Raw genomic sequence first — 72,089 nt, 5'->3', positions numbered from 1 at the left:
TTACCACAATATATTTCAGAAGCAATAAATTTTTTCATCTCTTTAGATTTAGATCACTTTTCATATTTTCTCATAAGGATTTTTTACTGATTAAGAAATTAATAATACATGAGTCAAATGACTATTACTTTTAATCAAACTGATGTATCTTAACTGTTATAGTTTTTCTTGAAAGTTCATAAAAAGCAGTATATTAGAAATTTTTCCAGATTTTTCAAGCCAACAGTTTAGTTTTTAGAGGGGGGGGGGGGGGACGCCCTACTCTAACAAAAATTGGCACTTTAAACTTTAATAATTTGCAAACAGATCCCTAAATCGAAAAATATTCTTAGAAACTCCTAATCCATTTCAAAAGACCTATCCAACGATAGCCCCACACAATGGGGTAGAAGATGAAAAAAAAAAATTCATCCCCACTTTACATGTTTTGTCGGCGTGATTAATATACATACCTCTACAAAATTACAGCTCTCTAGTGCCAATAGTTTCCAAGCAAAACCTCGGACAGACAGACAGACAGACATATCGAAACTATAAGGGTTCCTTACTTCCTTGTCAGGACTACGGAACCCTAAAAAGTGTAAAATAAAATTATAATAATAAAAACTTTTTTTAAAACAAGCTTTTATTCTGATATGCAGTTGTACTAAAACGAAAAAAATAATTGTACTTATGCAAGGTTCAAATAATTTCAAAGCTTGTAGCGCAAACATAAAAGAGGAATAAATTCCATGCGCGATATTTATTTATTTTATCATGACATGTTAACGGATTAACGATTAACGTTAACTTGCGTTAAGTCTTCCGAAATATAACGTTTTAACGTTTAACGAAGTTAATTTTTTTATTAACGGTTTAACGATTAATGAAGTTAACTATTTGATTAACGGTGCCCAGCTATGACGTAGTTGTATTAGAGTCCGATAATTAGACAGTATTTTGCAGTAAAAATAAATCAAAATATTGTAGAGTCACTTTAGAATTGTGATCAGTCAAACAGAACTTACAAGATTCTCGTTTTCAGCAACATGTACATACAACAGTTATTAATAGGTACATATGTAATTATTATAATATATTATTATGTGCTATAGTTATTAATGCTTTACGTTATCACACAATAATATGTAATTATAACAACTGAATCCTTAATTAACGTTGGAAACAATTTTAAAATTAATTTTCCTCGTCGCTATCTTTCGAATTGTTTTATAAATTGCCTGTGCACAAATTGTACACCTATCGATGGTTTTATGGAGACAACGTTGTAAGTCTATCAGCTTTATGGCAAAATCTACATAATTTATTGAGTAATAACTATAAACTTTATTCACAGTATAACAGCGTGAGCGTGGCGTCCTTGGCTTGATAAATGGCTCGGCTGAGTTATGGGCTATGGTGGATCGAGCCCATATTTGCTAGAAATATACCTTAATTCCTATGACAGATGTCAAAACTTCAATTATTCTAACATAAATCCGGCGTATAACTCAGTATTTTAGCCATATGAAGCAGTGCTTTAAAGGACACAAGTCATAGGTCAGCAACGATTGGTAGAGTTAGGAGGTGCAAGTTGTGATTTCAATATTTATTCCATCACCGTGTAAATAAATTGATTTTATCATGAAAATGTTTGTTATGTTGCCTTTTTGAGTTGATCTCTCTCTTACTCCGAATTGTACACGATACAATCTAGCAATTATTAGAAAAATAAAAAATAATGGAACAATTTAGGCGGTCCTATCGCTAAGTAGCGATCATTCAGACAGCCCAGTAAGTAAATTTTAATTATTGTAGGTATTCTGTATTTTACGAAAACAATCCATTTGAAGCTGATGGATGCTACGCCCCGTTGGATTACTTTATTTAATCTACGAGTCTACGCGTATCGGATCACGTGACACGTATAGCTATACCTATGTCGTTTGCGGTCGGCTGTATTAAAAATTCGTCTGGTGCCTGTCTAGACGGCCCGCTCACTGCGACGCGACACCACAAACAGTCATGTAACGAACTAACATGATGCCTATGTTTTATGACGTCACCGTATATTTCCTCATTTTTAGTCATTCTGGTTGTAGTCTTTGTTCATGAAAAATATATTTGTTTTCTAAAGTGTTTCATTTACAGATACAGTTATTATGTTTGATTCAATTACAAGTTTAATATACATTTTTAATTATTTTAGTTGGTAACTCTACATTTGATAAAGCGCCCATTAATCATCATCATCATTCCTTAATTAATATTTTTGATACGTGTTTGTAAAATTCGCATCCAATTTTATAAAAGTGGTATGATTTGTAACAATGCCTTTATAGAACAACAAAAGAAATAAAATTAACATAAGATAAATCAATATTTTGGCTTTTGATTTCTGAAGTGTGCCCAAATACCAACACCAAATAGTCGCGTCGCGTTTGACTTTCTAACACCTTCAAAATTATGACCAAACGAATAGTGAAAGATGATAAGTTGTTATACGTCTCACTTGATTTATAAAACGGAGCTAGAGTCACTTTTTAAAAGGTGTAAGTAGATTTAGTTTGATACGATTTCACGCCGCATGGCATGAGGCCGTAGCATGAAATCTTTAGACTAATTTATAAATGGATTAGGAGTTGAATTCTAATTCAGGTAAAATCAGGAGTAGGTTATGGAGTAAATTGCATTATATGTATAAAATACAATTTTTAGTGTGTTTTGGTACAAGCCATTAATCACAATTAAGTTTCACTAAAATTTAGTTTCCTACTTAACTACATAATACGTTTATATCAGTCTTAAGTGTCGAATTCTAATTCACATAAAATGAGGCGTAGGTATGGTGTAGCATAGCAAATTCCCCCGCTCAGCGTGATCATCAATCTTCTATTCGATAAAACTAGTTAATTTCCATTACATTAAGTAGATAAGAGTTTCACTATCTAACTTGCTGTTTATTAATAGTTTATTTCAAATAGACTTAAAAACAATGAATTGTTACCTACCAATTAAATATTATTATCGCACCATCCAATTTACGTTTATTATAATGTACTATCAACTAATTTAATGAGTTAAGCGAGGTAGGTATCTCTCTATTATCAAAATAACAACCATTTATTTATACTAGCTTTCAAACCCTAGGTAAATACGGTGGACTGAATCGCTCGTAAAGTTGATATACTCGTATCATAGTGGCTGATGCATACTTTATGCGAGTGCAGAATGCAGTTGTAATGAAATTTTCTCGTCGGCTACAAGTTGCCGCAGATAATTTAACTCCAGACTAGTGTTGCAAGTTCCAGTGTGATAAAAATCGGGACATCGTATTTCATGTCTTATGCTACTGGTTTGTAAATTAATTGAACGTTTGTTGTAAGTACACAATGAAGCATTCAGTATTGTGGGTTAATGATAACATTCCCATGTATGACGCTGATGAAACAAACGTCCTCTCTACATAACAAACATCAGAGCAAATGGTGTCCTGAATTTCAGGACATTTTGAACAGGGACACATCCCCATCTCCTGAAATCTGGGACATCTCGCTCAAATAAATGCCAGCACTACCAGACGTCTGCAAGTCGACGATCTGCTGTAGCTCCCCGGCCCGACGGACTTATATCTACCCACTCACCTCTGCGAATTACTATTATACCCATTTCGCTTTTATTACACAAAACAGATTTTTAGACAAAGCATCGGTTTGATAGTATTTATAAATAATGAATTTACAGCTAGTTTCACGAAATGCAAATCCAACATATCATTATTAGTGGGAAGCATAATAGAGACATACGTTTATGTGTGATTACGATACCTACACCAATAATGAGCAAAAATTTTAAGCGGCCGGCACACGGTTTCTTATCGTGCGTGGTGACTGATGCTGCTAAATATTTTTAGATTTCCTACTAACAAACATTTAAAATCGCAAATGATTCATCATTTAGCTGTAAACATTTAATTTAAATTTACATACATACATAAGAAAGTGGTTGTAGGTACTACTTACTAGTGCAAGCAATTCTTAAAACTTGTAGCTCTACATCGTTGCTTGACTCTCCAGTGATACTGGTTTTGGTAAAAGTATTTAAAAAAATATCTTCTTTGAAAGACCATAATTTATTCATTGTGTTAAATGAGCAAAACGATTATCGAGTGATTGATATTCAATTCGTTCATTTATTACCCCGAACTCCATTTGCCAAAATTGTATGTATGTGGTTCCAAAGTTAGCGAGTCCATCAATCTCAGTAAATTATGAGTGCGTTAAATAATATGAGGATAATTCAATAGCCGGACATGACACGAGTCTGAAGATACCAATCTGTAGACCAGACTAATTTTTATTCATAGGACAGAATATGGCTGCAAAAACGCGGTGCCAATCATTTCATTCTATGCACACAAGAGAGTGCCAGACTGTGCGCTGAGCAAATACCTAGGGCCAATGTGCCGGTAGCAGGAAAACATTGCGATATACGTATACCGTCAAAGTGAATATAACAAGAAAAGATCTTAAAATGGAGGTTAGGTCAGAAAGAAGTGTACGAGTAATAGTAGTTTGCATCAATCATTTCAGTTCGTACCTTTTTAAAGGTTACAAAATGTCAAAATATTCGTGCTAAGCGCATCGGCCGTCATTTGGACGCATATTGTGTGCTGAGCCGGATCGGATGGCACGTCTAGACGCGCCATTCATACACGTCTATCTCCAGACTGATCTCGATAACACTAGCAAAAAACGTAACAATCTAAAGCGTACGCCTTAAACATAGAGATTGTGTTTAGACAGCAAATGCAATTAGAGAAATAAGAATGCTACTATATTAAAATCTGCTTGTTGTGAAGTAGGTACCCTAGAATGCAATCGTTTGTAAAAAATTGTTTGTCGAACGGTAGCTCCAGGCAAATAAGCCAAATGTATGTCAAGGTAAATTAAATACGAAAGATGCATGACATTCATGATAATATGAGTAAAAGAATTACTCTATTCCTGTGTTATTAGCCCAGCCATGCTGAGAAGTTGGATAATTTTGTGTCAGGTCAGCGTACGCGAGTCGCGAATGTTGAAGAATAAAAACCAAAACTAAAAAATAAGTAAAAGTAAGCGCAACAGGTAATGAAAATGGTGACTGGTCTCACACCGGCTCTGCGTCTACGAGACGGCTGAAAAACAGATGCCAATTAACGACTGCGCATCGGGCGACATGCAACTGATATTACATTATGTAAAGTCATTAAACTTTACCGTCTCCAGTTTAAGTGCGACTGACGCAAGACGCCGATCAAATATAAAAATGTTGCAAATTTCGACTTTTACTTGCGTATCGTACTTAATTAAATACTTACTTCAGGGCTATCCACTTTGGATGGACTTGAATTTAAGTACCGCAGCGACATTGCCGATACAAAGTATCCTGTTTTCGGAGGAAAACATCGCTCCATCGCTGTCGTAGGTTTTTTATTCTTCGTACTAAAAATGCTGGCAGATTTTAGTTTGCGATTGAGGTTCCCAAATGTAAAATAAATATCTAGATAAGACTTTGTAGTCTATATTTTGTATCTATATTTTTTGAACATTTTATTCCAATTTTCTGTCAGCTTTGGCGAATCATCATCATTTATAGTTAGTAGACAGATTATAAATCGAATTTAAATTTTAAAAGCTGCTCAAATTAATAATAATAAAAAATAAAATAAAATCATTTATTTGCAAGAACATGGTTACAGATAGGTGTTAATTTAATAAATTCCAGCATATTCTGTCGCATGCGACGTGCAAAAGTTCTTGTTCTTAAAGTTATGTTAATTATTGCTACATTTAGTTTCAGACTTTACATATTTTTACAACTCAAAATGACTCAAAATCTTATTTTACTCGTTGTTGTTTTTCATACCATGACAGTAAGAATACAATAAATAAATGTCAGGAAACGAAATTTGAATTGCAAATGTCAAAATAAATATAAATTAATTGTATAAATGTCAAATTAAGTTACATTACCGATGTCACATCATTCTATCATTTAAAAAGTCATTCACTGTATAATACATTTCACTACACAATATTATTCATAAAATACACATTACAATGTCAACCTTTATTCCTTTTGAGTCGTCAATTAATTAAATACAACCAAATATTATTTTAATTTAAAATTATGTAAATCATAATTTTGTTCTATTCGGAGTATGTACTGTATACTTTCATAACAAATTTGTCTTGTCGATATTCAAAACCGAGACCTACAATATCAAGGCTAGATATAGCCACTAAGTAGGTGAAGTACTGCATACAGGATATTCTCGTAGATACACAATTTATTTGCAATTGTAAATATTGCTTTATTATTTTAAAAACTAGTTTGTTTGTCGAGGGTCCTGTTGTCCACCCTGTCCCTGTATCTCCACCATCATGAGTGACATCATGACGGATCAATTATAATTACTTACATCACAAATCCTTTTCTGCTCTACTAGCATTATTTTAATTTTAACATAATTTAATTTCATATTCATAGTAACATCTTTTAAGAATTGGAGACAATACCCATGCAAGTGTCGTCTAATATCGATATCAGTCCGATACTAGCCTGTCAGTGGTGATATGATGTGGTAGTCAAAATTCAAGAGGCACAAAACACATTTCCAGTTACAGTGGGCCGGGCAATAAAGCAATGATACTTAAGATGGTTGTCTGGTGTTTTTCTGTTCATCTTGAAAGTCGTAGGTTGTCGGGGCTGAGGCCGTTCATATATTATACCCACTTAGTGTCTGGCAGGTGGTACGTATGTAGGGTTGGTTGGTCTCAGCGGCCGCTGCACCTTGGAACTGGTCGCGGGGTGCGGGCGGGGGTGCGGGGCCGCCGCTCGGGGCTCATCGACCTCAAGGCGCTTGCGCTTCCACCGGCGCCCGCGCAAAAAAGCGCCTAACCCAAATTTCGGTAGCCGTCTGCGCGATCTCTCCCGCGACGGGCGCGGGTCGCGATCGGATGTAATCGGCACGCATATGCAGCAATTGATTTGCAATTCGACGTGGATGTTAGACACCAAGCGGTAGTTGGTACGCAAATATGTTTAGCTCACTTTGTTGGGGTGTTGATCTTTCAGCCATCGTCATTGTACAAGTTAATAATGTCTAGACGACCTGTTTTTCACGTTTCGAAATTTAATGTTGTCTAGCTTTATTGTTGTTCTTAATTGCTCTATCGCAATCTTGAAATTAGTTGAAATGGTTCAGCACAAGAATCCAGTTTTGCATTTTTGCAGATGATACTGACATTTGCAGCAATAGCGGATAAAGGTGCGTCACCTTTACTTTTGATAGAGAAGGCCGTCATAATAGAGCCTTGAACTCATAACGAACGGACGCCGCTCGCTTTTGAACCGTCTGATAAAATATGTAAGCGTATAATTTGTCTGTTGATTGTCCATTGTGTGGAATGCGCCGCGGCCGCGACTGGTAGACGCAGCTGTAACCCAGGCGACAGGGGAAACAAACCGTCACCCCATTGAATTAGACAAAAATGGCAATCATTCAATGGAAAAAGAAAATCACCAACAGCCCTCTGTATGGTTTTCATGTCCTGAATTCAAATCTAGGTAGATCAATGAAATAATGTATTAAATTACATAATCATGTAACAGGCACATATTTGCGAAAATAAGTAAACAGTCTTCTCTAGGTATCTTACTCTTCAATAATAATCACGCTTATGATTTGATGCTTAGAGCCTGTTAATATCGTGACACCTTTTTCATGCAGACATCGAGTGATTTATTTAAATGTAATGATTTGATACATAATTAGGCGTCATATTTTTAACGAATACCTAACTCGTCGAAAATTATGCAACATCGGTTACTAATTAATGTGTTAATTGAACATGTGAGTATCACGAACTACATAATTTGATTATGTCGGTGCAGCACAAATTGCATCAGTATTTGAACTGTAGGTACTCGGGCTCTCGCCGCCTAGTCTGGCTTTGTTCTTTTACTCTACCGAGTAGCATCATATAGCATGTCTGTGGACAGGTTTAATGTCTAGCATTACGTGTTTGGCTCATTATAAAATTAACTTTGTTTTTTATTTCTTATTATGATTATAATACAGTTACTTATAAGTGTCTAAGATTAGCGAAATTAAATCTATTTTACATGTTACGATTAGGTTTTTATAGTTTCTTTGGTTTAGTGTTTAAGTTCTAATAATTTTATTTTAAAAGGTAAGATTAGATGAATTAGGCACTCACAATATTAGATCTCTACTTATATGATGATGATGTAACAAAGTAAAAAATATAATAATGTTACACATCATTGACTTATTAGAATGCAAAAACCGGTATCCGCAAGGTGTTATGTCGGATAAGGACTGACATATTTTATTTTTTACTGTTTGAGAGAGTCAGATGCGTTAGTAACTTTAATGAGTATAAAATATTATAAGATCAATTTTATTTTAACAAGCGTCATAATATGTGGATGTCTAGAGACAACTATGAAATTAAAACTATACGAAGACGGATTACTACAGCTATACAAACGATGAACAAGTGTAAATGACACAGCACGAAGGCGGATTAAAACCTTTAGATGACACATTTACCTAAGTTATGACACGCTTAATATCGTTTTAAACATTTGCATCGTGGATTATCGATTCTAGACATCACCAATCATAATTTCAGATCATTTCATTTTCCTCTCTGAGAAAATTCTGCTCTATCATGACAGAACCTGATTTCTCATTGATAGCCCTGAAGCAACAGCCCAGACATGCAAAACCAGGTGACACGCACGCCATTTACACAATTATGATTATGTTATCTACTACAGACACGACGCGACTTGTCTATAATTTAGGCGGACAGTGCACTTTAATGATTTCAAAGTGATTATCATTAAGTCATTATTTTCCTCAGCCGATGTTGGAAACAAAGACGCTGTGCTAATAGTTCTGACGTAATTTAGTAAAAACATGAAAGGAAGGTGTATAAGTTATACAAAATGAGATATAATATGAGGCAATATAATTAATTACTCATGAAATGCTTCTAGCCTATGAGGCTTTTTAATTTTTAAAAGCTTCCTTAGAGGGAACTTATGACCAACAAACACCTGTCATCAAATGAGTGAACTTTATTTGTGATACGATTACGTTTTTTACGTAGGAATCTGTAATTCAATGTTGTCATTATCATTGTTCCAGATATTGACACATTTATCTCGTTTTCTCAATCAGAATTTTATTATCTGAATGTTTAGGTTTTGTGTGACAACGCAGTATTTCGTGGTTGCGTAAGTAAAGATGAGATTTTCATCAAGTCCTAATGATAACTGTTCCAATGATACATATTGACAAATAGGTATGTAGGTACTTACGACTCTACCAAGTTTATTCCTTGGACATTGACTAGATTACTAGCTAGATATTTCTTTGTGAATTCCTATAAAGCCTTAACGCATTTTGTAGCGATAATCGGAAGAATATTATGTAACCTAATAATAATATCTTCATTCACTTATGTGTATAATAAGATTATGGACGGTATGTGGAAATAGATTAAAATTTATTTGATCCTTTTAAGTGGATTACAGACAAGGTTGATTTAGATGATAACAAATTATTTGCGTAACTAAGTAGGCGTGAAATTAAGATGCCAGGTGATATTCTGCCTTCTGATTATGATAATGCTCTACTTAATTAAATTCGCATTCAAAATATTGCTAATAGTCTAAACCTGTTTACTTAAGATTTCATTTTTATAGGTATTTTGATAAGATGAGATAAACTATCAAATATGAAAATAGGTAGGTAACTTAACAGAATGTAAAAACAAAACGAATGTCAAATTATTTCCTTTCAGTCTGATTTGCAAGAACCAGTTCAGTCAACACTAATTAATTTTTAATTTAAAACAATCAAATACCTATACGATAACAAATCATTTACAGTTGTGAAATCAGAGGAATGTAATAATTTCCTTGGATTGAATTCGTAATTAGTTAAATGTTGATCAAAATGCGTGTATAAAAAAGTATAGACCCTAATTGGCTACTGGTGTTACTCTCTTAGGATGGGCAAATAAAAAATAAAGTAACAAACGTTAGCAGTTTGCTTTTTGTGCACCCAGCGCATTAACGACGCGTGAAACTCGTTTCGTAATGAAATTTCGCAATAAAATTTATGTTAGTCATCGTTTTCGAACATGGTGTAATTGTACACTTTTCTCGGCTCTTTATTTATTTTTAAACCATCTTTTAACACACGCTTATAATGTCAGTCATAATAACTTAATATTATGCGAGAAGGTCGATCAATAGAAAATACTTTTTTTAATCGTTCGTTCGTTTCAGCCGAAAGACGTCCACTGCTGGACTTTTTTTATTATTTCCTTGAAATTCAATACTGACTGAACAGTTAGTATTGATTATTTGTAACGATTGCTTACTCTACCGCAACAAGAGCTCTTAACTGTGTGGTGTTTTGTTTTATTTTACAGTAATAATACTTTGTGGGCGGTAAAACCAGATGAAATCTCGAGTGGTGTTTTAACATCGCTTATTATGAGCATGATTGTGTTTAATAATATTGTAACGTTATCTCTCAGACACCGGACGCATGTTCTATATCTATAATTTTTATGATTAATTTGTCTGCCGAAATACTTATTTGTCTGTATTGAATATGTACCTAGACATTTATGTGTGTTAGGGATATATTAAGTCCGCTACAGAGCAATAAACACAGTGGTTGGTAGTAACATAATAAATATATTGGTATCAAAGCACACGTAGAATATTTACAATAGAGAGTTCGGCACAGCCATTACACAGCTAAAGACAACATCACATTTGAATATAAATGACAGTTCTATCATAGCGGTTCCAGCTAGCCAGCTCTACGTTATACAGCATGAAGGTGCTCATCAACACACCCCCTCAACTCATGCTTTATACAAGGCACTAGAGTACGCGCAACCCTAACCCTTTACTCAGCAAGTGATGCCTTATACGAGGCAAAGGTTTGGTGAAAATATCTGCCAGCATATTTTCAGTTGCCAAATGTTCTAAAGTTATCGACTTATTGTCACGCAGCACATCCCTTATAAAGAAATGCCTAATGTCGATGTGCTTACTTTTCGCGTGATAAACACCGTGATCTTCAGCTAGACAGATAGCAGCCAAGTTATCAGCATGCATGCTTACCTTAGACCAATGGTGAAGACCAAGTTCCTTCAGTAAGCCATTCAAATACACTGCTTCTTTCATAGCTTCCGCTAAACTTACAAATTCAGCCTCACGAGTCGACGTCGCAACGATGCGTTGCTTTTGTGATGCCCATGAGATACCTGCTCCGCCTAAAATGAAAACATAGCCGGTAAAAGATCGTCTATCTGTTTCACAGTTACCCCAATCTGCATCCGCATAACCTTGAATGCACTTACCCATCGGTTTAAATGTTAAACCCTGAGTAATCGTACCTTTTAGGTACCTAAGGATCCGCTTTGCAGCTCTCCAATGAGTTTCCTGAGGATTCTCTGAAAATTGTGCGAGTTTTGCCGTCGCGTTCGCGATATCTGGTCTAGTCGCTACGCTCAAGAACATAAGTGCCCCTATGAGTTCTCGGAACGGAAAAGACTTTCCTCCTTCATCCTTCTCTTTGCCACTCATAGCTATCTTTCCCATCTCCATTGGAGTTTGTACAGGACTACAGTCCTCCATGTTAAATCTCTTCAAAATGGTCTTTACATATCTCTCCTGTGACATGTGATATTCATTACCATTTTTCTTTATGTCGATCCCTAGACAAAAGGTTGCTTGGCCAAAGTCCTTTAGTTCAAACCTCTTTGCCAGTTCCTGCTTGAATTTATTTATGGTTTCTCTCTTGCGTGAAGCAATTAATATATCATCAACATAGATAACGACAAATAGGTCTGCTCCATTATTGTCACATTTATGATACATACAAGGTTCACCCACTGTTGGTCTCAAACCCATTTCTCTAAGTTTCATGTCCAGCTTCATATTCCACTGTCTTCCAGCTTGCTTGAGACCATATAACGACTTCTTCAAAAGACAGGTGTCACCCCCTGCTTTCATATTCTCAAGCATTTTCACAGCTCTTTTGCCTATTTCGCTTTTTCTGCCATCCAAGCTTATCAGCTTTTCTAAACTTTCTTTCAGCAGTTCTGGAATTCTCATATAAATATTCTCATCAAGATCTCCATTTAAATAAGCAGTATTTATATCTATCTGATCTATGTCCATGCCCATTTCAGCTGCTAAAGCAATCAATAGACGAACCGTTGCTATCCTAGCAACTGGGGCGAATGTCTTGAAGTAATCCAGACCATGTTGTTGACTATATCCTTTCGCGACAAGCCTGGCCTTCTTCTTTTCTGTTAAATCAACATTTACCTTCGTTGTTAACACATATCGACATCCAATGACATTTCGATCAGGTGGTTTCTTTACTATTTTCCATGTATCATTCTTCACTAAACTTCTTAACTCTGATAAAATTGCTTCTTCCCATTTGACTTTTTCATCACTTCCCAAAGCTTCCTTCAAAGTTGTCTCAATAGCTCCAGCAAAATCATCACAGTCACCATATTCTTCTTCCTGTGACTCACTGTCACTATTCTCTGTTTCTCTAACTTCAACCATATTAAAGATTTTTCGGGGGCGCCCAACGTGTCCTCTCTCAATCCTAGGTCTTCCAGGGCCTCTTTTCAAAGTGATATTCCAGTCAAATGTCTCATTTCTATCAGTAGTACTAGTAACTTCCGTATCTTCTGTGTTTAGTTCGTTTCTGAACGGTACATCTTGAGATCGATCTATTGGAACTTGAATATTCGAAGGTTGATCACTAAAGTGTGAACTACATTGTCTGTTGGATAATTCAAACTCGATAGTCTTCCTTTTATCAACACTATCTTGTTCACATTGCAGCTCAATAGATGGTTCTTTCAAAACTTCACTTTCAGTTTTCTTATCTTCCTGAAACTTGACGTCTCTTGACACCACTATTTTTCTTTTCTCGGATATCCACACCCTATAGCCACCAGATTCAGCCGGGTAGCCCACAAAAATGCCGGGAGAACTTCGTGCTGCGAACTTATCCTTTCCTGGCTCCTTTTCCAAAACATGAACTTTCGCACCGAATGTTCTGAAATAACCAATATTTACAGGTTTATTAAACAATTTTTCATATGGAATTTCTCCATTCAAGCTGCTAGTCGGACATCTGTTACGCAAATAACACGCGGTTGCAATAGCTTCCGCCCAAAAACTTGCTGGTAGACCAGAGGATAATAACATACATCTTGCCTTCTCCAGTAAGGTGCGATTCATCCGTTCTGCAATTCCATTACTCTGCGGTGAATACGGCGTAGTCAACCTCCTTTTTATTCCATTTTCTTGTAAAAATTTCGAAAAATCACTATTCACAAATTCCTTGCCATTATCGGAATGGAAATATTTTATTTGTTTACCTGTCAAATTTTCGATCTGACATTTAAATATTTTAAACTTTGACAAGACGTCACTTTTATTTTTCAACATAAAAACTTCACACCAACGAGTACAATCATCAATAAATGTTACAAAATATTTGTTTCCCGCATTTGATTGAACTCTCATTGGGCCTACCACATCAGAATAAATTATTTTTAACTTTTCGTCACATGGCTGACTGGACTTCACAAAAGGCAACGCAACCATCTTTCCCTTAGCACACACATCACAATCGCGCAATTCGGTATCAGACTTGGTGGCGTCTATACCCGATTTCTTCAGTACTTTCATAAGATCCCTAGCATTCAAATGTCCCATACGCTCATGCCATCTACACAAATCCACATCCTTATCTGATACTACAGATGCCGAAGCATCCTGCTCTCTCAGGTAATACAAATTACCTCTACGATCAGCAGTCAACTTAACTTCACCATCCTTAGTTGCATATGCTACATCACGTTTAAAAGTGACTATACAACCTCGATCAGTAAGTTTAGAAATCGAAATTAAGTTACTACGTAGATCAGGAACTAACAACGTATCTTCAAATTGGATTTTTCGCGTAATATCATCGTTACATGCTAATATCTTGACAGTACCCTTACCTTGCACGGTTGTCAAAGAATCAGTGGCTAATTTCAATTGTTGGTTACTTGGCAATATTTTATCAAACCTGCTTGCGTTGTTACACATGTGCGAGCTGCAACCGCTATCAAACAACCATTCCTGATGAAGACGCTTGGAATCAATAGCTAAACAGTTATCTGAAACATGATACACAGTTAAAGCTTCATGTTCTACAGTCGAACACGACTCAACGCAACTAGATTCTGAAGGTTTCTGTTCTGAAGCCTGAGAAGACTTCTTTTTCTTGCAATCGGATGCCTTATGTCCAAAGTTATGACATTTGAAACATTTATACTTAAATTTTGTTTCAGGTCCAGTCCCATTCTTCTTCTGATGTTTATTTATATACATAGCTCCTTCTATCCTCTCAACTTGGGTATTGCCTCTCGAACTGTATTCTTCGATAATTTTCACCCTAAGTTGTTCAGGCTTTGGCAGCTCGTCTCTACTTTCAATGGCGCATCTGAAGTTCTCATAGCTTGCTGGTAAACTATACAGCAACATAATCGCTAAAAGATCATCATGGATCACGATGTCCATTTCTTCTAACTTATCGACAGCTTCAAAAAATAAATCAAGATGTTCGCATACGTTCTGATCCTCACTCATCTTGTGTAGCATGAGCCTTTTCATCAGGGTCGCTTTTTTCGCAGGTCCACGTGATACGAACAGACTCTCTAATTTCAGCCAAACCTCTCGTGCAGTCTTCAATCTTTTCACATGATGAACAACACTCGGATCCAATGACAAAATCAACTCCGATCTTGCCTTTCTGTCAGCAAAATCCCATGCTGTTGATAATGTCTCATCCGTGGGTTTTGACTTTTCTCCACTTACATATTCCCAAAAATCATTTCTGATCAATAGGGCTTCTACTTGCACTTTCCAACTATCATAGTTGTCTTTTCTCAATAACTCAATACGTACATTCGACATTCTGTTCACGTCACTTTATACGAAATTATTTTCACGACAAACTATTTTAAAATGTTACTTTGCTCTGGGGCTCTGGGCCCATAACCCTTGTTAGGGATATATTAAGTCCGCTACAGAGCAATAAACACAGTGGTTGGTAGTAACATAATAAATATATTGGTATCAAAGCACACGTAGAATATTTACAATAGAGAGTTCGGCACAGCCATTACACAGCTAAAGACAACATCACATTTGAATATAAATGACAGTTCTATCATAGCGGTTCCAGCTAGCCAGCTCTACGTTATACAGCATGAAGGTGCTCATCAACAATGTGAATATCATGTTAAGTGTATGAGCAGAATTTTAGTCAGTGTGTGTGTAATCTCAAAACGACACAGTTTTACCCACTTACTAATGCTTAGTAGGTTATATGAAAGTTTTGTATAAAAGGTACACTTATTTTTTTTTCTGTTTGTCTGTCTACGAGTTTGTTCCGGCTGATGTCCGAATCAAATGGAATTATTTTCATAGGACTTTCACTGGTACCTGGATAGGAGTAGGTACCTTTTATTTAAGAAAACGGTAGATGGAACAAACTTTTGGATCTAGATACCAGTAATAATTCTAAAATTCAGTAAATTCAGAGGGCTTCAGCTAATTTTCAAGGCTTCAATAGTTACGGGTATCGCCGAGCGGGTGTTCGGAAACCTGACCGTTTAGAGTAGCTATTTGCACATCTAGTTTAATTGCCAACCAGACAATTATCCGCCAGACATGGCTGTCTAGGTCATTTGTTACCGTTTCAGCTGCGGGTCGAAATAATTTGCGTTACTATTATGTTACATTACGTTTGACAGCGGAAGCTATCGGGCCCACTCGTGCGTTCATCCGTCAGATCCAGACTGGTAGTCAAACGTGTGACTAATTTAAAATTGACACTGAGCTGAAACGCTACATTTGAAAGTACATAATGTTTTGTTTCTCTGACATTGATCTCGTAATGAGATCAATGATCTTCGTCTATTTCGAAATGTTTTGCCGGACTTCAGAAACGGTTCAGAAGTGAAATTTTCATAGAGATACAAGCTGCTTGTAGCTTATCCTAATAGTTTATTGGAATTTAAAACCCGTCTGTATCTTAAAAGTTTAGTAAAATTATAATAAGATTTAGTTTTAATATATTGTGGCTAGTTATAAAAAATATACCGACATTACGTTTTCATGGGTATGCCATCATGAACGATTGTGAAGATAACAATGACATTTGAAGTAGCCAGAGTGGCCGTAAGTTGATTCAGGACTCGAGACAATTTCATTTCCGTCTGTTTTCAAGCGCGGGGTAATGGAATTCGATTCTTTCCTCTCTGAAGGAAATTGCTACTACTCGATCTTGTGGGAAGTCCTCGGAAAACTAAGGAAAAATAGTATTTTACTGGAATTACCCGTGGTGGTAACTAAATGTTTCAACTACAATTGTTGTTCAAATATTAATTACCTACGTTTATATAGACTCTACATTTTATTCTCTCATTTGAACTAACACTATAGCCCTATAGGTACTAGTACATACTTACCTAGGTAAAGCTTGCACACGCGGCGGCGGGACTCACCCCAACTGTGGTGCGGATTTGGTCATATTCCACCTCGGTAGACTAATTGAGTTTCAAGTGATGTGCATTAGTGGAGGGGTGAGCTATGGTTTTTGAAACAACTTACTGTCAGATTTTATCATGGCTAGGCACAAGTAACAAGTCACAAAATAACGATATTTGTATCGAATAGTATGGACATATTTTTTTATCATGAATTTTGGAATAATGATTTCCTTCCGCTTTTGGAATCAGCCATGGAGAAAATTGGTTAACGTCGATAATCGCTGTCGCCACTGAGCTGAGCTACAAACACCTCAATATGAGTTATTTTCACAATAGGTGTTGTGGCAACGAATTAGTGTAGTGTAGCCGTGATGTAAGCTGTCTGCGGTATTCATCAACTAGTCTGCCCGAGCGGTTTATCTCATGGATAGACTACATTGTGTGATTATGGCTGGCTGTGGTGACTGGTGACTAATAGGTTGTTAAGGCAATGTTTGATTAGTTTTTCTATTTTTAAAACTTGGCGAAACTACCACTACAAATCAGTCCATTGAAACCAGCTCTAATCAGTCGGACGCACGGCGAGATTGACAGCTGCATGATGTAATAATTAACCTTCAGCGTATTATTATAATATTAACTCAATATTCCTCTTGTTATCGTGTAATGATTACAAGTAAGTATATTTAGAAATTCGTATATTCCAAATGCCAGTTCATTGGTTAAAACCGATGATTCATTTCGCCTAGCAGCAAGCGGAGTGTCAGTTTTTATTACAGCACCCGGTTTAATACACGAACAAACATTTGTTTCGTCAATGGAACAACGAAACCAGTCTCTTTTATGATCTTGTGATGATAAAATTAAGAGTAATGACTTTTTTTAATCAAAACTATTCTTGTTACCACTATCAATGACACCAGAGAGATTACTAAAACATAAAAATAAAGTAGAGCTAGTAACTGCGGAACAAGATGGAAATTATTTGAAAAAGTTTATGAAACACTTCAAATATCAATGAAAGTTGTATGTTTACAATCTAAATATAAGTGCTCAAACTGTATCGAAACTAAATTAGCCTAATCGAACTTGGCGGTCGACTGGATCAGCTCCGTAATCCTTATAAGGCGAGTATGAGGGCTGTCATCGACGGTGCATCGAGGGCACACGGCGGGTGTTGTGCTGCACCGCTACATTGCAACATTACCGTTTGAAAAGATAAACCGCTGATCGAAACAGTGCATAGCCGACGGGCGGGGGGCGGTGGTCGGGGCGGGCGCGCGGCCGTCTAGACGCTACGTCACGCGGCCTCGCGATACCGTCGGTAAACAACAATGTGCACTGACCGAATATGTGCAGCCGAGAGCTGGCGGTCACCGGTCGGCGGCCACCGTGCGGACCGCTGCAGAACCTCCACCAAACAACTAAAGAACCATTATGTAATTCTAAGGGTGGATTGCACTATGTTACTTTAACAAACGCCAAAAATCTGTCAAACTCCATACAAAAAGCACCGGTTAACGTTACCGTTGATGTTAGGTGTTGCAACTCAGCCTTAATTGGGCAGTTGACACCATCCATCCACTAATAATTTCAAGACACCGATTCTCTAAAAGAACACAAAATTGTAGTCCTGAAAGCCCAGCAAGTAAAAAAAAGCTTTAGTGAGCTTTCGTTTAAAAATGTTAAGTCAATAGTGTTGGCGAAAGAGTGACGTCTATTTTCTTGTCTTTTCCATACAAAATAAGGACCCAAGAAGGGCAACAGAAGAGTAGAGAACAGGCCATAAAAAGTAAATCAATTGACTGGTGGTGGGGTTAACTTTCTATCTATTGTCCTGAGACAACAATTTAGTAAATATTTTGTTTCATGATTGATAAGACAGATAGTTTCTTGCACAAAGAAATATGAGATTTTCAGTGCATGTGGCAATATAATAAGAGGTAATTTCGATTCAAAATCGAAATCACATAATCTCATCTTCAAAACACTTTATATTACATAACATGTACTTCATCTGTAACGAATCACAGACAAAGATAGCCCAACCTATCGATTCAGACAGCCACTAGCCAGTCATAATAAATTAACGCCAATTTATTTTTGGATAAACCTAACATCGTCATTCGATAAGTTCAAATCACGTTTCATATAAATTATTTCATCTAAGTACCTATCTACCTAACTTTAAATAGGTGCGATGTCTTATTACAAAAACATTGTTGTTACTAAATTCGTCATTAAACACTACATTGTCTGTTGATTTGTGTGATCCACACGTGCCAGCAGGATTGCTCACAATTAATGCAGGGGAAAAGAAGAAGCGCAAATGTAATTAACCAATAGCAAGCAACCAACGCAAAATAATGAAATTAACAGAATTAATAAAAACAAATAACACTTCGTGCTTCTTATGATTGCTTATCATAAGCAATATTTGTGTGTTTTTTGTAGGTAAATAATTTTTATAGCATTAAACTAGCTTAAAATAAATAAAGATTATGTCTACTTATTGAAACCATATTATCTCGATAATTAGGTACAAAGGTCTCTAAATACTGTGAATCAAGAGGCTTAAAAGATGTCTAGACTTACGGTTGGCATCGTCACTTTTGAAAAATAAAACGAGGAATCTTAATACATACCTAAACTTCATGACTGTTTACGGTAAAAGTAACTATAAAGAGCCTATTACGTAAATGCCTACATTTAGTCATATGTTTATCAAGTGTTTCAAAGGGGAAAATCCAGTAACTTTTTGCGAAATCCAAATATGTTTACTCGACCAGACAGATAACTACGGCTAACAAAAAGGTAGAGTTCTCTCGTCATCAGACTTTGTACACCTGAGCGCTGAGCAGCTTGATAAAATCTGATCCGCTGTAATCAAAATATTTTATGTCGCTTAGTCATTTCCACGTGATATGATATCTACACAAAATGAAGCGGAATAACGTGCACTATACCACAGTGACTAGAGTGCGTGGCGTTTAGGTGGCAGTACCTATAATAATTATTAAGAAAGTTTTCAAATGAAAAAATGAGACGTGCATAGGATTAAATGAATCTCGAATACGTTTTAAAACTGGGCTCAACTTTAACTGAACTGATTATCCTACCTATCCTACTATAAATAAAACTAGCAGCAAGATACTAACCAGTTTAGCTCTTTGGTGGCTCTACTACCTACATGATGAGTAGGCTAGGTACCTTTTATAAAATAGTTTTATAAAATAGATTATGATAGATATTTTTTATCTAAAACTACCTCCACGCGTAAGATAAACAAAACTGATGAGTCTCAAGTAAATGCGAAGATATTTATGATTTGGGAATAAACATCAAATCTAATTTATTTGCTTACATGATAAAATACACCGAACGTGTATTTAAATAAATAATAAATGTTAAAATGCCATGTAAACAGTATGCCGGTTTGTTTGTTTTATAATATGAGGTAGATGACCAGAAAAATAAATAAGTAGCTGAATGTGAATATTCCACCAGGATGTTTAGATCATGTTTGCATGACGCACGTAGTCTTGTTTTTAGGTGCAAGATGTCAAATGAACATGCAGCGCCAAAGTCATCCATAAAAAGTGTCATTAGGTTTTGTGTGCGTCAGGTAAATAATAATTGGCTGGCGGGCTGGGTGTGTTGGGGGACGACCCCGGAAAATACCAATGTCTGCACCTTGTAGAGAATACCAGTTTGTAGTTTAATGCTGCTGTTTAGTGCATATTTTTGTTTTATGTTTTAGCCATTTGGTTTTTTAGGACGACAGACGGTCATTTACATTGTCGAAATAATACAGTTTATAGTATTAAAGACCTAGAGTGCTAACAAAATAGTCTTTTGAAATATGTAGCCTACATAGACAGATAAAGACGAAACAGAAACTTACTATACATATCGTTTACTTATGTTGTTTCAATTTCTATCCTATGGCTAACATTAAAGAAGCGAATCAACTCAAAGGCGCAGTGGAGCGGCACTAGCCTTGAATGCAAGAGGCCCCGGGTTCGATTCGCTTGCTCGCCACGAATCCATATAACGTGACTGTATACCTACTGTAAGCCTAATCAAGAACTCAAAGATTTTGTAAAAATCCTTTTCAAAACTTTAGTTTCTAAAGAATACTGGGTGTAAATTACACTCAGTGTAAAGGAAAGGCTTATTTTGTAAGTTATGTTTAAAACAGTCAACTTCAGTATAGCTTATTATAGGGCAATCTGCATTATGTGGACCTAATCTCCTATTCTTTGCTACTCAATACTCACTCGACACACACTACGTATCAACCCCATATTCACTGTATACAGTGTGTCCGGGCATGTAGTGATCAAACTTTAAGGGCGTAATCTATGGACAATTTTATCGGTGAAAATACTTTAAATTTGGGGCTTGACCCATTTCTCGCATATTTACAAGGATTTAAGATTTTAATTTTAAGTTTTCACCTCTTTCTTCAAAAACAAGTGATAGCGTGGGTAGTTTAACATTAATAAGCAAAAATTTTATATCATGCGATAGCCAATAAAATTATCTATTAGTAGAAGTAGAAAACAGATACAAGTTTCATACATTTTAAGGGTGTAAGAATGGATTTAATTAGAAATAAACACGATTTTTTTCACATCTTTTTCAGTTATTTCCCAACACAAGAAAAACCAGGTCGTTAAGGTATGTTTTATTTGCATTTTATTATTAGTATTTGAGCTATTATACAAAACGAATATAAATTTATTAGTCTACGTCTATTAGTTTCGACGTAATTGTTGAACAAAGATACCCATTCCCAGCGGTTTCCATAGTAATCGGAATAGGTTGTGTAATTCTTTCAGGCAGTGCATTTTCGCATGTCGCGTGCGCTATGGAAACCGCTGGGAAGGGGTATCTTTGTTCAACAATTACGTCGAAACTAATAGATGTAGACTAATAAATTTACATTCGTTTTGTAGAATAGCTCAAATACTAATAATAAAATGCAAATAAAACATACCTTAACGACCTGGTTTTTCTTGTGTTGGGAAATAACTGAAAAAGATGTGAAAAAAATCGTGTTTATTTCTAATTAAATCCATTCTTACACCCTTAAAATGTATGAAACTTGTATCTGTTTTCTACTTCTACTAATAGATAATTTTATTGGCTATCGCATGATATAAAATTTTTGCTTATTAATGTTAAAGTACCCACGCTATCACTTGTTTTTGAAGAAAGAGGTGAAAACTTAAAATTAAAAACTTAAATCCTTGTAAATATGCGAGAAATGGGTTAAGCCCCAAATTTAAAGTATTTTCACCGATAAAATTGTCCATAGATTACGCCCTTAAAGTTTGATCACTACATGCCCGGACACACTGTATATCTCTATAAGTGCTTTTACGAGCACCTAGCATTCTGCCACTTGGTTATTTGGCACAAAACGAAACAAAGTTGTTGTAAATTCAATGAGCAAAAAGATCTCAACTTTGTCTCACCCGTCGAGAGATCAAAGCGTTACGTTCCGCTAATTTCAGTGAATGAAAGAACGCGTAATTAATGCAGTTTACTGAGCATAAGCACCGCCATGTGTGCCTCGCATTGCTTTTCACATTTCACGACGTGCTCACTGAATTTATATTACGCAGGTAACATAATGTATGTAAATTCATTGAACATTTCAGTTACGAATCGGTGGCTCGGACAGATCCAGATTCCCGATCGTTTTCATGTCGGCCAGCGGGAGGGCAGGTGCTCGTTAGTATTTCACTCCAGTGCTGCTTATACAGGCTGTGCCGAACGGAGACGACCTTGAAATTTTACTGTTGATGTAGTACTAAAATCAAGTACATAATTTAATATACAGGATGTCCCGTAAAGAGCGTACCAAACTTAAGGAGGTGAACTAATGGATGACCGTCCATCTAGTGAAATCCGAAGTTTGGACATAGAATAAGTACATATTTATGTACTATAGTACTTCGTAGGCCAGTTAGTCCCAGTACCAGCGTAGACAGAAATGTTTGTACTTGTTATCATTATAATAACCCTCACCTTGTGTGTGCTATTTATACATTATATGTACATTCTTGAAAAGTTATCACTTTTCTCAATGTAATTATCCATGTGAGATGACTTCATTATATGTTCAAATCAATATGGATAATTACAAGATACGATAATTAATAGCAACTTGTTATACTAAATGACTGTACTGTAGGTTAGCATCTCATTAAAATCAACACATTTTAGTATGATAAACTTGACCTTAATATCATTAAATACTGGATAAAAGGATGAGTACCAGAGATTATGAACTTTATAAAGCTTAGGTACATACATCACTTTTAGGTAATGCTTATTATTATTGTGCAAGGTGTTATAACATTACGATTAGGAAATAAATGAGGTGTGCTTTATAATAATGTGTTGCGGTCAATTTAATATGCAAATCAACTTAGATTGCAACAGACAAGACAGAAGAGATCGCGACGTGTCTAGACAACGAGTTTGCAGAAACGGTTAGATACAAGGCTGACCATTAAAATGCATGCCGTCGTAAATACACTCGTCGTCAGTATCGACAGCGATGTAATAAACACAGTTTCCTCAGCTTTATTGGCTGGAAACAATGAAAAGAGGTCGAGGCATCAAAGTTTAGCCACTGTTCCTATTCGAGTGTCGCCAAAGAAATTTGGACGATACGCTTGTGCCAAAAACTGATGTGTGGTCGCCAAAACATCGCCGTTTTAGGTTATTGAAAGTCGAATTTGCATTTTATGGTTTGGACATGTCGGCCGAGTACAACGCCTTTAGTGGCAAGAGCTGCTGGCCGGACGGGCGTAGTTTAGCGAAGCAATCTTTGATTGTAACTATGGATTTTCCTGCCATTATTGTTGTCTAATATGGTGGTTGCAACATGTAGAACATAGTAGATGCTAAGTATTTTTGTCAATTATCATTTTTGTATAGGCCTAGTAGCCTTGCGAGGCTTGCCCAGTCAGTACGCAGCCATTGTGGACATGTAACATGTTGAGTCGATCGCACTTCCGCTTTCGCCCCACCGCGTCTGCCGGGTCTGGTCTAGACGTCACGCTCCGTCGCCTGAGAAAAATGTGCCTACCGGCAAAAGTGGCATTAATAGAAATGTACTTAACCCGTGTAATTGGCGGTACATCTATGGGTACATTTTGAGTGTCATGAGGTCGTTCACATCTTTGTTCCTTCTGACTACGCCAGACAACTGACGGAATTATGCGTGTTACAATTACGTTTTTTGAAAGTGGCGAGAAGAGTTAAAACAATACTATTCAGAAATAAATAAATAAATAAATAAATCTTTGGACAATTTCACACAGCGCCAGCTAGCCCCAAAGTAAGCAACTTAATGCTTGTGTTATGGGTGCTAGCTTAACGGATATACTACTTTTATACTTTTTTTATTTTAAATACATACATATTATACATAGTCACACCCAGACCCGTCACAGAAACTAAAATTCACCATTTCAATTTCTGTCCGGCCGGGAATCGAACCCGGGACCTCTCGGCATCGTAGTCCGTTCTGAACCACTACACCAAACGGCCGACGAAATAGCGAATGTCAGGTAGATATTACAATTTATATAAATCACAGATTATTCAGATATAGGTATTTGTATGTCACCTACGAGTATCTACTTTGTATTTAACTTTTATCAAGTATTCAACATTTTTAATGCTACACGTGACACAAGATCCACTCGATAATGGTAGAGTACATTGCATTCATATTGTCTAGCAAATTGCATGTATTGTTCAACTTATAATTTCAAGTCATGAAATAGCAGAACTGTGTACTAAGAGTTGCAACTGTCTGTTGCAAGTCGCAGCCGTCTCGTGTGCATAATGGATGACATTGCAATTTACGTGCATTCACCAGAATGGCGGATAACGACAAAGGTCGTGACTCGCAGTAGCGTTGCTTCGTTGTCCTACATACATTGTTGATGGCAAGTTGGGCTCGGCGCGGATAATCTTTGAAAAGCGAGCGAAATTTCACTGGGATTTTGAGAGATTAGGGGATTTAGAAATTTGAGATAAGCATCATTATGAATGATAGATACGGTGCTGCAATAAAAATAAATCAATCAATCTAAAAAGATGTCATGACTTCGCCAAAAACTTAATAAAACGTGACTTAGATATTTCCTGAAAAGTTTTTGAACTAGGTACACAAATTATGCTTGTCAATTAGAAATGGATTGACCACTATAATCCAGTAGCGGTGGACGGAGTTCGAACAACTAGTGATTCTACAATCGGCTGTCCAATGCCGACCTTATAAGCTATTAGCCTCATATCGGTTTATAAGATACTTACTTTAATTCAGTAATATTTCAGGTTTTCAGGAAGTAACTATACCTATATTGGAATCTCGGATAAAACGAAGCCTATTGAACTACAACTAAAATGAGCAGCGAATGAGATGCTGGACTGTAGAATCAAGTCGGTAAAAGATACGTAACTAAAAAAGGTATTTCGGCGAAACTTCTATCGGTAAACAAAAGATTTTTTCGTATAACCAACAGTAGACTGAGACCAATTTCTACGAAATGTTCTTCTTTCGGTAAAATATTTTTCGTAAACAAAGGTTTACTATGACAATTTTCTGCGAAACGTTCTATACGCAAAGATACTAAGAAGATATGAAGTATACGTTTCAGAGCTTAAAACACTGTCACATTCTGTCAATTAAATATTTCTTATTCGGACTAGTTCAAAGATTAAAGAATACCTTATCAAACATCTATTTTATAAAAACCTTATTACTTACCCTTACTTACCTCTATAAACTCGTAAGTACCCACGTACCTACCACAAAAAATGTGGATTCGCCGTTCGGAGGCTCACGCGCGACACTCCGTAGGCGCCAGACGTCTAGACGGCTGTGTCACCTGAAGGCTCTTCAGTCCGCCCAAATCCTGTTGTCGTTCCGCAGGATGTAGCACAACAGCCGGCCCGACACGAACTCCATTTCACAGGCGACTAATGTTTAGCCTATAGCTACGTCGTTTGAAACTGATGTTATTATGATAAAGTATGATATCACTTATGCTACTAGAGCTAGTCGGTCTCTAATCTATTCTAATGAAATTAAATTGAAAACCTTAATAATGAAATCTACTTAGGCATTTGCCGAATCCGATTTCTTTAAATATTAGGCAATCAAGGCGTTACTCTCATCTAGCGAACTCTACTAATAAGAAATAATTAAATCAAATGAGTAGGTACATACCGTCAGTCTACTCACTAAAAACAAGGCAACATTAGTTCATGTGTTTCAATGACATAATGTTATGATCTGAGTCACGTGTAGCAGCAGCGTCTAGATTAGACGATTAGATTGTACTATACATTTTTATCCTATGATTTATGTCAGGAGCTAGACAAGTTTGATGTTATTAAAATAGACTCGTGTAAGCTAAGTATTTACTACCTACCTAGGTTTTTATCGGTAACTCAACTTGGCTCCAACCAACACATCCAATATATTGTAACAAAATTAATTTTCTGTGCCTCATCTTGAAACTGAAACCATGATTCTGCAGTCTATGAAAGTTTACCTTGAATATGTAGCAATATAACAGTAGTATGTCAATATTATCTAAATACATGGCCTTAAATAAATACTTACATGTGAGGTACTCGTAGGTACGCTATGGATATAGGTGCGTTACATACTCGTAGTTTTCAGATAATCTAAAAAAGCTCGAGGTGTATAAGTATGTATATTTTTTCATTAAAATTCAAATTGAAAGAAGTGATCTGTCAAAGCTGAACTTATGTTCAGCTTTGACAGATCACTTCCTAGATTCCCGAAGACTTGATCCCCAATCCCCAATTAACTTCCTGTAGGAAGTACTCTTTTGCTTTTTCTGGACAAAGCCCATTGTTCTGAAGACCTTTCAGTGTTTTCATATCTAGGTATTATGCAAGTCAATTGTAATTTCAGTCTTAATAGAGGTACGAGTACATACTATAAATAAAGTAGAGAAATGTTTTACATTTATAATATCTTCGCATAAATGTTTTTTTATCAAAGCTTTATTTTGTTACCATTTTCAAGATCGCATTTTTGGCAGATTTTCCCGAAAATGTCTTGTAAGCTCGCTATAATTTTATTCAACACTTTTGGTATTTTTCGCACGTACTCATAATACGTCTGAGCTAGCTATGAATAAACTTCAATCTTGTTAAAAATAAGGCCATTGTGTCACAGACAGCGAAGAGGCGTCTGAAAATTTTCCATATAAAAAGCTATACAAGCGTTATGCGATGAGCATTGACCTTATTACAGCGCAGACCATAACTAATACAAACATTTGCCCAGACAAGCTGAAATAGTGCGCAAATGAACCGTATCAAGTGGTATCCACCGATAGCGCTGTATTGGCGTGAGATAATCGCCTATCGGCCACACGGCCGCTATCTAATGAGTGGGTACTTACCTGTGTGTTGGTGTTGCCAACAGACTGATATAGCACTGATATCTGTCTACAAATTTGTTTCAGCTATGCGGTAACGGCCTCGCAAATAACAAAGTATACAATAGCTAAAGCTAGAGCACACTATGACAATGTATGTCTGTAATAATCAAATAAAGAGCTTTAATTACATACCTAGTTCCTTAAATCTATCTATGACGTTTAAATAACTCTGTTTTATTCACTTATCTGTAAGATCCGGTAAATCCCTGCATAAGACAGACAACATATTTATCAATCAAACATCCTTTGAGAACTCTATTTTGTATTCTTACCAATGTCCAATATTTAGGAGATACAAACAGTTTTGTGTTCCCAGAAAACAAACTAGGATGATATCCTCTAGTTACCTTTGAGTTCTATCAATATTACTCAGCAAAGACATCTGCATTGCAGCTGTACAGAAACAGACATTTGTTTATATCAGGACTTATCTCGTTCTGTTATGTTCGTGACACGACTGAGACGTCGCCAGACGCTATCTCATGTATCGCAAACTTTCTAGGCTGGCAAATAGACCTCGTTTCTCATTATTCTGTCTATCCCATATCGTGGGGTTTTCGTGATCATAATCTTTTTATCTTATTCAAAATACCGGTTTTAAGTTTACCTTTTTATGTGTTCACGTGTCAACGCACTTTCCACGTGTACCTGAAAAAAGTAACAAGATATAATTTTATTTCTTTTCTTTTATTTTCATACTTGTTATTGAGAACAACAAAAGCAAAGTTAAGTATCTGGGAGCCTAGAGCTAAATCTAATAAAATCATTTTTTCATTATAATATTCCACACACCTAAATGTAAAAGTAGGAGGGGTAATAAAGCATGAAAAGAAATTGTGAAAAGCAACTAAATTACTTTCTGCTGTATAATTTAGTTACACATTTCAAAAATTAAGTCAGTAGAGCTAACCGATTTTGGAATAATAATATCTTTCGGTTCTAGTCTAGCCTGGATTCGATTTCTTATTAATTTGGTACTCGTGAAATAGGTATTCATCCCATGTGGGTATTATGCTGAAATCCTAAGGAAATTCAGGAGCACGACTATAAAGAGGGGAATTTCGGGCGTAGAATTCCAGAAGCCTTTGTATTATCTCCACAATTATTTGCGTCACTTTGCGGTTTGTCATAAACAATAGCTTTTGTGTATGTAGACATGTGAAATTTTCTTCTTACCTCTGCCGGCTTCTATTTATAGCATTTGACTGCCAAAAACAGATGTTTTTTGCAAAGTCATGAAAAACTAGGTTTAACTAGATTCCATTGTTTTTCATGACTTTCTAAAATAAACTAGTACCTACCTAGTAGGTAATACCAAATACCTTCATGATAGGTACACCAAAATATTCAAATTCGTCTTTTTGTTAGTTTTCCACTTTGCGGCAAATATCTAGCCGTTGGTTTTTCTTTGTAACTATTTTGGGTTTTTATTTATCCTTTCCTCCCTTAGGATTTTTCAGGTCCACATTTCACTCTGCAAATCAACATGAACATGAAGTTTTTGTTAGTATCTTCTAAATACATTCTTCTTATACCTTGTTTGGAATCTACTTAAAATACGAGTACACATAGATAGGTATACTATGGGTCCGAAAAACGAACCGCATCCTTGTTTCAAGGGAACTGACGCCACATTTTCGTAAATTTCCTTAAATTTCAGACAAGTGCCACCGAACTGGTGATAAAAATGAATGTTTGCTCTACATCTAGAGTACCCAGTACATATTTACAGTTGCTACTAGACATTATGTGTAGCTGTGAAAGACAGTGGCCGTAAACAGTGGCTTGGAAAGCCGGCCTTTGCACTGGCCTTGTGCCCCCGTGATTTATAGCGCCGCTCGACGAGAAATGTGGGTCCACTGTTCGTATACCCACTTCCAAAATCAGATAGTTTGCAATTGCTATGTAGAAGCGTGTATGACACGTATACCTACACTGTTTATCTACACTAAAGAAGAGATACGGAATTTTCACTAATCTATTATTTACCTACCTATTACGCCATATTCGCAACAGGTTACTTCTAGATAAGTAATGTAGAGATACTTTCAAATTAAAGTCAAGTAGAACGTATCGCAACTATTTGCAAAGGTACATATAACTATTTCGTAATAATGTAGAGACTGAACTGACTACGAAACGGACTAACCTACGAAAACTTTATTTCTATAAACGAATAACTCAAAGCCTTACTGTTTTAAACCATTGTCTGGTGACAATGGATTATGCTCTTATCAAGAATTAATTTTGTAAACAAAGGCTGAATTCTTAGGTACTTATCCATTGTCATACGCGTCGCCGTCTTATGCATTATGACGACGTTTGTGTGTGTTTCGATGCAGACAGGTGAGCGCGGGGGCACAGGGCACGTAAACAAGCGTAGCCGCGCGCTGAGTCACGCGCCGTCTGCGCGCTGTTTGCCGCCGGTGGCGCGCGCGGCGGCCGCGCGGCGAACTAGGCCCGCGCCCTCGCGCCGACCTTGTCTCGACACGGATTTATTGATGCGTCACCATAGGACTCGACTCGCCGATGTGACTGTTACGCGAGTTGCGTGCGAGATCCGCCGCATCCAATCCAAATTCGTTACACATACAACAAAATGCTAATCGTCGCTAATCAGAATTGCGTCACACTTACTAGATTAGATGCCAGAATCGGCACACTCATCATAATTACAACACTCAATGTTACTCTAATTAAAATAAGTGACGCTAATCAAAAAATCATACCTGTCTACATTTTCAGGGTTGATATAATGAATCGTGAATACTTACTCGTACCAAGGTAACTACCTATCCACTGTTTTATTTATCCACTAATTAGACCTAAATAATCTTGCGATTACGTAGGTAAGTAACTCTTATGTGAAAATCAGGCTGATGTGCCATGAAAACTTTATGTAAATTGCGTCTTCAAGCCCATTTCCATAAAAATGCATAATAGAAACAAATTCAGAATTTCAGACTGCAGCTTAATGGTAAAAGCTGCGTAAAATTTACTCTTCAACGAAACATTTCAGCCGTCTAAAATAATGACATGTTACTCCGACGCAGACGAACAAAAAGCACGAATTTAAATAACTATCCAGATGACATTTAAAATAATAATAAAAAGCGGTACAGTTGCAAAAAAGTGCAAATTGAAAAAGCGGCAACCGGTTAGCGAGAGACGTGACGTGAAACCGCAGAGAGCGGTGCGTGGTAGGAGCCAGACGTCTAGACGCAACGTCGCGCCGCCTGAAGGCTCTTCAGGAAGGCCGCCGAAATACAGCCCCCCCCCCCATGCCGCGCCCGCGCGCACCTCCGCTCACTCGGACACAAGCACCACAAGTCTCACCTCCCGCGCCCGGTTACGCAACCGTCTACGCATCTATGCGTGCGTACTTCTTTTTCGTGGCACCGCAGATATCTGTGCCACGCCACCTTTTTGCCGGTGTACGAATTTTCTTATAAGGCGCTACAAAGGACTTTCTATTTTTAATTGAAAAGTTTTGGGTATTCTATTTTCATTCGTTGTGGAAATCCTTGGGTTGTCCAGCTATTTACGTCTTGAGGCTGTAGGACGTAGTTAGTCATGCTACTATTATTTTTATCTCTTAATTTTTGGTTGTCCTAATTAAATAAATAAATAAATCTCTACAAACCACTGACTTGTAAAGGTTAAAGGTTACATAAAGGTTGACATACTCTACCACTTTTTTGTCATCTTATCCCTTTATTTTTGATCTAAAAATGTATTTTTAGTAGGTATAGGTAGTTCTACCTCTATAGGCAGAATTTGACGGAATGCTCCCAGCGAAACTGCACGAGCTTTATGAACGAAATAGCAGCTAAAAGAATGATTTGAATTTGTAACAGCTTTTTGTATGTTGTTTATCATCGGATTGCTCTTTTCGAGTGATTAAAAGCCCCCTTCACTGTCCGATGATCGAATTATAGTCGAAATTGATTAAAGTCTCGCCGCCGTTGTCAGCGTGCCCTTAACTTCATCACGTCAGTCCATCAGGCCGAATAACCGCATTAACGGACAGTTCCTGCAATTTCACATGTAATTTCAGTTTTAAACACCCTACTAAAGAGGGGGAAAAAGGGAACGTAACTCTTTTTAATCTGGATAGATGACTGGATTGATGAAACTGTAGTATTTTATATTAACACTTACTAAAACGGCTTGTATTTATTGTCTTTTTAAGTATTAAAAACAAAGTGAGCTTTTATAAGCTTTTTAGATGACTTAATCGAAATCGAACCATAGACGAGATAAAAAAGTCGAACTTTCTAAGCTTTAACCCTATTTCTAAATTGTAAACAAAGTACATGCGGTTATTAATGGAATGAACCACTTCCAATTACCTGTCAGATCCTTAAACTTTAACGTTTCTATTCGATTATTTCAACTTATTATATCCTGAAAGTGTCTTCGAAGGTTTATACAGCTAGGTATATTCAGCCCTTTAATAGAGTTTAAATTGGTTATGAATTGATATTCAAGTCTGTATTTTATAGAAAGAGGTTGATTATTATTCGTTGTAAATACGGTCGGTATGCCCCAGCGTCTTGCGCGGACATTCCAAATGAGCGCATGTCCATACGAAGCGAGATTATGGGTGCAATCGCGACGTCAATGCACGGGTTATTCGAGCAGCGAATTGATGCAAGTGCGGGGGCCGCGGGGAGGGGAGTGCAGGGGTGCATTTAGGGTTGCTAAATATTTTACCCCTTTTTCAGGACCGAGGACGGTAGGGTCAGAGCTTTGAATGCTCTAAAACTCCGGTACACCTGAAATAAAATTTCAGGAATTTTAACATATTCTAGAAGAGTAGGAAAGTAGGGAAAACAATGAATAACGTACATCGTTTCACTATTATACCTATTTGATCCTATTTTCCTCATCTCACCTTAAAACACCTCTATTTTTCAAATACGCAATTGTAAAAGTATTATTATATTCATTTCAGGACCTCAGAAACGTAAAATTCTAGTGCAATCCATCCCAGACTTAACAAACGCGTGGCAACCCGGTGCATCGGTGCACTGTACTGCACCGTCGCCCGCCTCCGCTGGCCAATGGCACCGATTTCACCAATACTTATGAAATATCCACGTAACCCAGCGCAATGCACCCGCTGCAGTTGCACTTTGACTATTTTAACAAAGGACTGTCTGAACAAAGCATAATAAAGTTTTGCTTCTGTAGATAAGTTAAGTAATGCATCATGCAGCCCTTAAGTTTGTTTACGATTGCATATAATTGTGTGACATCACCTGGTTATGCAATAAAATATTGAGTATTGAATCGGATACACAAAGGGCTGTGATTCAGTACAATGACAGTAGGTAGTGCCTTATTTTCAGTGCCCTGATACACAATTAGGTTTTCTTTGCTTAATGTGAGGTATTAATTAGTTACTTCTTTAAATAAACTCAAGAATAAATAAAGATTTCCACACCTTGGCTCAACAGTTAATCAATCTAATAATCTCGTATTAAAAATCAAGTCTTAAGTTCATAATTAAAAGTTTTTAACACTAACTCGATCAGCATCTGAGCGTATCATTGTTTTATTTCTATTGTGACTGTAGAAATTCTATTTTCTTATTTGTCCTTTTAATTTAATTCTGTGCCGACTTGTTAACGTTAATGAACAAAATAAATGAATTTCGCAGTGTTTCCAATACGAATGGTGGGAAATAAAGAAAACCCGCAGCACGTCGGAACTTGCACTTTAGAACCATTAAGAGCGGCGAGTCTACTCGTGGGTGTTGCTAAGCTTCGGCCGAACCAACGCGTGCAGCTGGCGTCGGCGATGGCGATGGCGATGGCGATGGCGATGGCGATGGCGATGGCGATCACTGCATAGATCGCCACGACAACGCGTTGATGTGAACTAATCGCTACAAATTCATGACACGACATCTGATCTGTGCCCCTAGACAAGTTGCACTTTTTGATCGAAACGCAAAACGAATCTGTCAAAACTTCACACTTTTTTCAGGCTTTTCGACCATTTTTCGACTGGTTTGCGATTAAAATGTCCACTTTGTCTAGACCCACTGATCGCGCACGCAGCCTGCAGTCGCACGCGTTGGTTTAGCCAAACCTCTAGTCTTGCTAGTTCCTTGGCACTTACTTACCTCATAAATAATAGTTTTTACACCGACGACAGCCCGCTAGTGGAGAATACAAATCACCTTGAAACTTTCAAAGAAGGTAAGTCTAACTGAACTTCAGAATAACTTTGGCATTGGTGACATTGCTATTATGTTGGTGTATATTTTCATATTTTGCTATTACGTATTTTGATGTGAACTTATTTTGTAACAGAAATGAAATTTCATAAGCATGTTTAACTTGAAATTTAATGAAATTACAAAAACTCTATTCCAATAGAGTTGAAGTAAAAATCAGTTATTTACTTATTCTAAGGTTATGTGTTAGGTATTTGTCTCTATTTAATACATAAGCCAAATTTCTAACTAAGGCCTACAGATAAATCATTGTCGGTACATTAACCCACGTAAAAATTAGCTGTACGTTTATACGTGGTCGGCAATAAAGGAAGTGCGTCGGCGAGGCGGTAAGATGGGAGTCCTGTTTGGTCAGCAGCGCGTGAAACGGAGAGTGGCCGGAAGCCGGCTGAAACGCCGCGTATACCCGCCGGCCGGTGCCAGCACCCGCCTTAGTTTATCTGCCACAGCTACGTAAAAAACAGTAGGGAAAACTGCTGCAGCATACGCGATATTTCCATTCACATTTCAACAACACCCATGTGAAAAAGACTTTGTTTGTCCTTCAATAAAGCGTAGCCTGAAATAGCTCACAAGGTTGCAAATTGAGCTAACTTAGTTCTGGGGTCGTTGAAAGCTGTGAAACTGTAAAAGTGTTAACTAACGTGAAAATCAAGCCTAGGATTTCTAGGTAGATAAAGTTTATCACTGGATCTAATAATTTACGTAGTGCGTTTTGACAATTGCGATTTGCGACAAGATTTTCAGCTTCAGCGTCTCATGCTCTCTATCTTAGACTCGGAATTATGTTCAACTGTAAACAAGATTTCATGCAAACCGCGATAACGTGTACATAATATAAATACCATAAGAGGTTACTGAAATCGACTGTATTTTTCCCTTTCGCCTTACTTTATTAGCTGGAATGGAACAAAGGATATTTAAGACCTGATGGTGAGCGAGCACTTTGAATTATTTAACGTTTTCTTTTAATTAATTCCTATAAAGTGCCACGTATCATCAACCTCATTGCTTTGTTTTTTATTAACTTAATTTGGGAGATATGAGTAATTTCAACGGCTAGATTCCATTAGGACACCATATCGAATTACATTTACTTCGTCCCCATATAGGTTTTACGTGTAACCTCTGTTGATTAGTGTGGAGCACGCAATCAAAAAAACAAATATAAAAATACATCATGACTTCGGGAGCGCATACGTGTTATGGATTAATATGTTTATTTAAAAATTCATCCTTATAACTTTACATTGCCTAACAACAAAGTTGGCATCAATCAGTCTGTGTCACCGCTGTCGTTACCTGCGCCACCTTCATTCGCCCTTGCTTCATGAATCAACCATATTTAGACATTTATTATGCGCCATATGAAACCTTTTTAAATGTATATTCAAATGGTGATAAACACAACCTGCCCAAAATGGATGTGCACGTTTGAGGTTTGGAAATCGGTTGCTTTGGAGATTTGATTTAGGTATTGAACAATGATTGTGTAGGTACATTTTTAACAATGCAAGAATTGTAGGTATGTATCTTAGTCTCACGGGTCTAACAAAAGTAAAAGTTTCATTAGTATATTACGACTAGGGTTTCTGCTCGAGCTTTCTCGAACTCGAGAAAACTCGAGAAATTTGGCTTCATTCGAGACGAGAAAAAAATTACCGGAGCTCGAGAATTCTCGAGTTTCGATTTTGAAGCTTTAATATTCTTGAAAGCCTATTTTCTTAGACAAAAGTAAGTATTTTTTATTATTTAATAGGTTAACATTGCTTTTAGACTGGCCCAGTCTTTCCTTTTTTAACTGATTTGATTTGCAAGTAATGATATCAATCGAAACTAATAATGTTCAACTACGAGTATGCTATATTTATTATGTTTGTTTAACTAAGTGATTTAAAGATTGAAAAATATATTAACTGTCTGTAGGTTAGGTACCTACTCGTACAATACCCGGCGATAAATATTGCACATCGACCTTTAGAAAGAGACAATCGGCTAATTTCGGTTTCGTAGAGCGTTATCTCTGTCGCACTTGAACAACGACTGACAATGACGTTTTGTTAAAGTGTAAACAAACTTTATTTTAAATGTGTGCAATTGATTTTGTGAATTAAAATGCCAAAAACTTTTTATAGTCGTGAAAGAAAAGTGGTTCACGATGTGAAGTATTTGTCGAAGAGAAATACTAAGGATTCGGACAATATTTTCATTGAATAATGTTTTGTCAATCGTATAGGTAGTGCGCGACAGAGATAACGCTAGGCGCTCTACGAGCCGAAATTAACCGATTGTCTCTTTCCAAAGGTCTATGTGCAATATTTATTGCCGGGTACTGTAAATACGTTTATTCAAGTCGTTATCTTTAAGAAATATAAAAAAATATTAAAGTTTTTTTTTTGTTTATAAATAAGGTTTATTTTCGTAATTTTGCTATTATTAATTTGGACTTGTGTTCTGTAGCTCCAGCTTTTTATTGTTATTTATCCTTAAATTACAACGCGACTTTATGACTTTTGTTCCTTTCATTATTACTAAGTATGTTCCTTTCATTATTACTAAGTAATGATTAAATTATGAAAGAAGATTTTATTTTTTCTTTCTTCCCTTACCCAAATAAGTGGTACCTACTAAATCCTAATATTTATGGTTGTGCAATAAAAGTAGGTATATTAGATTAAAAAAAAACCTGTGTTTTTATTCAATTTCAGCCAATTTCAACAGTTTTAATAAAAAGACTCGAGACCCGAGAAAACTCGAGACTTTGGCCTCGAGAATTCCCGAAACTCGAGAAAAAAAATAGGTCGAGAAATCAGAAACCCTAATTACGACAATTTTAATAACTCATATGCATTTTTGAAATAGGTAATCTACTACTACTAAAGAACGCAGATACTTATTGACCATTGTATTATTGGCGTAGATTAAGAATTTAATAAGTTTTCTGAGACTTGAATGTCTGACTCTGAAATAAGATAGAATAGTGCAGTAAATCAATAGTTGATAAAGCATGGATAAGTATTACGAGTATGACTCAACTTCTAATAAATGTTCAGGCTAGTATGTCTACGAATACTTCTCTCTCACTCCCCTTGGGATAACATGAGCGATTGAGACGGTCACAGCTGATTATCGAATTGGTTTTGCGTAGTAGACCCCTTTGTTAGCGTTGCTGTCGTCATCTGCCTAACATACTCCATACCTGCACCACCTTGGTACGTCCTTCGCACCCGCTGTCATGACTCTTTTTATTACGTTTGCTACAGCGAACACTGCACTCAAACTGGAAGAGAACTTACCTGCAGACAATGTAACATTCGTGTTCGAAATTGATTCGATAAAGTTAGTTGTTATTGCTCTCTCTACTCTCTTTTTGGATCTTCCGTCTTGTAGGTTACGTAAAAAAGGTCGTAACAAACTTATCATAATCTAAATTGATATATTGCTTAGCCTGTAAGAATACAGTTTGAAAGATTACTGAAAAGTAGAGAATGAATAGCGTAGATTTTACTTCATTTTAGTCGAACCTATATTTTTTCTACAGGTAATTTATTCAATTTGCATTTGTGAAAATGCCTCTCGTAGCTTTATTATATTACAGAAGACTTTATCATCCACTTTATCAATCTGTGAACACGTATTTTCAATGACCTAAAACACTTACCTACAAATAATCAACTTATAAAATAGTCACCTACTTACTTACAAAAAAGCTTACAAAGGTATGACGTCAAGCCTCGAGGGTGAATTAGGCCATCAGTGGTTTGCCAACAAAATTGCATTCTTTATGGAACACTATTTGCCGGGTCGTATTTTACGAAACTAGCCCCAGTGGCTCCATTAAAGATCGCTTGCAACCTGGAGAAATTCTGGACATGTGCCAGTTTTATGATTCTACGAAAATGGGTCTACGACGCATCTTACATACGTGATTGTGGTAAGGATTATGTACCTTAGTTAGCAGGTGTTTTGAGCTTTATTATCATTACTTTTGATACTTATTTACAAACATAATAAATATTTTTTACAGCTCCATTTCTCAAAAATAAGGAGCATTTCGCTCATCTTGGATGTTAAGCGAGACACGCGAAAATGAGAATAAGTACTTATAACATTTTGTTTAAGAAAAGAGATGTGCGAAGATGTATAATGCCTTAAATTCGCAATATATTATTTAAAAAATGGAAATGACTATGATTTTTTTGCTAGTTGTTGCTCCATTGTTTGTAACATTTTCGTCATACATAGGTAATTTAAATTCGATTATTAAATAATTGAAACAAAAAGTCTTGGACGTATAAACTATGCACAAGCAAAAAGTAGATATATTATAAATACATCAAACTTTTGTAATTTCTATTACTTTGTGTGTTTGTGTGAATACAGACAGACAATATTGGCTTACGAATAAAACAGTATCTATTTAAAGTTGCGTTTAACGTTATCTTATGACCAATTGAAATAACATAAAAGGGCACCTTCAGATTATTTAAAGTAAGCAAAGAGTTCGCCTCAGCAATAAAGTTGTCACGAAACAGGTAAATAAAAGAATAACGTAATAAATATCCCGCAGTAAACAATATTGTGGTTATAATAATTTTATATCGGTAAGTAATAGAAGTTCATGCAATTAAATTGATTGATTAGGTACATGAATTGGTACAATCTTAGCCTTTAATAACTCAAAACTAGATTCTAAAGCTAATTTTATTATTCAGTTAGGTAACTAGGTAAATTAATACCGGGAAAACCAAGTGACTAGGTGGATCACTGTCAAAATATATTTACTTATTCTTTGTCTTTTACATTGTGATTAATGATACGTAACAATATGGGTGATGTCAGGCATAATATTTACATCTAAGCTGCATTACACGTAGGTACAGAATATTATACATGGAGCTAACGCGCTGGTAGAGCCGCCGGTAGTCAAAACATAAATAAGTATCTTTCGTAGCAGTTCGTAGCGTAAGTGTAGATTGGGGAAATGTGTATAGCATTAGGGTAGTTTTCAATAGAGGAGAATATGCAATAGAAAACTTGCGGTAAAAATATTATGAAAGTTAAATTGTGAAACATTAGGCAAAAGCACAATTTAGCACAGTTTACCTAAACAAATATGGAATCAGGACTCAGTAATGTGCCTTTTTTTCTATTAGTCCTTGCATTGTAAATCCTACTCTAAAAATATAATAATAAAATATCATGTATAACAGCTACTAAAATAAAAATTAAATAAAAATCAGTTTGTAAAAATGTATGGTAACTTGTGATGAAATGAGCCACTAAAATCGTGAATCATGTTTTTAAAGTGATATTTATCAAAAATTATCGGCCAGGTTACGGTTTGAAGTTTAATTAGCGCGGTCGGCGATGACGTCTCGGCCGGGCGAGACGGTGACCTCCGTCCTTGCATTGACACTGCATTGCAGACGGCACTTAATCCTTTTTAGATCGCACGACAGGTGCCTTTGTAACTTAACCCCTCTAAGCCGCAAACCATTGATACGAGGAATAAGTTAATATTGAATCTTTTGTAACGTAGAACGTTCTTTGTAATAAAAGCCTTTGTAAAATGTACATGTTTTTAAGAGAATACCTGAGTAATAATTGGCATAATTTAATATTGTAGACATTTTTCAAATAGGTATTATGTTTACCTACTTACACCGAAAAATTCTGGTGCATGTACCTATCTGTGTAAAGGTGATGCCTTTACATACAAAAAAAGGTATTTTTTGGAAATGACGAACTGGGTATTACCCATAACTAAACCGACAACAGAGATTAACCTAACAAGCACAAAGGTCACGCCTAATACGAGTAGTTTTACTATTTTATACAAATGTATATCCCCGTGAATAAACTAAGTTACTACAGCCAAAACTCATAACCGATCAAAACCATTTTTGACTAAAAAAATCGGGCAAAGAAGGTTTAGTACCACTTTTGACTGATTTTCGTAGTTAAAACTAGTTGACTAAGGGCATCGATCTATGGTCCTAAAGTTAAATCACAGGTGAAATAAATTGTGCGCCACATATAACATACATACATACAATCTACCTGACAGCAGTAACTAATCAGAACATTCGTTAAAATTGCCATGCTGAAACTTTACCTGTAATTCAGTCGTGGTCGTGTCGCCAAATGAAAACTACATGAGATGACTTGACACCTCGTTACAGCGCATTCTACTCAGATAACTTTAAATTGGCTTTTATTATATAGGTACGTACTTGCTCTGGACTTCATATAACTACAATTGATGAAAAAAATGATTCCATTGTGTTTAAAGAAAGCTTATGTCTAATAATAGCCCAGTAGCGTAGGGTCTTCTACAGCCCTTTGTTTTTTGAAATGTCTAAAGCATTAAAATGATTTAGTGTCTAGACATACTCGTATTATACGAAAAAAGGCTTACAAAACAAATATTTTATAATTTGGTCTACGTTTTTAGGCAAGTTCGTCCCCGTCATTGTAGTTCAGACAATGACTTTGCAGACATTTGTTAACAACTAATATAAAGCGGCTACTATTCACGATTCCACGAACTACGTCTACATCTCTCTTTAAGATGTTACCAATTTAGGCTTCAGGGCTAAGTACCTAATAAGGTATGTGTCTTAGGTCTATTTGTTGAATATTTTAAGATAATCTTATAGACTGATAAGTGATAGTTCATATGAATATTCACTGATACTTATCTAGTTCATTAAGCTTAGCTAACGTAGCTTCATAACATTGAATGAAGTCATTTGCAACTCCTAAGGTGGGGTGTAATTAGTCTACATAACTACTATAGTTGGGTAATATTTTTCTTAATTTAGATAATTATATCACTCTTACCTTACTTCTGGACTTGGACACCTCACCCCTTGAATCATGAACAAAATAAAACTGTAATACACTTTCTATTCGATACATTTTTTGTCTCGCTCCGATTTGTTTTTCGCAAGAAATCAATTATCAATACGTAATTTTAAAAAATATATTTTGAAGGAAAAATTAATTACTCTGTGCAAATAGGTTCACTTTCATTTGTTTTATTTCTAAATCCGATGTTTATTGACATTTAAATTTCGAACGGCCGATTTTTATAGTCGTCTGATTGCTTTAACCTCTGCGTGCAAGGAGGTGCAATGTCATCATCAGTCCTTAGGGCCGAGTAGGTCGGCGCGGGTCGGGGACGCAAGGGCGTTCCAGCGCCCTTCGTGCCCTTGTCGCGGACGGTGCATGCACCTTGCACGCTGTAGTGCACAGTCTAGGTCAAAAGTAAACAGTTTTCAAGGTCCTTATCACAAAGGCATTTGGTTCTCTATCATGAAGGTTTGCTACGACCAATTTGTGTAATGTGTGAGTCAGTCGTAGTAGCAGTAACGTTTTACCTTTGTTAATTTTCAATTTATTATGCGTATTATTTAAGGCTTAGTTTTTGTCGAGCATATTTTATAACAATAATGCGGGAAACTATAATTACATCTACTTATTTTTAGATTCTTTTATCTATAGCGAAGATTAGAGGTCGCGTTTTAATTTAGGTACATTAAATTGAAGAAATCATGATTGCGCAATAAGACTTTATCTCATAAAATACTTTTGATTCCATCTTGGCTGTTAGGAATCGATATGCAATGCACGACTGCATCCAACCAAACTGGTAACAAATCTTATGAACAGACTACCGAGTTTTCTGAATTTTTCCACTCAATTCTTTTATATGTCCAGACTACTGTACCTACACAATACACAATGTAGGTAGGTACGAACCGGTCATACGCAGGCAATATTCCGCCGGGCGCAGTGACTCGTCAATTGAAAGCTGGTAATTTCTCTTAATACATTACGGCAGGAGCCGCCGTGCCAATCCTGTTTAATCTGTGAGCGTGCAGGCTCCTTCTAGGGTTGTCAAGATATGGATGGAAATACAAATTATTTGATATTTTAAGAGATTTTGTCTAGTAAAGTTGCATAAATGTGTTTCTCAACCTACCTACTAATATACCGCTCTCACTCTACCTACGGTCATATCAAAATTAATTGAAATCAATGCTAACTGTTGAAACCCGAACAAGAGAACTTTCACATTTATAAATTAGGCTTGTTTCACATCATCGCTAGCTTATAAAACCCTGATAGCTAATCAGGAAAGAAAAACTACAAGATTGGATTTCAAATGTTGGCAGAAGTCACCGCTAACCAGCCTAACTTATTATTTGTTATGCTAATCCTAGTAAATAGTAAAAACATAATGATAAAACCATGACAATAACAAGAAAACTACCAAGTATTATTATCCGATTTGGCGTAGTCGTCTCCACTTAAAAAAGTAGAGTTTATGAATTTTCCTGAAATCTCAATCCACAAACGTCCATGATGTAGTCACTTATGCAGCATTGGATCCCACACGTTTCATGGAAGTTTATTATCGTGGGAATTTAATTTTAATACTGCAGGTATTAATAACAGTCAACCCTACTCCCATCCCTCCGCGCGTCGGACACGGGCGCGACGTCGGTACCGCGCCGCGTCGTGATGTTGCATTTTAATTGCGCTTTTGGATTTTATACCTACCTACATGATCAACTGAGAGGACGATTTTTATCTTTTAAAATACTCAGTACACAATTTTTACTTCTTATTGGTATGAATAATTGCTGTAGAGAAGCTGTAGAGTTCAAGTTTTGTCTCATCTCAAGAAACTAAATAAGAAAGCCGCTGAATATGAAATAAACCTAAATAAAACCTTGGTAAATTATGTTTAAAAGGTATTAGAGTGCTATCCTCTTCACGTTACACTTAACAATTGACCTGAATATCATGTTTCAGCTGCAGCTCAGAATACACAAGTACCAAGATAGAAATGTTTTTTTGTCTATAAAACTTTCAGTCATGTCGTGAAAATAAAACCACGATCGTCTGTTTTCCCTAATTACGTCATTAAACATCAACCTCGATCTTAATGCGCCTACGTGTTGACAGTTAACCCGGTAGAGAATCATCGCTTAGTGCCTGCGCGCACGCGCTCACCTACTTCGCGTCGCAAGCACGACACGTCCGCGGATTGATGTCAATGCCTCTTCGAACCCTCGCTTTACGAATTTAATGCAATAAGTAACAACACTTTTGTATGCGCCCGCGCACAATACCTATTCAGATTTATTGAGGAGCGCTGAATCGGTAATCGACTGTCCGCCCGGTCGCTCACCCTTCATTATTAATACATTGCCAAAAGGATACAACTTTAACAGGACAAACGCATTTTTCAAATTTCATTTTATTTGCCATAACAATAAACGTTCGCAAAACATCTCCAGGGTTGTCTGAATGTCAAATGTTGTGTGTTAATCAGTAGGACGAATGAATATAAGAATCGGTTTCGGCATTACAATCCGATATTTTTGTTCAAAGAATATAGGTACCCGATGCGTACATACATTACCTACTTTGATTGTTTTTTAACTTTTTGGAAATTGATTTGCTTAAGTATTGTAAATCATTTAAAAAAAGAAATCTAAGGAACTTATTTTGATTATGTGTGTTATCTGTATATGTTTAAAATCGTTTAAATAATTGAAACCCCTGTTCAATTATTTTTATTGTTTTTAATCCTTGCAATTACTAAAATTCCAGAAACTTGCTGCCCATCGGCCGTCAGTTCTGCGTACCTATATGTGCCCTGCCCATTGCCACTTCAGCTTTCAGCCCGTGGAAGTACCTTATTGAGGGAAGCCCATGTTCAGCAGTTGACGTCCTGTGGCTGAAATGATGATGATGATGACTAAAATTCACATCATATCTCATTTTAACACTCAATATTAGTAGTAGTTTACCTTTTGGTCCGATTAGTCAGAAAAAAATCTAAATTGTGGAAATGGAACAAATAACTTTAACGGCATTTTTATATCAATGCTAGTAAAAATTTATTTAAAGTTGTGTAGATGCACATTTTTAAGTGCATAACATACTATTTTAGGAAGAAGTTCTTAATGATTTTCATATTAATTATGGTATTCTTCAACAAAATGTATATCTGCTTTGATTTTTTCTAGTAAATCCTTTACTTCTTTGTCTAGTCGTAACAAGTTCGTGCGGTTTTGCGTGGGAATAGTAAGTTTAAGTTTCGCTAACTCATCATGTTCTGCTTTAGTTGCTGCAACAACTTCTGCTTGTACTTGCTTGATATCGTCAATGTAGACATTAGTTGAATTGGCTTCTTTTATTTTTTGATCGAGGACATCGAAAATGGATGTGTAATTAGCTTTAATGTTATCTTCAAGACTTTGTAACTTTGCAGCCAACACTTCATGCAATATATTATTGTTTTTAGGGCTGGGCTCATCCTTTGTTTGTTGCTCTTTTGAATCTAAAAGGAAAATTTATACATTAGCATTTTCATAAGGAAACACACCACTTTTACATTACAGAGTAGGTACAGAGTAAAACCCGATCGTTATACACAATGTATTTCGTGCATGGCCCTGTTTTTAGAATTAATAATTGATTTTATTTACGAAACCTGCTGTGCACATGTTACGATGATATTATGGTTTAACAAGATCGAATAATTAAATCGGCCTTGAATAAGTATACTAGTTATAAGTAATTTTGCATTCGAAATCAATAACAAGCGAGTGATAGCGTCTACCGGCCACTGTTTTCGGTAATTTTTTGTCCATAGAATTTTCACATTTCAGCCGGATTATTTTCCGTTATCTAAAATAAAAGATTACTTACGAAGAGATTGCCGCGACACAAAGTTGAGACTATTACTGCAACTTGTACAATGTTTTGCGAGTTTTTGTACGGACATTTCCAATGCGAGCATTTCTGGTTTAATTATTGCAATATTTTGTTTAATTCCATCAAGAGTTTCTTTTACACTTGCATTATGAATTTCATTTGAAAAGTGATAGTAAGAATCTTGCAAGTTCAAAATATCGTACATAGTGAAACCAAATTCATTCAGTGCTACATTCTTTAGTGTTTTTTTCAGTTCTTCTAATTTGTTGTCGTACTGGACGTCATCATGATCTAATTTGGCTTTCAAGGCTTGTTGTTGGTCTGCGGAAAAGTTAAGTAATTTGGACTGTATCTCATGGTGAACTTCTGCTATTGACCCACAGTAAAATTCATTTTTATCGTAAAATATATCTTCTTTAAGGATCATCTGTCGATCTGAAATTATAAAAGAATGCAAAGAGTTAGACAAATTATTTTATGCATCGACTTTCTAAATATTTCCATGGTAAAATGAATATCTTACCATGTAACTCTTCATTTTCACACAAAAGTTTACATATTTGTTTCTGCCTTTCCAAGTTATTGAACACTTTGGCCACGCTTGCTTGACTTTCTTCAAATGTATCTCGTAGTTCAGGATATTGTTTTAATGATTCAGAAATATTTTCGACCAGCGGCAGTAACTCTTGACGTGTCTTTTTAATTTCATTAAGGATGTGTTTTAAATGCATTGGTCTATTTTGGAACCACTTATGGAAGGCTTCAAGTTCATCTAAGTGTTTATCACGCACATTTTCCGCTTCCGACCGGAAACTGGTAATTATGTTATCATAAATTTTCTTATCCTTTTCCAAGAAATTAATTATAAGTAACAGGTCGTCTTTGCTATGTAAACTCGTGGTGCACACAGCAGGCGATTCTGAAAATAAAACGATCATTTTGTACAAAAATGCACTTTTTTAACTTGCATTAAAAATAACAAAATAGTTTTTCCCATACCCGTGGAAGGTGGTAAGGCCTCAGTTGTACTTATTATTTCTGGTGAGGTATTTTCTTCTGTTGGTGTGGTTTTCGCTGACGTAATATTTTCTTCAGTAGTCGGTTGAATGGTTGTCTTTTTCCAAGGTTTTTTCGTCTTGTTGGGTGCCGTTAGAATAGAGATTCTGTTGGGATTCCAATACCCAAAAACATCTTCACAAAGAAGTATCACAAGACTTAATTTAAACAACAACATCTTGATGTTTTCAATAAAATGTCAAGTGTGATACAAAGCCGTATTGACTAGTTTCTACCTTTTATAGGACTTTCAAAATATTCACATTTTTATTACTAAGTATGTAGGTACACGTGGACGTAAATTTCATTGATTAAAGCGCATATTTGAAATTTTAACGTTTAAAATATGTTAATTTATCAGTTCAACACCTAGGTACTTACATAAAATTTGTAATTTGAAATTCTTTGGATAGTTATGGACATGAAAATTTACTTTACGATTGCATTTACATGTCATTCGTATCATAGCCTATCTACGAACATAAAAGCGAAAATACCTAGGCATTTTTGTCGTTTTTCACACGCTTACATATTATATTAATCATTATGTATCAAAGTCGAATACAATTTGTCACTGGGGTTGTTAAACGCAATTGTAAAGTGCAACTTAAAAATGAAATTAATCTTCCAAAAAATTTTGAGTAAGTACCTACCTACAAGTTCTTAGTAGCTAAGTCAGAAAATGTTAAGGGAGAAAATTATTTTATGAGTAGCTGGTGAAAAACGAGTAAGATCTTACGCCAATTTCCCTTCATAAATATTATTGAAAAACGCTGTCTACTCATAATTTGTTTCACGTTTCATTATTAGAGATATTAAAATCGAAATAATAGGCAGTATCTACCTACTTAATCTTAATCTTTAAAATTATAAGAAAACGTTTGAAATTAGCTAGGTAGGTATACCTACGCAAAATACACTTGCAGTTTGTATTTAACTTTACACAAACGAGAGTCGAGAGGGTCGAGTAACATCGTTCAAAAAACTAAGTATATTCGTTAAATAAAGTGAACTTTTAAAAATAAAAATGCTTAAATCTTAACAATTTCGTTTACTCCCACGCTAGACGAAGCTCATACGATGCGACTAGACAGACGATTATTACTTATGAATGTCATTGAATTAGCCTTTTTATAGATGACTTGCAAGATTTAAGGTTTAGGTCCCGACGACTTGTCAATCAAGTCAAGACTATTGCAAAAGTCGTTAGGTTATTCGGTGCAGTGCGTCCTCAGGAGTAAGGTCAGACTCAGACGACGTACGAGTAGCATAGAAAAAGAAAGTTTGATTACTTTTTTTTACCACTTTATTACATACAGCTGTCACAAATGTTTGTTTATAATAAACATTATCTTGTGTTAGATGCATAAATCACCAATAATAATCTAAACAAGATTTGAATGCTAATTTGACGGTTTGTGAAACTGATATGGTCGCCTCAGATGATGAGATAAGCAATTTATATTTATGGAATGCAGATCATATTCGTGCCGTTTTATTTTTCGTAATGCATTGCGGCTTCTGCGCCGGACTCGCTTACACTCAGCATAATTGGTGTCAGGTGTACAGCGACAGGAGGGCATGGTCGCCATGCCGTCTGGAGGACGCCAGGTCGCGGTGACCCATTGTGCTGACACCACGGTCTGATTGATCCACGGTAGATAAGATACAATAGGAAACTTTTAATGAATCACCAGCGAAACAAATGAAATTATTCGAGATTTTTTGAAGTAGATACCTTAGTGCTTATATTAATCATACAGAAGAAAATGACGTTTGGATGAATCATTTAGTGGAAACTTATTTCTGAAATTAAATATCTCTCAGACATAGATATTTATTAAGAAGCATTTGAGAATAAAAGAACTTCATACTTAGGTAGACAGACACCTACATACTTTACTGCTGGTACTAAGTAATAGGTTGGTATCTACTGCACGTTTTCTGCACATGTTAGCTTTTGATTAAGTCTAATATTCAATTATTTTCTGACAACCTTAACGATGTCTTAAATTAGACAAAATACGAGTATGATTAAAACTTCAGTGACACATGAACAGAAAAGAATTTAGCTGAAGAATACATTACAACTTTCTCGTAAGAAAATGGAAGTGGTTTTGGGGCTAGGTAGGTATAGCGATGATAAATGGACCAGAAAAAATAAAATGGATTGTAAAAATATATGACTGCTTGTCTGAATTATATATAGAATACTAGCTTTCCGCCCGCGGCTTCGCCCGCGTGGAATTTTGTCTGTCACAGAAAAACTTTATCGCGCGCGTCCCTGTTTCAAAAACCGGGATAAAAACTATCCTATGTTCTTTCCCGGGACTCAAACTATCTCTATGCCAAATTTCATCAAAATCGGTTGCGAGGTTTAAGCGGGAAAGCGTAACAGACAGACAGACAGACAGAGTTACTTTCGCATTTATAATATTAGTTGGGATACTCCGCTTTCAGACACAAAGTAGCAGCTGTAAGTTTGGTAAGTATTTAATAAACGAAAAGAATTCGTCTTAAGAATGTAATAAAAGTTTCGTGAAGACAACGATGCATGCTACGCAAAGGAGCTCCCGAAAGCCAGGTATTCCAGCGAGGAGATGCAAGTCCCGAAGCGAGGGGACTCGCATTCTCGTAACGTAACATTTGAACGTGCACCGCATCATGAAAAGAACGGTACATCCTGTCATGAAACGACGCTGAAAGCACTCTTAGATTTGACGTTTATTCAATTCCGTACCTACAATTATTATTAAAGCCATCGTGACGCCATCTCTAATTTGAAGATAGCCAAAGATATTTAATTTTATGGAATTAGGAGAGAACACCTAATTCCATAAAACAATTTTAATATTAGATTGCGAATGTATTAATCAGGTTTCGCACCAACAGATATAGTAACTAGTATTGACAGATAAAGGCTGTTAATAGATTAGGATTTACATAAAAATAAATCCTTAGTAGGTATTTCAGGATGACTCGAAAACTTTGAAAAGTAGCATGTATTGGTATATTTTCCTTAATAAAACAACTTGTTACCTAAGCCCTACACGCCCTACAGCAACTTATCAAAAATGTATGAAAGAAACTTTTGGCCTGAGTGATTTTTCTCGGAAAATTAACATTAAAAGCTTTTTAAAATGTTTGTGTTACTGTTTGTAAAGTTTTACAACGTGATCAATAAAAATACACCTCCTATTGATAATATTTAATCGTATTATTTTATTACTGAATACTTAGGAATCCATTAAGTGCGACATTATTAAATTCCTATGATTCTAGTCTGTCTATCTCCAAAGACGTATAAAAATGCCTTCAACAATACTTTTGCGCCGCATCAAAAGACGAAAGGTCAATGCAAATTATGTTCAAATTTCTTAGAAATGATCTCCTTACAGAGCAAAAATATTAAACTTTTAAAGTTATTCCAATAGAAATACTGATAGGTACTTTAAAAGTGTATTTCATAAATAGATATAATGCCTTTACGCTTTTGTGAAAACAAAGAGTGACCTTAGCTGCATGAGTCAGGGAGAAAGTTTATTAGAAGTTAAACGTTAAAGTATTTAAATACATTTCGTAATTGAATAGCCACCTAAATAAACATTACTTTACTTTACTTTACTTTACCTCTCGCTAGCTGACAAACTCTACATATGTACCAGAATATAGGGACTCAAGTTTGTGCTCAAGGTGACCACAATATAGAGAATTATTATCAAAAATTATAAATATTTAGTGGTTAGCTGGTTATCTATGTTTCCACTTTCAGTTTATCATGTGAAAGATATAATAAATGCTTTGATGTCACAACTCAGTAAAGATTACCGGATTTTCCATTTCTCTAAGCTGTACTCGGCGATTAATGGACTTGTGGACTTAGCGTTGCGTGTATTTAACACGCCCTTAAGGCTCATTTATCGGGTCTGAGGCTAGACGGGAAAGGAAGGGGTCGTAAAGGGTAGTGGGGGGAGAAGGGGGGCGCAGGGGTCAGACGGTTGTGTTCAAGGTTAAGGCCACCCGCCCGACCCAAGCCAGTTCGCCTATGCACGTTGTATCATTGCGGATTTTTTGTATGAATGGAGGGTAGACGTCGCGACGCCGCAATCTACGTCGCAATTTGATGTCCGTCTGAGTCTGTTGCAACTTATAAATTACGAAAGCTTGTTAGAGGACTGCATTATTTATATTGACATTCTATTTTTGTTCCAGACTCTACTAGTAGAGGAATTACATTACTGATGTTGTTATTAGATAAAGGTAACAAGACAACACAATGCATTAGAAACAATCAACATGATTTTATCAATACGGGTTCAACCATAACCTATGATACTTACGTCCTACTAGACTTGTTACAGACTCTAGTAGAGAAATTAATTTTTGATGTTGTTTGATAACCTTAACACAATGCATTTTAAACAATGAACGTTGATTTCTATACGAGTTCAACCATAACCTATGATAATATGTCATAATAGACGCTATGACGAAAACCGATTGTATCGGGCGGTTGCTTTCGTTGCACACAAGTAGGAGTATGTACTTAACTAATATAGTTACCATAGCGAAACGCGTCAAACAACTCTATCTCAAATAATATTTATATTACTACTCCGTCCGAACCGTATGTGCCTATTTAACATTGTGCATTGTCATCGTGAAAGAACTTCAACTTGCATGAGAATTGAGAAAATTGTGTTATATTTTATTATGCAGTTTTTATACTGAAATTAATTCGAATAATTTTATTCATGTTCATTGTGTTTGTTGCATTACTTGATAATACTGTTTATCATCAATTCATCATACATCATAGCTATATGAAATTTATGGGTTTCCATTACAGGTAAGCTATAATTATTTTATTCGAGACTAGGTGATGCTGTGTGAAATACCTTCAGAACGAATTATTTATTTATTGATATTGCGGTTGCATCGTTTCGCGGCGCGCATTCTAGACCCACAGTCCTCTTGTGGATAACGGTGTTGGTTGTATAATTACTTAAATGTTTACATAAGGTTTTAATTGTAATTCTTATTGTACAACTGTTTGTTTTCCTTAATAAAATAAAATAAAATAAAATTGAGAGATAGAGTAGAGGTAATATAAGAGCAGACTGAAAAAGCTAATTTATTTCGCACATTACAACAACAGATTCAACAGAATCAGATAATAAGTAACCGAGAATAAATCACAATTAGTATTATCAACAAAAATACTAAATCTAGCAACAAAAGAGATTAATAAATCAAATTGAACGTGATTTATGGAGTGCAGCGTTACAAATATCACCGTCATATTTAGAAGTAAGGTCACCGTGTTATAGGCGGTTATGTCGTTGAAGGGCGGGCGGGCGGCTTCAGCCTGGGGCGCATAACTCTGGCTCGTAACTTATACCCACCTAGTTACAGGCGCCGCGCTGTTTGAAACTATTCTATACATATTCCACTCATATGCGTAAAACTCTACTATAAAATCAATACTTAAACTTTTTTTGACGTTTACATAGGTTGTATGCATACAATACGAGTAAGTATAACTCAACTTTGGATGTGTAATTGTATCATCACACAGTATATGCCCGTAAGTTGTAAATAAGTATGTTAGTTCTTAGAAAAAATAACTGAAGAGTGAGAATAAGATTTTAAACTTTCACGTTCCATTTCAACTAAAATAGTAACGTATTCACAAACGATGCTTGCTTATATGAAGCAGCAAATCGAACGCACAGCGTTGAATAGAACTCTGTGATTAGTTCGTGTGTGACCCTGTGCACGCGCACTGTGAGACCTCATAGTAATTTTTGTGAATACGGGCGTAAGACACAAGCAGACTGCTTGTGACCACGGCTGCAGCATAGCAGCCGAAATGTCAAGCCGTGAGTACATAATGTAACTTATTAATAAACGTCGCGTTAAGACCCGTGTCTTACTACATATTTTAGTTGAAGAGTGAGTACTTTGAATAACAAACAAAGTAGCTTTAAGAGTTTTTGGAGTTGAAATGCTGTTGCATAGTAAAATTGTGATTTAAAATTAGTGTAGCGTGCTTTAATGAGCTTTTGTGGAAAACCGTACCACATAGCAACGACGACATTGACGTACTACTTTATACACTACTCCTACTCTGTAGTAAGACTTAATAGGAGTACTTTCAAATATACATTTAATTATATAGATAAAATGAGAGAGCTTGAAAGCTCTACAAAATATTCAATTATACAATACATCTTCTACTCGTAGAATTAATTTGATATGATGAAATTGTTGGAACTCTCTACATGCGAATGTAACACGCACTGGGGTGGTTTTTTATCAATTCTTTTCGTTCTAGTGTTCTAAGAGTAAAGACGTACCCACCTTCAAATGTAGAGTTAAATTTTTATTAGTTATCAACATAAAGAAGCGGAGGAAACTTAGCATAAAAGATATTGATTTGTAGAAGGAGCGCGAAAAATTGTCCACCTATAGCCGAAATGATAGCAAACATCATTGTATTTTATAAATGGATGCAAAAGGACTCTGTCATGTCATATTTCCTTCTTGTTTACGTAATAATATCATAAATATGTTCACAAAGTCGCTGATCTTGGCATAGAAGTTTGCAGGTGGTTAATTGTCCGGCTTATGCATTACGTGGAGTTTAGTCCTAACAGCCATTCTCACTTCAGTTCCAGCTCGCAGTTCGTTTATAGGAACACTGAAATCCGCTCTACGATATCGGTCTTTGTCAGAACCATAGATACTACTACCAATTAGCCCAGTCTGTGGAATAGAGTAGCGCGGTAGACTGTCCGCCGGCAGACGAGATGCCATTACGTGACGTCACGGGCGACATTGTGTAAGGGGACGCGGAATAATGGCCGCCCGCCGCGCCCCCCGCGCCTTACGTAATGTACGGTGATTATTCAGGACTCGATAGAATGGAAATCACGTGGTTAACTTTTAGTTTAATTACGGAATGGAACTTGGATTGTTGTATGCGTAACTTAGCATGTACAAAATCGTGAATTATAAAGGAATAACAGATTCGTTACTATCTTGATTGTATCTAATTGTGTGTAAATAATTATTCAATAACCCTATTGAAATAGCTTACTCATATCATGCTGATATGAGTAGAAGTAGCTTAGGCTTCTTGATATTAACTAATTACGTTAGTACCTAATGTAAAGTTTTACAATGATGCTTTTCCACATTTTAAAGCTATAAATTAATTTGTATAAAAATCCGTTGAAAATTGATTGAAAACCCGAATACACGCATTTTTAAAGCCGCGTGCAACAGCTAGTAATCCAATATAGTCAGGCCAGCGAGCCTTAATGAGTGCGAATCAGTCTCGCTTCGGACGTTAAAGTTCGTTTAAACGTGTCGAGAGTAACTATCATATTTGAAATACATAAAGCAATAAACTTCAGACAGGAACAATAAAAAGCCACTCAAGGCGTCTAGACTGACTACTGGTATTAAAAATAAGTCTTCAGCAAACCAACCGCTTGCCTCCAGATTGTATAAAGCAGACGCCTCGTTTGTTCGAGCATAGCAACCGCCGCTTTTCAACAAGATCGTAAAGGTTTCTCTCATGTGCCTATTTCATTTCTTATAATACTTAATTATTCAAATATTAAATAATGTGGTAGCTAATTTAATCAAGTGTTTAGACATATAGTATAGAAAAATTAAGTGTGACATTAACTTTGATGTGTTCCACACAATCGAGACGATATTAGGGGCCATCCATAAAGTACGTCACACGAATTTCATGATTTTTTACCCCCCCTCCGTCCTTGTCACAGGTGGTCACATTTCTGAGACCCCCCCCTCCCTAGTGTGACGTCACATGTTTTGCAATTTCACATCGAAAAATTATTAAATTAACAGCAGTTCCGAAATTAGTTTTATTTCCATTTAAATTAAGTAGTTACGTACGTTCCATTTTTTATGAAATCAACATTATATCAAATATTTGAAACAATTGAAATGTGATGTCACGAAACTTAGGACCCCTCCCACCCCTTGTCACACCATGTCACACTTTGTCAACCCCCTCCCCCTCTCTTTACGTGTGACGTACTTTATGGATGACCCCTATATGCTTTTCATTGGGAATTGAATACTACATACTGATTGACTAACAATACAGGTGAATGGATAAACATGCGTGCACATGACGTTTAGGGCAGTAAGCAGCAGTTTCAGTTTCAGTCGTCAGTAGCGACAATTTTGATCAGACTACAATATCAGTGAGCGGTGACATGAAAGCGCATTGTTTCAGCAGGTTCATTTCAAAATTATCATTCTACATTTATGATACTCTATTATTCAGAATTTGAAACTGAAAACAACATACCTGATTGTATATCGGGTATCTCAATACATGCGTGTGTATGGACGATGTGCATAGGTATTTCGTTGTCAGTTAGTACCATTTTGATTTGTGATGAAAGCGCATCGTTTCAGCAGGCTATTTATATTCTACTATTCAGAATTTGACACTGAAAACTCATACCTAACTGTATTACAATCTGGTAAGTTATACGTTGTGTGTGGATGGTCATGTTTATAGGTAAATATTTTGTTATAAGCAAGTACCGTTTTGATTTGAATACAATATCAGTGAGCGATGCTGGTATGAAAGCGCTTTGTTTCAGCAGGTTCATTTCAAAATCGCTATTGGGTTTATCGGCGCGTGAGTCAATTGGGACCCGCTGCGGATATGAGTCCTTCCTCCGCGCTATCGGCCGGCACTTTTGTTAAATTAAAATGGATGAGGTTTAAAGTGGCCGGTGCGGCCGTAACTAACAGTTGGCACGGCGTCGTCTGCGCGATTACGACAATCTGCGCGGCAGAAATAGGACGATGGGATGCGTTTCCTCCAGGCTTACCTACATCCCACAGTAATTATCTAACTATATCTATTTTTCTAGACATTAACTCGGAAATTAGTATTAACAACAGGGGCTGCAATGTAACTTTACTATGCACGCATATGGATCTAAGTATTTTTCAAAATCTAAATACTAAGTTTTAGTATATAAAATAGTACTTATAACTTTGAAGAACTTTGTGATTCTAGTCTTGATGACTTTCGGATTGGATGAACTACGTTACATCTAATTTGAACCTTTCGACCTTAGAATGGTTTCAGTGTTATTAGGAACATAATGGACATAATTACCTACTAGTTTTAGGGACTGCTATAACTAAGGTCTTACCAGGCCTTATTATGACCCAACATTAGTCTAAGGATAAAACGTAGAGCAGCGCTCAACGCGTGGAGCCTACGGCTCCCTTGTCCTTCGTCGTCCCCACAATCGCATTATTAAATTGCTTGTGACATGCGTCAAATGAAATTAGAGAATTGTTTATCCTGCGAATACGAGTATGAGTGGTATGAGTAGAAATTGCATTAGTCTGCCTGGGAAAGTATAAAGAATACTTGCTATAGTTAAGAGAGTAAGCGGACCTTATTAGAAGATTGTAATTTACGAATAAGTAACTGTAACTGATTCGCATTTTTCTAATCAAAATAACAATACCTTCATTTCATGAAGTTTTGGAAATACAAGTTATTTTCAGGTAACTATTAAGTAAAATAATCTTCTATCTTACTCCGCGAAAATATGTATAAAACTTATTCCTTTTCCAGCACGCCCAGAATTTATTAGAGCTCGGCTTCCTGCCGGAACCGAGACATATTTCCGAGGGCGCACCTTCCCGAGCTACAGCCAGCTACGCCAAGTTATAAAACATGGCTGGGTCGGGTACCTAATTCATACTCTCTCTTTTCTTTATTATCTTTGTGAAAAACCGCAAAATAGGTCGACTATCACAAGCACACCATGTACAAGTGCTACGCGTCGATAAAAATATAATTCGTAACACATTTAAGAGTTCATTTTAAAATATAATTAACTGAAGAATCTTGATCATGCACTTAAGTATTATAGGCCATCTTTACCTTCACCGGCAGAAGCTCTACCAAAAGCGCTGTAAAATCACATTTTCAATTAATTTAGGTAAGTGCCTCTACGGAAACTTATAAGTACAGTAAACATATTCATAGGTATCCTTAAACTACTATCCATTACATTACTCAAAAACTCGTACGATCAAAATAACAAAAAGATAATATTGCAAAAACAATTTTATTTGTTTTAAAAAAAGACAATTGGCCAATTTAAGATTACACTGTCGCGCCTCACAGGGGTCAATTTGAAATAAAATCCGTCTGCGTCTGATAAAAAAGAGAATGCTCAATTTGACCTATGGCCTTTTGTTGGGCGTCGAGCTCACATGAAAGCTTTTTAGATTATGTACGTACATTCCTACTTTATTAAACGACAACAGGTGAAACAATTGTTGATGCTGATATTAGCAATCAACCTTCTTTGATGACAAACATTACAACAATAATAATTAACGTACATAAATACGTCATTACTGCATAATTCATAAATGCATTTCAACTGTAATACGAGTATTTTCAAATGCAAATTGTTGAGCAGTCAGCAGTTGTTTGTGCTATTAGCAACGTTGCATACCAATTTCAATGTGGCCCACTGCAAATGGATTACGTAGTGAAATTCTTAGCTGGATTCGATACGGTTTGTGTAAATAGCCGTCTAGGTATATAAATTTCCATAATGCAATTCGTCTAGACTAGACTAAGTGCGCCCGAGAACACGTGCCGAGCGGAGCGAAGACGCCGTCTGGAGGTGAACCAAGTCGGCGTAATGCACGCGGCACACACACGTTGATTCACCTTATTGTACTCACACTGGCACATCTAATCACCAGCTAACCAGTCACATTAATATATCGATCTACTTTGATTATGACATGTGCTTAAGCTTACACAAGGGAGAACTACACAAAGTCTATGAGTGTCGTCTGTGTTGACACAAGTAATTTAAACTGGAACGAAGAGACATTTCGATTATCGTCTGTATTAACAAAAGGCAATCTTGTTAGATGTTTTGTTAATATTATAAATTGATACTCTATTCTATAATGGATTATAACTCCACAAGATAAATATTTACAGTAAAGTTATTCAATTTGGAAAAAGTTCAATAATGTATTAGGAATCCATTCTTAAATCAAACCAAATAAATACCGTTGGGATAAAATAAAGCTGACATCGTTTTATATACCTATAGATCTACATACATTACAAGAATTTTCAATGAGCAATATCAAAGTCTCAGAGCAATTTTAAACCTTTATATCTGAATGTAGAGACGAATCAAGTTTCTGTAAAGAGTTCCACTCTTCTTGGGATCGAAAGAAAACAAAGAAGTGTAATAAAAAATAAATTATGATATATTATCTGTTTGTGAAACTAAATTAATGCACCTTGTAGAATAAGCTCATAATAAAAGTATGTCTTTATTGTGTGATAAAACTAGACTGATTTAAGTTAAGAAAATATACTTTTCAAAGGATTATAAAAACAATCGTTTCAAAATAATTTGTTTAACAAAGCACAAACAACTAGTAAGTCTGTTAAAGTAAAGCTTAACAACGTAATCTTAATTAGAAACTTAGTTAAGTTTACTCAACTTAGTTGCTTTAAACACCTATGTGTAATTAATACGAACCCTTCAATGTAAATTCTTACCTAGGCCAGAGATAATAAAATTTTCAGTAAAGCACTTCATACCTATTCATTGTTAATTAAAATACAATTCAGCTGAGTATCTAATTCAACATAACCTTTCATGACCCAGACTATTAAATGGAAATGAGCCATTAGTTATTTTCGAGAGAGAAAAGATTGAAAGGGTATTAAGATTTTAAACATCATTAACCACGCATTAGCTATGACTTATAGCCGTATTTATTAAGTTACATTCATGTAACTAAAGAATTTAGGTATACATTATTATAACTAAATAGAAAACCATTTATAGAGCCAGAAAACTTTTTTTAGATTCCGTCCTATTTTACTCCTAGACAAACTTTGTTAATTAAGGCCGGCTTAGCAATTCGCCCGCGAGGGACAATTATTTTAAACATAACGGTTTGTCAAGTCACAAATATACGAAATTTAAAATCAGACGTAGAAATCGAAACCCATCCTGCTACTTAGCTCCGAAAAATATTTTATACTAAAATCTAAATTTTAAAATTATACTAAAACACAACAGAAGCGCGAAATCAACCCATACGATAAACAGGTGTCGTCGGACCGTAGCGAATGAATAATTCCGAATATTTCAAGCGGCTTACAGAGAAAATGCATTCATTTAGATTTGAATGTAGGCTTAAGATAATGCGCGCACTAAAGCCGGTGCATAGCGACATTTAGTCAATCGCGATCGTATTTATCTTGTCTAGACGCGTAGTGAATAATAGTAGGACAACAAACGAACCGTTCCGACCGTCTGGAGGTGAGATGAAGGCCTTGTTGCCTTTTACGAGCAAATGCATCCAGTCTGGCGGGGCCAGCCATGCGTCTCGCCCGGAGTGACTGCGGGGGGACACTTATTAAGGACTCGGCTACGTATCGACTATTAACCTGTCAATCAGGGGCGGTATAATGGGGATTACCTATCCATTTTATTGCGAAATGTATATTTATTTAAAACTTTAATGTACGTAAATCACGGTATATAAGGTAACTTAATGCCATTCGGCATTCTCCTCCAGTTAAGCTTAGGGCCAACTTGAGAATGTTAGTTAGATGGAATAGAAATTTTGTTTGTTGCTAAGTATTTTTAAATAATTGCCACAACATTTAATCAAAGACCACAATGTTATAGAGCGGTAACAACGAAAGTGCAAGATATTTACTCTAGTACATTTCTAGGTAATTCTAATTATTTTGTTCTGTAACATTTTTCTCGCTACTTTTACTTGTCTATTATAAGACTAATTTTATAAAATACGAGTATATTAGGTATACATAAAAAAATACCCATCGAAACATGTTCAACTGCCTAATTAGAATGCGTGATGCGTAGCTACGAAGAGACACTAATTAATGTCATGTAGCGTCTGGGACAGACGAGTCGGCAGGGTGCCTACACTGCCTACCGCCGCAGAAGTAGGAACAACGGACTAGTGTGGCCCACTGTCCCAGGTATGAAAACATTATGGGACACCCAGGTTGGCAAGTAGAGACATTTGAAAATATTTAGTCTCCTTTAGGGGAAAGATTCTTTTCAAGTTATTTCGCATTTTGGAGTAACTAAGTTAAGTAACATGGCAGAAACCCAGAATTTTTGCTTTTGCATTTAATATGAGTTGACTAATAAATACATTTCCTTGCGGACAAACTTGGACTTCGTTGATTAAGTTTTAATTGAAGGCCAAGCTGTTACACAGAAGTTGCAGCAGCATTACGAGGAGGAAAAAACCGATAGCAATCCAATTTTGTAATCAGTCCAATGCACATTATATTCAAGTCAAAGTAAATTCATAAAATATTAAGTACATACAACTATTACAAATGTCTACTTATCAAGTACTTATATTTATCCCTTATCAGATAATAATATCTTATTCTTAGAAAATATACCTACCAAATTCCAGTACAGGCAAACAGTTTTTAGAAGTTCGTGTGTGATATTTCTCTTTTATATTACGCTAGATAAAGCCGACGCGTGTAAAGGATTTAACAGACCCAAATACTTAGATAAGGACAAAAATAGAGCACGATATTCCTATACAGGTAAAAAATGTTTCTACGTTAGGGTTAATCTTTGTAACCACTGGTCCGATACCAAACAAGTTTTTTTTTCCACAAGGAGGAAGCTCTTGGCCTGTATCTCACCTGATGGTAAGTGACGATCAGGCCGAAGGTGGAAGCGAGCATCACCCGGAATCCTCAACCACGGAGGACTCTATCATATCGCAATAATGCGGTAAATTAAATCTTCTGATGTTGAGGTGTACATAGCTATGTGTGATTGCGAAAAGCTAGAGTAAACTTAATAAAGTACACTCACTGCTATAAAATACGTAAGCACATAATTATACGTTTAAAGACCCTTTACCCTTTTGTTACATGAAGGTGAAAACTAAAGGCTTATTATTAATAATTGATACGTTTGACGTATTGTTTAGTAAGCAAATAAAGCACGAAGAAATATGAGTAAGATGTTTGTCGTTTTATGACATAAAAATAAAACAATCATACAGGGTGATACCCCCTTTTTTGTAAATGAGTGCCAAAATACTCTTTTAAATTAAATAAAGTATTTTTGATTTGATTTGATAAATAAACACAACCTATAGAGGTTAGATAACTAACTAATATGCTAATATGTTGTATTTACTTATCCCCCTGTATGTGGCGCAAAACACCTTTAAAGGTGATATAAAAGTTAATTTTCATATAAAACTGTATAGCGATATAACGTCTTAGTAACAATATTCCTCACATAACAGTCCCAATTCTACAGCCTTGTCCCGCTTCTATATTTGGAGCTGACACTAAAAGCGCAGTCTAGACGGCCTACCCCTCACCCAGTCACGTCGGGAACCGGAAAACTCGCTATTTGTCAAATGTTCAAAGTCCAAAAAATGAATCGCGCTGCACTGTCTGGGACTCGGTATTTCATGTTTTGAATGACTTTCTTACCATTCAAATGCAAATATGTTATGTTATAATGTGGTTGAGTATAATTTATTGTTGTGTGATTATGACGAAGTAAATAGTCCTTGATAAAATGACAAACTTAATCTCACCTGTAATGAAAGTGGCATAGACTGAAAAAAAATGGAAAAATGCATGACTTTATTTTAGTTTTGTTTAAAGTGAGATTGATAAAGTGTTTAAAAACATTTTGTTGTAAAAAAAAGCATATAGGTAGGTACTCGCAGGTAGTTTTTAAATAAGCTTTGGCAACGAGCTTTTGATTAAACAAAGCGATTTATGCATACAAGTTAGTCATTGCCTCGTTAATGCTAAAACGTCAAAAAATAATTAAGTGGAAAAATATATCCTTTAATCCTATTCCAACTTTGATTAAAAGTTTTAGTTTTACCGATGTCCCGTAATCTGGCTGAAGCTGCCGATTCATGGAACTCGCCGTTAAAAAACCCACTGAAAGATCAAGCAGCCTATCTTACTTTATTTTCCTTTGCACCCGTAGTTTATCTGAATGGGTAATCCGCTCCTTTGTTCTCATTTGTGAGCATAGGTCGAATAAATGTACTAGGTATATAACTTGACGTCTAGACGCGGGGGCGGCGGGCGAGCGGAAGGTTAGATAGGTACATAGCACTTTATAGGCCTCCACGATACTCCCGACCCCTTCAGCCAGCTCCAGAGCTTACGTGATCTACGAAATTGGGTCACGCGGCATAATGAACAAATGTGAATAAGCTTGAACGGATAAAACGAGTCGGACGTAAAAGGGGTCGGTGTGAAAAAGTTTTCTGAATTGAATTTCCTCGTAGTTACCGAAAGAATCGTTCCAAATGAAAAAATAGCTGAAAAGGTAGAAATTCCATAGTTTACACACAGTAACTTAGTGTGAATTTTATGAAATCGAAAGTTAGCTATACCTATGATTATTTTAGATTTCCTAGGAAAAGTAAAACTTAAATTATTCAGGATGTTTCAACGACATAATGACTTCAGAAGTGTTTTGATAGATCTTACTGGGTTAAGTACGAAATAATAAGCCACTCTTACAGGAAAGATGACCTTGTAATTCTTAAAAACTTTTAATGTAAGTACAGTTAATGCGCAGAAAAGAAAGTTTTACAGCAACCGATAAAATATCGCAAGGTCGTAAAAGTCGTCACCGTCGGTTCATTCCGTGAAATATTCGACACGATTATTTTTAGGCAGATTAAGTGATTTAGGATCGGCATGAAAGTTCGCGGTAATGGTCGTCTGCGGAGCCAAAATAAAACAGTTAGTACTTAATACGGCTTAATTAGTTGCTCTAGCTTGAGTAATTATGTACGTATATTATAGTGACTTTGAGTAACATTGATTTACGCAATAAAGACCTAAAAGTTGAACTAACGTCTTCCCTAACTCCTTCGATTGATCTCATTGACGGCTAAATGTAAACCATAATCCTGAAAATGGCCGGCCAACTTTTTCAAGTATTGCTGGTGTAATTGAACTGGCTGTTTTTATCAGACTGTGGCAACAAGCAACTGTAAAGCTCAGACCTACCAGAGATGGTTTCAAATAACACGCGACTTATACATTTTCTTTTCGTAGGCGGAGTTCGGCGGACTCGCCTGTATAAATAATGTATTTCACTAATGCCCGCCATTTATTTCGCATTTGAGGGAAATAATCCAGTAGGTATAATTTGCTTACACAGGTAGAGCTTACAGCAGTATTACATTTCAGTATTATTGTGTAGGTAACATGTCCCTAAGTGGCGGTGTGCCTGTCGTTAAAATACATTCCTATTTTGCAGTTTCAAGTATTAACTTGAAATTATTGTATTATGATTAGCAAATACCTGGCATATCTGTCGGGTAAATCATAACTTTTGTTTTCACAACTTCATCGGTACCTAAATAAGTACTCTGCCAATTTTACTTGAAAGATAGCGTTAAACTGTTTTCTGAAAATACAAAACATTTTCAGGCTTTATGGCTGAAAAAGTAAGTTGAAAATCTTAAGACTATTTTGGAAGAAAAACCTAACATGATTGTGCAAACAAGTCTGTAAACGATTGAACCATGATAAACGATTTCAACGTAGATGAAATATACCTATTTGTTTGAAGGTTCAGGCTAGCGTCTGCCCTTCCGTCGCCCTTCGTAGGCGCTCTGCCTTTGCAGAATACAGAATAACTATATCTTCGAACCTGTCTGGTTTTGGGGTCACAATGAACGTAAAATAAACGTAAGCGAATCGTTCACTAGAAACCGACGAGCTGTAAAGCAGACGAAAACAAAGGCTGGAATAGTAGTAAAAAGAGGTCATATTATTATTAGGGTTGAGTCAAAGTTGTATAAAAAAACTTTTTGATGTTATGATTATAAGGAGGTAATTGACTAAGATGTTTTTATAGTAATTGAAGCATAAATTAAAGCATAAACCTGTAAACCCAAGTATTACTATTTACCAACCTACCGATATACCTAGAATTGTGGATGTTATGCGTAATGTGGATATTATAAATAACTAAGTATTTATTTCATTTTTTTAAAGTTGGTTTTGCCTGACTCTTATTTCGGTAGGTAGGTGTACCTATTATGATTTTCCTGATGAATGACTATTTCAAAGTTTTCACTAGTATTCTAGTCCTTGTCAGCCCTAATCCCTTTTTCCTGAACCAACATTCTTACACTTAAGAAAAAGGACTTTATCATGTTTTTACATTTACCTAGAAGTAGGAAAATAGGCCAGTCAGCCTCAGCTTAGAGAACATGGACCAAAATAGTACGTAAGAAGTACCTACCTAATTTTCACACTGCCTAATTTAAATCTTGATAAAAACTTAGCACGATTTTTCAATGTTGAACTTATTTTCAAAGTAAAAACAAGTCCCCGGCTTGAATGTAACATTTTCATTAATTAGCCATTGAAACGAGGTCCAAACTCCAGGCTCCAAAACTAAATAAAATAGCTTTCCTTAATACTCCTCTTACAATAAATTTATCTATCACGGCTTTTATTACGTCTCAGCTCACTGAAATCGAAGACGTAAAATCAATTTTAATTAAGTTCTACTGCCTCATTTAATTTGATATGGCTCTAGGTATTTTCTTTCTATTAATAATGTAGCTCCATCGAATTGCCGTATTTCGTGAGGATTTTGCTTGCTTACTTCGATTTGATTTGAGTAGGTAGGACGCAGACGGTATAAGTTCAGAACAACTAACCTGTTTCACATCAGGATTTCCCTTCCACTTATCCAGGGCAAACTTGAGTGATCACCTAATTGGGAGATCACTCAGGCCGCCAAAAATTTGAGGAGTTGCTGACTAACTTTTTTAACTTAATTTGGAATACAGCTAAAGTAGAATCCTTCGTAGCCTCGTTCCTCGAGGTTCCTCCTCGCCACGTTCCTCTCAACATCTCGCTTCTACCTACTTACACTATTATTATTAACATAATAAAATAAAATTCACGTAACAAATACACGGGAAGTGTGTGTTTTTATATCTATAGAAGGAAGTTCTTTGTTAAAGAGTTAAATGTAGATAAGCAAATGACTAAAGACAGATGTTCGTTTGCAACCAGACATTAATATCTCCCGGCATGGCCATCAAACACGCAACCCTTTCCGAACTCAATGTCAGAATGATAAAAAGCAAGTAAAATGAATAATTTGCTTGGGCAAATAGTTTTTTAAAAGATGTTTAGGTAGGTACAATACTTAAATTACAATTGCATTAGCTTGATCGATTAAAACGCTTAGCAACCCGTTTCCTGGGGGAGTTGATGCTTATTTATTATTCTTTGAAATTGTTTGTACGTTCAAGGCCTTCGTTTTGTGGAGATATTTTTAAATTTGGCCATATCGAAGACAGTCAAAATGGAAGCTCCGGCCCCAGCGCCCGTCGCCGTGGGAGGCCGCCGCGAGCCGTCCATAGATGCCGTCAAGGCTCAAGGAGTTCTGTAATACTCGTATACTTCCATAATTCAAGATATTATCTCACAAGAAGGCCCTTTGATGTTTAGATTAAATTCTGACAAAAGCGCTCCATTCTCTTTTCGAGTAATAAATATACAAGAGTTGTTTAAATTTTTGAGATGTAAATCCTTTGTTGGCGTTATAGGAGGTCGGTGACCAAGAAAACGAGAGACGCCGCGAAGCTGTGGCAGTCACGATGGGGCTTTTACAGCTTTATTCGAGAGATACAAGAGGAGGAAGCTCAGAAAATGGGTAAATATTATTGAGGAAGACTATTAAGGCCGATTTGGTGATAACGATCATTTTAATGTTAACGTCTTTCTTTCCAGTACATTAGCTACCTGCCTATTTTAGTTACAGTAAATTAACCATAATTTTTTCGTTGAATTATTACGACTTATTCTTTTATCTTCTGATTACATCGCATTTATGTTCGCGTCAATTGAATTACCTAATCTTATTTTTTTATTACTAAGTTTATTTTATTTCTATTGTTATTAGGTGATGACTAACTAATAAAAAAACTATTTCTATTCTAGGCATGTCCTTAGAAGAATACCGCGAGGCTGTTCGCACTGTCAGCTGCAAACCAGAGCCCAAGACGTACCCAGTCGTTGTGGACCCATCACCAAAACCACTTCCTCCTACTTCTTCGGGTAAGATCTAAGAATGTGTTTGACGTGAAAATTTTACGCTTGAATAAAAGTACTAGGTAGGAATCGCGAGTCGCAGTTAGAATTAGAAAAGTTTAGTTTACTAACTTTCAATGGAAAACTTGCACGCTACACACTACACCCGAGTAACTTGAGTGACGTCATGCGGAAGGCACTACGTACGAGTTTCAGCGAGCATTTAGTAGATTTTTCGATCCAACTGAAAGCTTTTCAGCTTTGGTTTCACATATTAAGTATTAAACAGTGACAATTTACTGAATACGAATAGGCATGAAAAACTTCCGGATAACACAGAGTAGGATGTCCACCCGCAAGGTGGACCGACCTCATAAAGGTAGCAGCAAGGCGCTGGATAAAGGTCGCTATGGAAATCATACAGCATTACCTATGTTCAGCAGTGAACGTCGTGTGGCTGAAATATTGACGACGAATAACTTCAGATGTGCTTTTGTTTTTTTAAATGAAATGAAAATGTTTCAGCTATGGTGGGGCGTCGAGCGAGCTGTCCCTTGGAGAGATACGGTAGGCTGGTGAAGACCGACCGCGACAGCCCTACGCGCCCGCCACTGCGCCCCGGCCAGATCTACGACCCTTACAAACAGACTTTAGTGTTTTTGGGGTAACTTAACATTTTAATTAATTAGCGTTAAAAATATAAAGCATTTTTTCTTTTTGTGTAAAAAGAAATGTTTGTGCCAGGAAGAGAAATTGCACCATTTTTAGAGGTTTTTTTAAACTAAGGGGTCATCCATAAAGTACGTCTCAGAAATGTGACCACCTGTGACAAGGACGGAGGGGGGGTCAAAAAATCATGAAATTCGTGTGACGTACTTTATGGATGGCCCCTAATGTTTTTTCATAATTTTTATAGAACTTAAAATTTAGAGTAGCCTGCCAGTCTATCAGTGTTTTGTTTAATGTGCCGTATTTACCTAAGTACTTCAAGTGAAATTTAATATTTCTGATAAGATTTTCCTATCAATTTTAGTGAATAGAAACACTAATTTTGTGAAACTGTATGTTTTAAACATAGATTTATTAATCTAAGGTTTTAAAGGAATCGTTAAGTATTGTTGATTTAAGACCTAAGGCTTTTATAGATTTCTAATGGTTACAGGAGCGTCGATGGCGATCCTATTTCATACAACATTCCACCAGCGAAGGCCGAGATACCAGAAGAGATGTGGTCCCGCCCGCACCAGTTGGAGGTCATGACGCTAAGCAGGGACAACTTGGAGAGGGCTTTCAGGAATCTTAAGACTGCATAAATAAGCCATAAAAGAATGATTTAAAACCATGAACAATATTTTTGTGAGCTAGGGTACCTTATCTTTGAAATCGAAATCCATCACACTAATATTGTGCAAGGCAACTGATTGAATTTGGTCATAGTTGCTTTAGTTAGAATGAAATTGTGTACTTTATTGAATTTGATATAGTAACGATTTGTGGCGTTCTTTAGCAAGTTCCCCTTTTAGCATCTCTATTCTATCCCAGAAAACGCTTAGCTCAATACATTAAGTCGCTATTAACGATTGGAATTTCGACTTAGTAGTTAGTGCAAATAATAAGATAATTTAAACGATGAAAAAGAAAATCAATATCATATGTAAAATAAACGATTTATTGTGTACAAACAAGTATTTTCATTAATATAGCTTTTCCCCTTATAATTATTTTCTGGATATCACTGGTGGTAGCTGCGAGACTATGTTCTCCGGGAGTACTTCCACTATCACTGCCTCGTCGTCGCCTACCCAATGGAAACCAGCCAAGTACTGGAAAGAAATACCAGAAATAAGCATTTTTTGTTATTTTAACACATACATTTATTAATATGGATTTAGCAAACTTTAATTATGATTCAAATTATGGAAACTCACCTTTATGGGTACAATTTTCAAGCCCACATTTTGGCCCGAGTTTGATTTCTTTTTAGATGCTGGCTCTGTCGGTTCCTGAAACTGAATAAAAATTACATTTAAAATTGTGAAGAGACGCCTAGGATACTATTGATCAATTGACGGTAGAACGCCAGCTGGACCAAGGTACGATAAAATATGGATACAGCTTACCCACGACCTCATATGGGTCTCACGCGAAACGGTAAATAGCAGGCTCTTTATGCCATTAATCAATTGATATACTTTTTAAGAGCAATCAACAAGCGATTATTTTGTACCGTAAAAAAACTTTGACGTCGCACAAACCAACAAAACCAAAACATGCGTATTTAGCTTACCACGACGAGTTAACGGGGCCATTGTTTAAAAAAATAAATAAGACTGCAACTCACTAGTTTTCTCTCCAGCACCCATAGACATGTGGTCGGCGACTACCAATCGTTCGCGGGCATCACTACTCGGCGTATCTATGATAATGGTAATATTCGAGCTGCTTGCAACTCACCTGTTTTCTCTCCAGCACCCACAGAGACGTATTATCCGCGATGACCAACGCCTCGCGGGCGGGGTGCGGCGCCACGGACGACGCGGCCGCCTCGCGCGACAGCCACGCGGGCGGTAGGGCTGTGTTCACGTAAAAACGGAGACCCTATTCGGCGACTACGAATGGTTCGTGGGTGTACTTATGATAACAGTAATATTCTAACTGCTTGCAACTCACCTGTTTTCTCTCCAGCACCCACAGAGACGTATTATCGGCGATAACCAACGCCTCGCGGGCGGGGTGCGGCGCCACGGACGTGGACGATGCGGCCGCCTCGCGCGACAGCCACGCGGGCGGTAGGGCTGTGTTCACGTAAAAACGGAGACCCTATTCGGCGACTACGAATGGTTCGCGGGTGTACTTATGATAACAGTAATATTCTAACTGCTTGCAACTCACCTGTTTTCTCTCCAGCACCCACAGAGACGTGTTATCCGCGATGACCAACGCCTCTCGGGCGGGGTGCGGCGCCACAGACGATGCGGCCGCCTCGCGCGACAGCCACGCCGGAGGCAGGGCCGTATTCACCCACTCGGCGAACTTCTTTGAAACTAACTCGTACTCGACGATCTGAAAGCAAGGGCAAGTATGTGAAATTGGGTTCTTTTTACAACTTTTTCGGCGTTACGAGGCGTAATGTAACGTGCGCATTGAGCATACCTAACGCCATCTGCTAAAAACCGTTTCTGTTTGCTAGTTTTTCCGAACTGACAGCACATGTGCTCGCTCTGTAACTTTGCATCACTTTCCAACAGGTGAAATGTTGGTCAAACACAACTTTACTTTAACAATAATAAAAGAGTTATCAAGCGCGCAAACTTTTCCTTAAATTTTTAGGTCTATAATATTTTCAATCTATACATGATACTATCTCCAGCAAATCTTTAAAGTGTTAGAAAAACAATCATGTGGTGTTTAAATTAACTCACCTTTTGATCTACATAGACCACTACAAGACTTTCTTGTTTACTGTCGACTGTTAGCGCCGAAGGAACACACTTATACTTCGGCAATGTGACGTAATGCTCATATTTCTTCTTCGCTTTTGTCCACACAGCGATGGCGCCCTGCGTGTCTGCTGCTACCAAATATATCGCTCCTGACGAAGTTTTCTTCGATATGTGAAGATGTAGTATTGATGAGGCTTTCAGATCTGCAAGATTATTAGTTGATCAACCACATTATTAGCAAAAATCACTTTTCTAATGCGACTGTGATGATTTTAACAATTATATGTATATGAAATCTTTAATAGGGTATTTGACACCATTCCCCAATAATACAAAATAGTGACGTCACAGGCTAGTATTGCCATACAAAATCTATAAGAGTCTCATTTTGACAGTTTTAAAAAGTATGTCAATTGATTGGTGGTCAATTGACGTACTTTTGGGGTCAAATACCCTATTTATGGCAGGCCTGGCTCACTCCGCGCGGTACATCCGATAATTACCTACAGCGAAGCGCCCCGCCGGCGGGTATTATATCAGTCGAGTGTCACCCGCGCGCCCGTGCGTCAGGACGCTGGCGTGCGTTGTAGTACCTAATTCTATGATCGAAGTATTATTTAAAAATGGACATAAAGAGAAAGAAATATTGTGCGGCGTTCGGGTGTTTAAATTCGAAAAGAAATCTACCGGATTTATCTTTTTTTTCGCTTCCCAAAGATGCTGAAAGGTATGTTGGCCATGTAGGTAATCAATAATTCTTAGGATAGTATAGGAACCTAACCTACCATGACTACTGCTCAGAATGCGTTCGTTCGTTTCAGCCAAATGACGTCCACAGCTGGACAAAGGCCTCTCCCAAGGTTTTCCATAATGAATGCGTACTTTACATACATACGTGTCATGAGGTACGTACCTCATGACATAAGTAGATTAATTATTTTTTTCACTAGACAGCAACCCTAACAGCGTAAGAAGAGTTCAGAGGCACGCGATAGAAAGAGACAAAACTTGTAGGTGAATAAAATTGTAGGTACGTAGTGCTGTGCGAGCTGAATTCCACTGTATCGCGTCGCAGCAAGACTCGCATTTATATAAATCGTCTTGCGGAGTAATCCTTCTGTACCTGTACTATTACTTATTCTGTGTTTATGGTACAAAATAGTGACGTCACAGGCTAGTATTGCCATACAAAATCTATAAGTCTCATTTTGACAGTTTTAAAAAGTATGTCAATTGATTGGTGGTCAATTGACGTACTTTTCGGGTCAAATACCCTATTTATGGTAAGTTTAGCTTTAAAAAATCATTAACTTACGCTTGGTGGTAGAAATCGTCTGAACGACAGTGGCGCCAGCTTGTGGGTCCACCTGTAAGACCAGGATACTGCCCGCGCAGTGCAGAGCCATTGTACGGGAGTCTTCCGTGAACGCGATGCGGTCGCAGGACGACGACACGCCGTTGATCAGTACTTTTGATAGTGACGTGTTCTGTTGATCTTCATCCTACAATTTGTTACAAACTCACAGTGAGCAATATGAATTAATTTTCAAGACAGGACTTAAGACAGATTAAACAATCAGTAAATCTGAAGTGGTTAACTAAATATTGAAATAAATTAGTATGTATTTTATGTTGATAATGTGAATAAATACACAGATTAACAAATAGGCTTATATTTAATTAATGTGCACTAAATATCTCAGGAAAATCTGTTAACTAAAATTGTTGACTTACAGTATCTAATTTCAGCATTCTCACTGTATTTTCTGTTGAATAAACTATGAACTCTCCACTTGGTGATAGCTCACAGCATTTAATCTGTTTTTTGCCTTTGGTCTGAACTGAAACCAATTTCACTGGGTTGTCTGTTAGCTTTAAATTCTTATTTTTGTTGTTCTGATTATAAGCATTATTTAAAATAGCAATTGGAGTGTCCTTCTCAAGCTGACTGTTGCTATCTGTTTGTTCAACATTTTTTGTGCTTTGGTTTGAAAAAACTACTTTTCCATTGTTTGTTGTGGCATATGAGCCAAGTTTCCATACTTCTAAGTGATTACTATATCTGTGGGAAAAAACCAATTGTTAATATGGGTTCACATTCACAATTTGGTCCAAATAAATAAATTAAGACATAATTAATTGAATGTAGGTAGTCTTACCTTAAAAGTAAAAGTTTTTTCTTAGCACATACTGCTGATCTAGGTCCAGGTATCATGGGAGGTATCCTCATTACCCATTTAGGGGGGTAACTGGAAAGTGTGATGTAGCCATCAGCTCCTACAGACACAAGTCTGTCATCATTCAATGCTAATACCCTGGAAAAGAATTCAAAATAAAAACCTAATAAAAAGTATATTTAATTAATGAAATGTTTATAAAATTTATGTTTTATTACTAATGTCAAGACTAGTAAATGATTGGGCTTAGTAATGTGTAAATTCTGATAGATTCTTTTTTCTTATGTTTGTAAGAAAACTCTATCAAAGTTCACCAAGCATATCACACTGAGTAAATATATTTATGAGGTTTATAATATTTACCTAACATCATGTTCATGAATATTCCTTTGGACATTCTTAACCCACTGCAATGTGGGATGTTTACTAGTGTTGTTGTTTACTTTGATAAAGTTAGTAATAACAGGGTCTACTCCACTGCAGTACAGACTGCTTTCGTCTTCTGATACCTCTATACATAGTATGTCTGCTTTGTGAGTAGTGTAGGACTCAATCTGAAATAAGTTTAAATACCATAAAATAACAACAATACATATTTGTTTCATATATTTTATACATAAATATGTCTGCTATTGCTATGTAAGTATTATGGTCTGCTATATTAAGTTTATAGAAAAAAGGATTTTTAAAAATAACACCATGTAATATTGTTATGACTAGATGAAAATGCAAAATTACCTGCTCTCCCAACTTTCTGTCCCAAAATGTAAGTCTACCATGGCTGTCACCAGAAACTACAATGTTATCAGAGAGAACCGCCAAACACCACACGATGGTTTCCTTGCCTCGCCGACTGGCCAGCATACGACTAGTGGCATGCCCTGTCTCTACATTCCATACCCTTATTGTGTCTATAGATCCTGAAAGTAATAATGGGTTAAAGTAATAAGGGAACTACTAGAATATGAAAAACACCACAGAAAAAGCATTATATTTTACAAACCTGTTATTAGTATGTTTCCAGTTTTATCAAATTTACAGCACATTATCCTGCCCTCTTGCTTGTCAAACAGCTTTTTGTACACAATTTCATCGTTTTCAACACTGTATAAATTGACATAACCTTGCTCTGTTCCCACGGCCACTAAAGTGTTGGATGAGTTCACGTCTAAACACCAAGCTGCATATCCAGTAAGCAGCACAGTTTGTTTGACATTTAGCTTATCAAGATCCCACTCCACCAGCGCACCGCCAAGTCCAGTAGACAACAGTCTATCGTTAACCCAGCCAAGGGCTTCCACCGATCCATCTTCTACGCCCGGGATGAATTTCACCATGTAAGGCGCGTAGTTCAAATCCCAGATTTCAATGGAAGCATCTGCCCTAAAATATTTAATATTGTATTTTTATTACAAACCTAGAATTAAGTACAAGAGCAAATAGAAATAATAAAAGTAACACTAACCTCGCCACAGCAATGTTTTTACTTGTTTTATTGTAAGAAATGCTGTTAATTATTTGAGGAGTAGGGTTGTAATACCGCACCCTATGAATTTTACTAGCCATTTTTAGTTATTTAATACAATAATTTAATGGAAAAATAATAAAAACATAGCAAAGCACGCTGTTGCCCGCTTTTCTGTCAAACGTCAAATTTGACATCATTTACCATGTGGGATAATTTCCGTTCAAAAATTAGTATTTCTAAACACAGTTTCTAAACGTTTTTAATGCTACGGCTATATGACGATACAATAACCGGTGGTTACCGGTAAGAAAAAAAAACTTTTTTTTTTTTTTTTTTTTTTTTTTTTTTTTTTTTTTTTTTATATGGCTCGCGCGGTTTGCGCATTTGCCAATGTCAAGGTAGGGAAACGGATGTCAATAAAAAAGCGGAATTTCGGAATTTAGGGCTAGGATCAGTATAGGTAGGAACTGGTAGGAAGTGTTAATAGGAAATTAGGAAAACTAAACCTTTAAATTATTATTAGATAAATAAATAGAGATACATTTATATATAGAGAGGTCGTTCGTATATAAAAGAGAATTA

The 72,089-nt window shown here is 36.3% G+C and overlaps 2 protein-coding genes across 2 annotated transcripts; one reads left to right on the top strand and one right to left on the bottom strand.

Moving 5' to 3' along the window:
• Positions 1 to 63,691: 63,691 nt before the first annotated feature.
• LOC135077305 (uncharacterized) lies at positions 63,692 to 65,991 on the top strand. Its single transcript, XM_063971837.1, has 5 exons — positions 63,692 to 63,774; positions 63,936 to 64,042; positions 64,330 to 64,446; positions 64,945 to 65,083; positions 65,582 to 65,991. The coding sequence occupies exons 1-5, from the start codon at positions 63,692 to 63,694 to the stop codon at positions 65,730 to 65,732; spliced, it is 597 nt and encodes a 198-aa protein (XP_063827907.1). The 3' UTR covers positions 65,733 to 65,991.
• A 76-nt stretch (positions 65,992 to 66,067) lies between these two features.
• On the bottom strand, positions 66,068 to 71,682 carry LOC135077589 (U3 small nucleolar RNA-associated protein 4 homolog). The gene is made up of 11 exons (XM_063972142.1): positions 71,505 to 71,682; positions 71,043 to 71,422; positions 70,778 to 70,959; positions 70,403 to 70,593; positions 70,022 to 70,177; positions 69,597 to 69,924; positions 69,178 to 69,364; positions 67,842 to 68,065; positions 67,312 to 67,482; positions 66,348 to 66,428; positions 66,068 to 66,242 (listed from the first exon to the last, which is right to left on the bottom strand). Exons 1-11 carry the CDS (start codon positions 71,603 to 71,605, stop codon positions 66,138 to 66,140), a joined length of 2,106 nt encoding a protein of 701 aa, XP_063828212.1. The 5' UTR covers positions 71,606 to 71,682; the 3' UTR covers positions 66,068 to 66,137.
• Positions 71,683 to 72,089: the final 407 nt, after the last annotated feature.

This window comes from Ostrinia nubilalis, chromosome 13 (assembly GCF_963855985.1).
Source record: "Ostrinia nubilalis chromosome 13, ilOstNubi1.1, whole genome shotgun sequence".
Lineage (NCBI taxonomy): Eukaryota > Metazoa > Arthropoda > Insecta > Lepidoptera > Crambidae > Ostrinia > Ostrinia nubilalis.
This window is presented reverse-complemented; position numbering and strand designations above follow the sequence as displayed.

Bases quoted from the DNA above. Each gene is read 5' to 3' on its own strand.
- LOC135077305 (XM_063971837.1), top strand. From the start codon at position 63,692: ATGGAAGCTCCGGCCCCAGCGCCCGTCGCCGTGGGAGGCCGCCGCGAG. The intron at 64,043-64,329 runs GTAAATATTATT...TTTCTATTCTAG, and splicing joins GGAGGAAGCTCAGAAAATGG to GCATGTCCTTAGAAGAATAC. The intron at 64,447-64,944 runs GTAAGATCTAAG...AAAATGTTTCAG, and splicing joins ACTTCCTCCTACTTCTTCGG to CTATGGTGGGGCGTCGAGCG.
- LOC135077589 (XM_063972142.1), bottom strand. From the start codon at position 71,605: ATGGCTAGTAAAATTCATAGGGTGCGGTATTACAACCCTACTCCTCAA. The intron at 70,960-71,042 runs GTTTGTAAAATA...TATTACTTTCAG, and splicing joins TGGAAACATACTAATAACAG to GATCTATAGACACAATAAGG. The intron at 69,925-70,021 runs GTAAGACTACCT...TTTTTCCCACAG, and splicing joins AAAAAACTTTTACTTTTAAG to ATATAGTAATCACTTAGAAG.